Consider the following 72,089-nt stretch of genomic DNA (forward strand, 5'->3'; position numbering starts at 1 on the left):
TTGACTGGGGAAAAGCAAAGGCGTGATCGTACACATCCTTCAGTGACATGTTTGGGAGATTTTGTTACATTATGATTCTGGGATATTTGTATTTGATACTTGATTTTGTCTTGGGGGTTGTTTAAAAACAATGATTTTTCCTTAATTAAAAATGAAAAGTTTTATTGTGATTTTGGGATTTTACATAAATCATGGAAAATTAGCATAGTACCCTCGATAGATGGGTTAGTAGCCGATATAGAGTATTTTATACGTTATTTTACCATAGTTGTTGAGGAACGAGGCTAGATGATTTTGTTTGGAAATCTTATGGAGAGGGTATGTTATTCCGATTATATTTAACTCATGTTAATTATGAGGTTGGTATAGACAGAGAGTTGTTCGAGTGAAATATAACTTCATTTTTCCATGTAATGAATTGACTCCAATGGATTTCATGAATGAAAGTAAAGTATGTCATCAAGGATTGGTTGAGGAAGATTATTTTCCCCTCCTTGGTGTAGAGGATATGAAGCTTAAGCAACCTAATGCTTGGGTGAAGTGCCAGATGAGGATACTGGGATCAACTAGTTTTACTCTATTTTAAGCCTTTTATTATGCTTCCAAGACAATTATAATGCTTGTGTTGGATAATATGTGTTAAGCCTATTTTAAGCCTTTTATTAAAGTACTATTATGTGGATGAGGTCGTGACACAACTCATTCTGTTAGGTAGAGCATGATTTTGAGGACGGTGCATAACCAAAGATAAAGGCATGGCAAAGTTGAGTGTTGAATGTATGATAGAATATAGCCGACTACAGAAGCTAATGTTAAGATTAAGTAATGCATGTTTTCCATTGCCAATACTAGAATGCGTTGAGAATGAGAGTTTATTTTTGATATTACCAAAACCGTCTTCCTTTTCCATTGTTGGAATAGACATGTTGAAGGACATTATGTCAGAGAAATATTATATTGTAACCATGCTTTAATAACTCCATGGCTGATAATAGCAAGATAAAGCAAAGTAGTCTTAGATTGTTCATTTATAGAAACTAATAAGAGTTAGCTAATGGTGGAGCACAAATTCCAAGGGTGGGAATTAGATGTTGAGAGCAGGGTCAAAGGATAAGAATGAGCCAAAAGTTGTGTTGGATCCAAAGATTAGGCAAGAGTTAGAGATTGTGCATGACATAAAAGTTAGGTAGGAGTGAGAGGTTGGGTATGACCCCATGGCTTGGTAGGAGGTAGAGAAAAAGCCAAATAATAGGAAAGATCCGGAGGGTGAGCAAGAGTTGAAAGTTAAGCATGACCTAAAGGATGAGTAGGAGACTTAAACTGAGCGTGATTCAGAAGCAAAACAGGTGTCGAAAGCTAAATAAGACCCAAAGGGTGAGCAAGAGTAAGAGGCTGAGCAGGGTCCAAAGACAAAACAAGAAATGATTAGTATCTAAAGGCAGAGCATGAGCCAGGAGCTGGTTAAAAACCAGAGGGTGAGCAGGATTCGAATGTCGAGTAGGGTGACGAGGCTAAGTAGGAGTCGAATGCCGAGTAGGGTGTCGAGCTGGGTAAGAACCAAATGTTGAACAATGAGTAGATAATTGATAGGAGTCGAAGGTTGAGCATGAACTAATTGCTGAGTATGAGTTAGAGGTTGGGCAGGATCTGAAGATGGAGTAAGAGCTGGAGGATAGGCATGACCCAAAGGTTGAGTAAGAGCCAAGGGCTTGATAATAACCAGAGACCGAGCAAGATTCGGATATTGCACAAGATGTAGAGGTTGCTAGCACCCAAAGGCTAAGTAGGTTCCGTAGTTGGAGTGTGAATCAGAGGCTGGGAAGGAGTCGAATGTTGAGTAGGGACCGGAGGATTATCAGGAGCCGAAGGCTGAGCAGGATCCAATGACATAAATTGAGTAGGAGTGGAGGCTGAGCAGGACCTAAAGGTTGAGTAGTATCTAGATGCTAAACATGTTCCAAAAGTATAGTAGGAGTCGATGGTTGGGTAGGAACCAAAAGCAAAGTAGGATTTGGATACTAGGTATGGTGTTGAGGTTGGGTAAGACCTAAAGGTTGAGTAGGGTCCATATGCAGAGTAGGAGTTGAAGGTTGGGCATGAACCGAATGGTGAGCAAGATTTGAAGGATTGGCAGGAAATGGAGGCTAGGCATAACCATTAGTAACTTGTATCATACATCTCCACAATATGTTTGGTGAGTTGTGTATACATTACACCGATAAACATGAATTTAATTTGTGTCTATATGTGTTTATACATGTTTATGCGTGTTTATACATGTCGCGTGTCTCGTGTTTATATGTGCCGTGTGTCAACACGGTTTTAATTCGTGTCTATACTTGTTTAAACATTTAAATTTGTGTTTGACACGGGTAAAATACGAAACAGAAATTTAAATTTTGTGTCAACACGAATAAGCATGAAACATGAAGTTCTAAAACCCATACACATAAAACTCACGACTTGTGAATCTTATCATATATCAAATTGTCGAGTCTACATGTAACACAAGTTAATGTACTATTTCATTTGTCTACGTTTGTTTTACTGAAACATAATACTCCCGTTAACCAATGGGCGCAATATTACAAATTTTAATTATTTATTGACATTATCATCCATAACCTTCTTTTATTTACTCAAAATACAAGATTATTCATACATATTTATGTGGTTGATATAATTATATCGGGTAAAAGCTTGTATTCTCTTTCCATTAAATCTGTTGTGTTGAATGAACAGATCAGTTACACTAGTACATTCACTAGTACAATGAATGAAACTTAATATAACCGTGTCGCTTGTAATTGCTTTACTCAGTGCACCTAAGGCAAATCATGAGCAATCCCATATTAGATTCTTGTAAAAAAAAAAACGATACAGTAAATTATGCCGACATTATATATACACAATAAGCATAATATATTAGGGCAAAGAAAGGGGTAGAAACATTGAACCTTGTTGAAATCATGATAGACACCACTACTAATACTATAGTTGGTATGATCTCATGATCATAAAGTTAGTGGTGATAGGATTGTTGAATCTTATACCACATTTAAGGAAATCTTTGAAAAAGAGATATGTTGAAATGTCAATGTCTTTGACTTCCCCTATGGGAAACTTTACCTATTCATATGATTAAGTGGTGTGCACTCAAATTGTAAATGTATTTACCATGATTTCAGGTAATAATTGTTTGTTTCACAAGTGTTGGGATCATTTTATTTTTATTATAACTTTTTTTTTTGTTAGTTTTTTAAAACTGAAATAATCAGAATTCAGAAAGCAGGTAAAGTATTTAGTGTATTTTTGATTTTTTATGCCTTGTATTGATTAGTGTTGGTACATATGTTCTTAATCTCGAAGTAACCTTTTATTCTAATTATGTTGCCATTTGTGAAATTGTTTTTAATAGGTTTAGTGTTTTTAATGAAATAAACGTGTAAAACAAAATGTCAAACCTCTTGTAAACCATATATAACTTTTTTACTTCAACATATTCATAAATGTTTTGTTTTTATTACTCGTACTTATATACTTTGATTATTTGTTTATTTTTTGCTAGGATGTAACATATGCATAATCTCAATCTGAAGTATGATACTACGTATATCTTTGATGTCGTGATTGTCTATCAAATACTCAATAGCAAACTATTAACAAAATTTAATTATTAATAATGTCGTGACATACATACGTACATCCTATTTTCATATATACATATATGTATACACATTTTTTGTCAATACTTTAATAATTTGATTGTAATTTACATATTTATATGGTTTGATTTTAGTTTATTTTATACATCGATTAAAACTGTTTTACTAATTTTATGTTCTAATTTTGCAAGTAGATCTTAACCTATGAGTAAATACTTGTTTTATATTTTAACATAGCTACTAGTTGACATATATATAAAAGGCTATAATATTGTTTAGGGTTTATTGGGAAGATAAACCTATTATTGCAATTGACCTACTGTTTAATTTTTTCATGGAAAAATAACTTTCAAAAAGTTTCTTGGAAAGAAATGTAAATTAGTATTTTACTTTATTTGATCATTTAAGCATAGTATTTCCTTTAGCTTTGAAACTTCCATACTTTGCTTTCTATAGATTTTTACTAAGAATAATAACTTTTAAATATGAAACAAACCTTAGAATTAAAGTTACATCACCTTCTAGAAGAATGGAACTACGATTCATATTATAACATGAGAACGTGTACAAAACTTGATCAGTTCAATTCCCCTCTGATTATGGCAATACAACAGGTTCGATCCTCCAAATGTCACGTGCGTATTGATGTATAGTCCGGTCACTACTAAATTTGTATGAACCAGCAGTGTTGAAGATCGACATCTTTGTCCATTTCTGCCACATTTACGAATTAAAAATTATAAAAAAAAAAAAATGCTTATTGACAGATTTTAAGCCCAATTCTTATGGTAATATTTATTTATTACTCACGTTTTGGTCTCTATATGCCTTATCAACCTCCTCTTGACACTCAATATAAGCAGGAAAATCTTTTCCCACAAGAAAATAATCAGCTCGACCATATCCTTCATTCCCTTCCAATGATCCCATGAGTTCATCATAACTGTTTCGCCCAAAAACACCACTTCTCACGTATTCCTTCACCTCCTCAAATCGTGGATCGGGTACAAACTAAACAAGTGAGAAATACATTAATCAACAAACACTAATTAATATTTTCGTTATTTGTTTTAAGGGTAAATTAGTCTTTTTATTTATAAGCTCACCTTCCCCTCGGATCTCTCCTTTCGTAAACCAGAAATTTCATGAGCTTCAGCGCCAAAAAGAAAAAAGTTCTCTTCTCCAACTTCTTGTCGTATTTCAACGTTAGCACCATCCAGAGTTCCAATTTGGATGCACCCGTTCATCGCAAACTTCATGTTGCTGGTCCCACTTGCCTCCATTCCAGCAGTGCTAAGAATAATAAAAAAAAAAGCTAGCAACATTTATTTCAAACATAAAAAGTAAAAAAATAAAAAAAAATGATAAATCATAATTAGGAATATGCCTGATGTGTTGGGATAGATCACTTCCCGGAATCAGAACTTCGGCTACTGTCACATTGTAATCCGGGACAAACACGACCTAAAATAAATTTAAATTTTGAATATTTCAGTGACATGACCATTTTCATTTTTCCCAACAACAAAAAATAAATAAATAATAATAATAAATATGTACACCTTCAGGAGATCTCCAATGTCAGGATCATGGTTTACAGTAGCACCAACATCGGTGATGAATTTCACGATCCTTTTGGCTTGAACATATGTAGCGAAGGCTTTTCCTCCAAATATACATACTCGAGGAACAAATTTCTCTTTTCTTTCATCACTTTTCATTTCCTTCATCTTTTTATATCTGTAAACAATTCCCAAGATATTCAACAGCTGTCTCTTGTATTCATGAATACGCTTCACTTGCACATCAAACATTGCATCCGGGGAGACAAGATATCCGGTTTTTTCCTTCAAAAAAGACACGGTTCTCTCTTTGTTCATCCTTTTGGCTTTCCTCCATTCGGATTGTAGTTCTTCATCATCAGCGAACTGTAAAATAACAAATAATAAAACTGAAATTGTTAATTACTTGAAAGAATGAATGCGAAAGATAAAATATGTAATCCCACCTTTTTAAGTTCAATTAGCTTTTCGGTATTTAACACCCAATCTTCTGTTCTTGTCCACTTGGTTATGATTTTACTTAGCTCTGGATTACAGAAACTCAACCATCTTCTTGGTGTCACCCCGTTTGTCTTGTTTTGAAACTTCTTAGGCCATAGCTGCATTACAAAAAGGGTTAAATCATAAATACAAGAAATAGGTAAATTTATTTACTTATTAAAATTTATATTACCTTATAGAAGTCATTGAACACTTCGTTTTTCACTATTTCAGTATGGATTTCTGCAACCCCATTGACAGCGTGTCCACTAACTACACATAAATTAGCCATTCGCACCATTTGTGGAAGCTTTGGGTCCGGATCAAATGTCACTTTTTCCCTAATATCAACATCATTATTTTCAGTTTTTGGTAATTCTGTTACTTCTTCAGAACTCTTTTCTTCAAGTGAATCAACAATGGTGATTTCTTCAGGCTTAACAAGCAACTCCAAGATGGAAGCAGGTAGTTCAATGTTTTCCAAAACTCTCATTTGCTTCAGTTTTTCTTTCAGCAATTCAAGGTCTTCAGTCCCATACTCAGCAATGATGGTATCAATCAACTGAGCAAAAAAAATTACCATTTGGTTTTGAGAAAAATAAAAGATGATTCCATAAGAAAATGTTAAAAAAAAATACCTCTTTGTCAATCATTTTTATTATCTCAACATGGCGAGGAAGTAGTTCTTGAAGAAGATTCAAACTCCACTTCTCTAGAGCCTCAGGTAAAACAGTGTGATTTGTGTATGCCACAGTTCTGCAAGATGTTGATGAATACTCATTAAACTTTTGTACTTTTATATTTTTCTTATTAAAACATTCTGCTCTTAAAAATCTACCCAATTACATCAGTAAAAAAATGTTTTTTGTATTTGGATGACATGTTTGTAACATGGTAAGATTGTTTGAAGTACAATGTTGTAATAGGAAGAAATGAAAGTAGGATTGATATAACAATTAACAAACAAATAAATGAAAGTATGTTGATATTTCATGTATTTAGTAATTACAAACTTCACCTTTGAGTGATTTCCCATGCTTCTTTCCATTCCAAACCCTTGAAATCCATTAATATTCTTAACAGCTCTGGTATGCAAAGTGTGGGATGAGTGTCATTCATCTGTACAGCAACTTTTTCAGGAAATTCATTCCAATCCAATGATTCCCCTGATCTCCTTTCAAATCGTGAGATTATATCTTGAAGAGAAGCAGAACATAGTGTATATTGTTGCTTCAATCTAAGAGTCTTTCCCTCAAGTGATTCATCTCCAGGGTATAAAATGTAGCAAATCTGATAGAAAAACATAATAGATTTGTTTAGTTGGAAGGAATGGAATTAACCATTCCATTCCTTCTCTGATTCCATCCTATCAAACACTAATAAAACTTAAAAAAACAAAACCTTCTCTGCTTTTTTTAATGCTTCATATGCTTTGGCATGGTTTCCATCATTAAAAGCATGTAAATCGAAATTTTCTGGTCCAACTTTTGTTGACCATAATCGTAGGTTGATAGTTGTTTTGGTTTTATATCCAGGTATTGGGACATCATATGCAACAGCCATGATATCTTCTCCACCAACCCATGTCTTATGTCCATCTTTCCCCTTGACAACTTCACCATAAAACTTTATAGGATAAGTGACATCATTCCTTGGTACTTCCCAAGGATTTCCCATCTGTAAAATATGGTAAAAATATGTTTATAAGATGCAGAAAAGGATAATTATGTATTTGAAGAATGTCAGGTAATGATTGAATGAAAACCTCAAGCCAATTTTCTGCAACTTCTTCTTGACCATCTTTTGTAATGAGTTGCTTAAAAAGTCCATATTTGTAACGAAGACCATAACCCCATGCAGGGTAATTAAGTGTTGCTAAGGAGTCTAAAAAGCAGGAGGCGAGTCTACCTAAACCACCATTTCCAAGTGCTGCATCTGGCTCCTGTTAACTACTAATTGATTAAGACACTTGTAAATAGAAATTAAGTAATTAAGAGTTCCAAATTAAATGTCAAATTATGTACCTAAGATGCCATGTGATAATCATTAATAAATACTATAATAAGAAAAACTTAAGTACAATACTGTAAAATCTAATAAGCTCACCTGCTTAGCAACATCCTCCAGATCATGACCTAGTTTCCTTAAAGCTTCAGCATAAGCTCCTGAAAGCTCTAAATTACCAATGGCATTTAGCAATGCTCTGCCCTATATATGAAATTCAAGAAGAAGAACATTAAAACAACATATCCACTAAGAAGTCAACATGGTGATACATTAGAAGACTACAACAAACCTGAAGAAACTCCATAGATAAGTAATATGCCTGCTTCACATTCATCTTTTCATGGAAATTGTATGTGGCATTCCAATTAGTGATGAGCATATCACGAATGCTTTCAGCAGTAGCATAGTATGCTTTTGGAAGCTCAAATTTGTCTGGAGAGAATGATGGTGTGAACTCTGCATGGTATTTGATGCTTGATATAACAGATTCAGAATCAGGGACAAGAATTCCATTATCTAAAGCATCTGTTGTTTCTGCATGACAAAAAAAAGCTTAAAATCTTTACCATTACATTGGAATTATGATGATAGCTTGCAAAGAGGTAAACTTGGAGTAAAAGCATTATTTAAGAGTACTAAAGTTGCATATGGAAGAGTACTAGGCTCAAATTCTGAAATCAAACATGAGGCTCTGTTTTCTCTTTAATGAAGGGATTATATAATTCACGTTTTTATGTTTAAAATCAGTCAAAAATAAGTGAAGCTATCGATATTAACACTAGATTTCTTAGACTACTTGCATATAATCTTTTTGCTGTTTAAATTGGAGAGAAAAACACGTTCAGCTGCGCAATTGTACAATAAAAAACTGTTCCATTGACATTGCAAGTTATACTCGAAGATATAAAAAAATAACCTCAAGAGAGCAATCCTGAACAATTAAAAATCATCAAAACTGAGAGATATACAATGTAAATGTAACTAATAACACCTTGAATCGACTGATCTGGAGAATTTTGAAGCCGTTGATTTCTGCTAGCGACGTTAGTCACAGCGAAATTCCTTCCTCTAGGGCGTATCCTCCTGCTCAATTTGAACTTCAACAACAACAAATTTTTGGAGTGTTCGCTATTGAAACTGGAATCGACTATGCTTGATTTTGAAATGTAGCTCGTGGCAGAGAAAGATGAAGCTGCCATTGTTACTGATACTCTCCCCACTTTCTCACTCTACAAACTACTGATATCAAGAATGGAGAGAGAGAGAGAGAGAGAGAGAGAGAGAGAGAGAGGGAACGAGTGGAGAAAAATGGCGATCATTGAATCGAAGGGAAGATATGATATTAAGTGGTGGCTTCGTCGTCTTCTGGTCTTCGTCTTCACTCCGGTCGCCGTCAGTTCACGGAAACTTTTTGCAATTGATCTGCTCCTTAACTTGTCTATTTTTAGTTTAATTTTATCGAATATTTATTTTAGTAATCTTAATACAAGTACAAATTTTTGAATTTTCAAATTTAAACAACAAATGTTAGTGATATTATCATTTGATTAAGATTTTTTTTTAATTGTAAGCATAATATTACATTTTTTTATAAAAAAAAAAATAGTGTGTACCACAAAATTCATTATTTTGTATGTGTTACATATTTATTAAACAAGTTGTTACATAAAACGTTTATTATTTTGTAAATAAAGTATATGGGGACCATGGAAGTTGGAAACGAATTAACGAATCATAGTTGAAGATATTTTGGATATGAAGAAAAGTTTTGTATTTGTTGATATTCAAAAATGTACCCTACACAACCTGTTACCTACCTCCACTTCTTGACATGCATTGCATGTGTCCTTTGGCAATTGCCATGGGTTCCCCGCTGCTGTACTAAATCTAGCCATTAACATTTTACTACATTTTTATGAATAGCGACTTTGGAAGCCAAAAGTATTACATAAAAAATATTATTATTTTTAGCCATTAAAGATCAAAAATACCTAAAATTACAGGTCTTACACATGAAAAAAAAAAAACAAAAATTTTCAGCAATTAAAAACCAAATTACCGTTCTTATGAAATTGTATGATTTATATGATTGTATCTATTAAAATTAATCGTCATCTCATGAACGGACATGCTACATTCTGCAACAATCTATCTAACATAACAATGTTCATAACCTAAATCCTCCAATATTCATCTATCATAGCAAAATTTTGCAACAATTTATCTAAAAATAAACAATTTATCTAACAATCTGAAATCATTATGATTTATAAACATAAAAATCAGGGGACTGAAATCAACGCAAAACACTAAACATGAGAATAGAGAAATAGAGAGAACTAAAAATTGAGAACATACATGATCAGTGAGGGGAGAATGGGCGATGAATCGATGATCAACGAAGGATGGAGAGACATTGACTCAATGAAGGTTAGAGGCATAGGGCGTGAGTGATTATTGATGGTTCGTTATTTCGTTTGACTTTTGTTCTTGCTCTTTTGGTTCGGACTATGCAGGGAACCAAGTTTAAATATTTAAGCCTATTATGCATAAAAAGTTTGGACCACTGTCTATTCTAATAAAAAAAATTCAAGGATGGGGGGGCGGGGGGAAGCCCCTCCTGACCCTTATAAAAATGTGCCCCTCGGGTAATTAGATAGAAACATAAGAAACACATTGAATTACCCAACCGAGTATTTACTGATGGCGAACAAAAAATGATAGATATTATGCAATAACATGATTAGGCCGAAGGAGTGGTATCGGACATGTCGGGTTCCACCTCAGCTCCAACAAAGTTACAAAGAATATGAAAGTTTTCCCAAGTTGGAAAGAAAAGAGAGGTGGGCTACTAAAGTGAAGGAGAAGTGAGGGAGAAGAAAAGAAGGAGAAGAATGAGAATCTCTCTCTCTCTCTCTCTCTCGTAACGTCCTAATTCTCATTAGTAATTCAAGAAACGAGTTTGTTAATTAATAAGAGTAAACATATAATTAGGGATAAATATTCTAAAGAATTAAATTGATGAATAAAATGAAAAAAAAATGGCATTCAATAAATAGCAAGTGGTTAAATAATAAATAAAATTAACAAATTAAATATCATAAAATGAAATGGAACTTAAAGACCATAATTAAAGGTAATGATTTATTAGGGGCCGGAAATGTCAAGGTTTAAAGTATCTTTTGTAAAGAATTTTGTTTTGAGGGTTGGAAATGTCATTATGGGATATTTGGGGGCTGAAAATGAAATTTGACTCAAAAGCATCATGAAACCTATGAGATTAGGGTTGGGCTCATTCCTGGTAGCCTACCACATCTAAGACAAGTATTAGGGCAAATAAACCCTTGAATTTAATGTGTGATCGACTTAGAAGAAGAAATCAAGAGGGGATAGAGAGTGAAGAAGTAAGAGAAGAGTAGGAAGAAGAGGATGGACGAGAAGGGGCCGTGGGCGAGGAAGAAGGACTGGAGAGATGTTTAGTTGGTGAGGGAAAGAGGGAGAAACCTATTTAATTAGATCTTAGAGTAATTAAGTGGTTTAAATTCTTATTTTTCTTCTTTTTCTTTATTGTGTTTTGGTCATTATCGATGCCGTTCACCACCACCGACCACTGGCAGGTGGATGGTGCCACCATATGCCTCCACTAGAGGGTGGCTGCAAGTTGTGGTTGCTCCATAAGCATACAATTCTAGGTCCTTGATTAATTGTATTGTTTCGAGGTTTTGTGTCATTATTAGCAATGTATTTTGTATTATTGGTGTTTTGACCACCATTGAGTCATTGACCACCACAACACCACCATTAAGCCACCAACATATAGTGGTGCTTTGAGGGACTAAATTTCCAGCCTTTGTGCTATAAGGATCTTAATGGGTTAAGTTGGACACTTAAACCTAACTTGAGAAAAAGTTAATAATTCATGGTTAAACCCTAATTTTATACTTCCATTAAGTCTTGCATTAAGACTCTTGAGTAAAGATGATTAATACACTTTGAAAACCTTATAGGTAACCAAATATTATATCTAAAGTATTAATACTAAAGCTCAGTGTTATAAAGTTTGCCGAGTTGTCCGATTACTCCTCCGAGTACTCGCTACTCGGCTCTTTACCGAAGCAAGTTATAGAATCTCGAGTACTCCCCAATCGGCCACTTACTGAATTGAGCAATATTGTAAAACTCGGGCAACTCAATGATTAATATGAATAATATACTTCATGATTTATTATTTAACACACACACATGTGATTATTACTATATATATATATATATATATATATATATATATATATATATATATATATATATATATATATATATATATATATATATCTTAAATTTTCAGTACTTCTTCACAAAGTGATACCACTATGTGTTTTTCAGTTTTTGTGTATCCACATGTATCTAAGTTTTATATATTTCAATCAACTTATGATTTGACAAATATAATTCCTTAAAAATATTTCTACATGAATTACCGAATCCGAGTTCTCTCCGAGTAATCGCGAGTAATCTCGAGTACTCGTTACTCGGTAGTCGGCCGAATATGTACCGAGTAACAAGTTCTACCACTTTGCTAAAGCTTAACCATTAAGTCCTTCATGGGACATCAAAAGTGACTTAAAAGCTATTATGATTAATATTTCCAATTCTCTCCGTCAACTTCTAAAATTCATGCAAGGAAATAACAACACCTAAAAAATTATGAGACTTGGTTTTATGAAAATCTTAGTGTGTCTAATTTCTACAAACTTTGAATCACTTTTCATAATTCCAACTCTTTAAGGGATACATGGTCAATGTTCTCATATTGGTCTGTGTTGTCATAGATTCCATGTATTGTATTATAAAATCATAATAAATTCATTAGGACTCCAAATGCCTAAATTCAAAAGCCTATAATTATATATGAATATCTAGTTTCTTCCATATGAAGGGCTTGACGTAATTCTTAGTATATTTGTAAAATTTATTAAACGAGTGTAGAGTGGTCTGGTAAACGACTGAAATTATACATCAACTTGTGATATGCATAATAAATTCTACAAAACTTCAATTTATGAAAAGATAGAGGCTATGGTTAGGGTATAATGTCTGGTATACCATGAATGTTTCCTAAGATTTAGCTTTTAGTCTTACTAGAGTAAAAGCTACCACTTTTACAAGTGTGTCCAGAAACTGACAGCTCCGAGTTGCTAAATTGTAAAATTAATATAAAATCAACCAAAAATCGTTATAATAAAATCTTTATATCTACAAAAAGGTAAGAAATGGAAATATATGAATATAATTTTATCAGAACCTAATTATGACACTAAAGGTAAGAAATCAGGTCGCGAACAAAACACTATAATCAAAGAAAAGTTAAAGGAATACAAAGATAAGTATTTTAAAGTATAATAAGGAAGTACAAGTTAAGTAAATATTATAATTTTTGTATAGGTGTTCAGAAAGGAGGAGGTTCATTTAGCTCTTGCAACTAGAGTGCTTTAAGTTATCAAGAGACGTGAGTTACACTAACTCTCCTATTATGTAGGCATTATTTGTTTTATGTTATTTTCACGCATACCCTAATTCGGTAGAGTGAGCAAGGAAAGGAAGAATGTGGTTTTTTTTCTAGTGAGACAAGCTACACTTTTATCTATTATTTCCCTATTAGGGAGTAACGGGGTAGTTCCTAGAAGGTGGAACAAAGTTATGGTTGGAACCAACAATATGTGTTATAAATGTTTATGTTATGTTATGTTTTATGAGAAATATGATATGTGTGCTATGTGTAAGTAAGTGATCAATATAATTTTTTGTGTAGGTGTTCAGAAAGGAGGAGGTTCATTTATTTCTTGCAACTAGAGTGTTTCAAGTTATCAAGAGAGGCGAGTTACACTAACTCTCTTATTATATTATTTAGGCATTATTTGTTTTATGTTATTATTCACGGATACCCTAATTCGGTAGAGTGAGAAAGGAAAGATAGAATGGGGTTTGTTCTATAGTGAGACAAGCTACACTCTTATCTATTATTTCCGTATTAGGGAGTAAGGGGGTAGTTCCCTGAAGGTGGAACAAACTTATGGTTGGTACCGACAATATGTGCTATAAATGTTCATGTTATGTTATGTTTTATAAGAAATATGATATGTGTGATATGTGTAAGTAAGTGGTTTATATAATGGTAGATTAATGTGTATGCTTACTAAGAATTATGCTTACCCATTGTTATTTAACATTTTTTAGGATCATTAGGTACTGACAAGGGAAAGAGACCGGTGTGACTACAAACGACATTCTCTTGAAGATTTATGAAATTACTACATTATGTTTTAAACCTGTGATGTTTTCTGCTTCTGCAATGTTTTGAAATTATTATTTTATAAATGTGATTGAATGCTCTTGAAAGCTTTAATTATATTTTTAAAAGGGTAATGATAACTGCATATTTAGTTATATATTTAATACCTAATTTAAATACTTTTTGCTACATTTATGCTTATTATAGAACAAAACGTATTTAATTTGTTTTTTGTAGCAGCGAAAACACGCTCGAGATCAAAAGAAAGCTATTGCGGAGCTGGAAGCAGGAAAATGGATAAAAATCAAACAAGACTTAAAGCTGGAAGACCAAGTCGCGATTGTCTCAACACGACGTGGTGTTTGGAAAATCCTGATGGAATGGTAACTTGTTGATTACATGTTTTTTATGAAGACCACATCGTGGTAGCGGTCAACCACAACGTGGTAGGCCAGATTCGGGAATTATAAATATTATGATTATTCTCTCATGCCTAACGAATACTTGGAGTATTATTCGACTTTTGGAGATCATAGAAGTGCTGGAACTCAGAAGAAGCTTAGATTTCGATTAAGGTTTAGCTTTTGAAGAGATTTGAGGCAATGTTACTTCTTAGAACTTATTACTTTGTTATTCATTATGATTTTCATTGTGAACTTCATTTTTAAGAGTTTGTTTCTAGAAATCATGGGCTAAAAACCTTTTATTTTGAAAAAAGAAACAAATTTACCCCCTAGTTTATACTATGTACATTAACAGATTTTGTAATCCATGTATTTGTTTTATAGAAACTAAGATGTTGTTTGTATTTTCTGAGGCAAAATGTATGCAGTCTGTGGACCACATCTGTAGACCTTTGCAGCAGAAGAGGTGGACCAAATGTCTGCAGTCTGAAAAAAGAAGACTGTTTATTTTTTTAACATCTACAGTCTACTAAAATAAACTAAAATCTAAATAAACTGATTTTTTTAAACTACAAAACGATTTTTTAATATATTTATGACTTTGTTATAAATAATTAACAAATCTAAATCAACTTTTAGTATTATTGTATAAAAAGTGAAAAAATGGTACAAATTAACGTATATATTTGAAAAAAAAAACTAACTATTTTGGTCGTAAAGTTATGCCTAAACATTGTAATTAAGAATAAAAAAATTTGATATATAAATGAATGGAAATAAACTTCGATTTATTCAATTAAATCAATTAAAAACGTGTCATAAATATTTTTTTCTAAGAAATTGACGATGCTTTATTAAATAATGTTTTATAAAATTTGGCACAAAAATATAAACACACACACACACACACACACACACACACACATATATATATATATATATATATATATATATATAAACAACTTCAACGACTATTATATTCATAAACTTTTATTTATAAATTTGTCAAAAATATCATGTTTGTGTCGTCGAACTTTTTTTTAAGTATTGTAACTTTTTTTTTTCAAATTGTTTATCACTAATAAAATTGGAATAAATATAAATTCAAAAAAACTAAATAAAATAAATAAAATAAAGTATATGTGTTTTTTTAGGCTAGAAGATGTCTGAATATGTTAGAAGATTCTGGTCCATATTTGTGCCAAGAAAAGGGCGCGCAGACATTTTTAGGTCTGCAGTCTTCAAAAAAACAAACAGTCTGCGAAGGCTAATGTCTGCGTGTGGTCTGCGCCACACAGACAGAAGAGGACATGAAGATCTACAGCCAAAAAACAAACATCACCTAAGTTTCCTTTTTGCATCATGTAATGACAAAATAGAAAAAGGAAAGTAATTTTGCTATTTAGGGTGAAAAAGAACTTATTTTTCCTTTTTTTCACCAGTTTGCAAAAAATAGACATATGGAAATACGTTAGTTTGACATTTTAGTACATTGAAATACCCGACACCGGTATTTCAGGACGGAGCGAGGGATTGGTGGGAGGAGATTGGTCATGCCTTGGGGGATGATGCCGCGTTGGACGCGATGAGTTGGAGCGATTTCTCGGCCAGGTTCAGGGCGGAGTTTTCGCCGATTATTGAGGTGCAGCAGCTGGCACGAGAGTTTCAGGATTTGACGCAGACTACTGAGACTGTGGCGGAAATCACCGCCAAGTTCAGGGAGAGGGCTCTTCTTGTACCGCAGTATGTAGCGGATGAGGAGATGAAGAAGGCTCGGTACCATGAGATGTTGAGGGACGACATCAGGGAGTTCGTGAGCAGGTCCAGCTGTAAGACGCTGGAAGATATGATTTCTCGGGCTAGGGAAAGGGAGATTGATTTGGAGCAGATCCGGAAGAGGAAGTCGGATGAGGTTCAGGTATCAGCGGGTTCGGGCAAAAGGCCCAAGGGATCAGATTCGAGATCGAGGGATCATCAGGACCGCAGTCAGTGCGGAAAGTGTGGCAGGGCGCACGGGGGCGCGTGCAGGAGTGGTAGCGGTGGTGAGTCTGGCTGCTTCAAGTGCGGTCAGACTGGTCATTTTAGCAGGGATTGTACTGTTACCGCCGCGCAGGGATCAGACATGATATGTTTTCATTGCAACCAGCGGGGCCACAAGAAGGCCCAGTGCCCCAGTTTGTCTTCAGCAGGACGGGTGATGGCACCCGCCCCTGCAACTTTGAGGATCGCAGATGGCCGTCAGGGCCGGGTAGAGGCACCTGCAGCAGGGAGCAGGGCTTTCCAGATGACGACTTTGGAGACGCGAGCATCGCCGGACGTTGCAGGTATAAAATTTCCATTCTCAGTTCTTTTATTTTGTGCATGATTTCATTGTTTTGGTTCTGCATCATTATCGGTATGAGTATTTTATTTTGATTGGTTGATCGTGATCGAGTTATATGCCATTTGCATACCTTGGATATTTGTATGGTAGTTAGGGGGATGTGCTCTATTGAAGAAGGTTTCGAAGGATGCAGAAACTGTAGCATGCTTGGGAGGGATTTGGTACGTTTCGCTAGTCCAGAGTGGTGCAGTGATTGTGATGGATTGTCTAAATCCCTAGCTATGGCGGGCTTGGGTTCCTCAGTAGATGGGTTATGGAATGGTAGTAAAGATTAGGATCTCTTTGAGTATTGAGCAGCAAGGGATAAGCAGGATCGAAGTGGGGGAGAATCCTCCGGGTGTGCCCAGGGAGGAGCACACAGACCCAGAATAAGTGCGTGATCTCCGAGAGGGAAGAGAAGTAGTTCAGCGTTTGATGGATTGAGGATTTTAGGGTTGGGAGTTTGAGGAACTCCACATCAGCTAGCGCGTGTGATGGTATTGGTTAGTTATGGTCGAGATTTCAGGTTGTGGATCACCTGAAGGACTCGCGGGAGTCGGATTAAGGATCTTGAGAAGCTGATGGCACGTGGTGCCTTCGTATTAGCAGTCAGTGGTAGGGAGTGTTGTAAGACTACGGGGCAGCCGTAGCATTCACTAGCAGTCGGCAATGGTTGGCGAGGTAAGACTACAGGTAAGCCGTAGCATTCCTTAGTAGTTTCGTTAGCGGAGTCGGGGCGAGGCCCTTATCTCCTAGTGATCAGGTAGAGATCAGGTGTGGGTAATAGTAGTAAGGAGTTGTCGGTATAGCTCTAGAGAGGTGAAACCTTGGGAGAGGCTGCTCCAGGATATAGTTGGGTGAGACCCGTGGGCGAGGCCCGTATGAGATTAGCAGTGTAGATGAGACCTGGGAGCAGGGTTGCTTAGTAGTATGGTTGGGTGAGACCCGAGGGCGAGGCCCGTGAGTTTTAGCAGCATAGGTGGGACCTGGTCGGGATCTTAGTATCAAGATAGGGGATTGGGGATCCCAAGTTTGTAGTGCCTGGATGGCAGGATTGTTTTAGCAGTTATAGATGGACGAGGTTTCCTTGGAAGTCGCTGAGAGCGACCAGTGTTGGTGATGGGACTAGCTACCGGTGGGAACCGGTAATCCAGTCATTGATAGGTTGGTAGGGACCAGGGCGGTCCCGGTTTATCAGGAAGTCAGTCGGGGAATAGTTGAATTGCCAGTCGGTGGCAGTGCGAGTATGCAGCGTATGGTGGAGTTCAGTCAGTTGAGTCGAGGGGTGCTCGACACCAAGTGTTGGCAGGAAGGAGTGTCAGTGAGTGCTGACGGTGATGACCCGTTCTGGGAATAGCAGGGAGGTGATGGAGTTAGTGAAGGATAGGACCTTCACAGTGTCAAAGGAAAAGTCGGTTATGAGGCTTTGCCTTGGGAAGGCAAGGGATTTGCGCAAGGAGAGAAGTGGAGAACCTCTGCGGGTTCAGTGCAGTATTGGTGGAAGACCGGCGCAGGTAGGCGGCTGGTGTTGGGTATTGGAGAAGATCGTAGGCGATGGGCCATGGTAACTTCGAGGACAAGTTCAATTTAAGTGGGGGAGAGTTGTAACACCCAGGATTTTGAAAGCCAAGAAAATAAAGGAAACCCTAAATTTAAGAGGGACTCGACGAGTCCAAGGAAGGACTCGGCGAGTCGGAGCGGGATCCGGGTCGATAAGAAAATGACCAACTCGACGAGTCGGCCAAGTGGACTCGGCGAGTCTGGTCTGTGCGAGGAAAACCCTAAATCCGGGGCTTGGAGCCTATTTAAGCATCTCAATCTTCTTCCTAGGGCTCCTTTACAGTCTCTCACACCCAGAACGCCGCACCTTAAGCCCCCATTGTGTTCATTCAAGCTTTAGCCATTTTTGAGTGGGTTTAAGGAAGAAGAAGGAGTGGGAATCCTTGAAGCATCAGGGAGTGGCTTTGGATCTGAAGTTTGGGAAGCATTTCAGAGCATTGGAAGGTATCAATTCGTTTCTCTCCTCCAGATTTTCCCTTGGTTATGAGTTTTGGGGCTTTTAAGCCATGTTTAAGACCAATCTTGAGCTTGAGGTCCAGATCTGAGGTTGCTACCTCAGATCCATGTTTATTTTGGTATGTAATCCCAGAAAGTATCAGCCATTGGGTGGAAGTTGGAGCCTCTTGGTCCTAAACCCTAGCTATGGGTGTATTTTGCCTAGATCTCCCTCTCTACACGTAAAGTTTGCAACTTTACGTGGGAAATAGGCTTGGGGAGGGTAGACTACAGTTTGGAGCTCATGCATGACTCGGAAGTCCTCTGCATGAAAGTGGATCTTAGTGGACTCGACGAGTCCTTCGTGTGGACTCGGCGAGTAGCTTGAAGATGAGGAGGAACTCGACGAGTGGGATGAACAGCTCGTCGAGTCGGATGAAGATAGGCATGAACTCGGCGAGTTGGATGAACAACTCGGCGAGTTGGATGAAGATTGCCGTGTACTCGGCGAGTCTGTTCTTAGACTCGGCGAGTCAGGTCGTGTGGTCCCAAACACTTCGAGTTAAGACTCGAGTCAGCAAGTCGAGCCAGGACTCAGTGAGTTGGACAGGACAGGAATCGGGAATCAGTAAACTCGGCGAGTCAGGGGCTGACTCGGCGAGCAGAGTCGCGAGTTGAAGGACTCTGGATTTATGAACCCGGCGAGTCAGTAGGGTGACTCGGCGAGTAGGGTTGACCTGGAAGGTTGACTTTGACCAGGACATTGACTTTGACCAGAGTTGACTTGGTTGACCTTTGGAGGTCAGTTAGACTAAGTGATGGGTTGATATTGGTAGCTCGGGGAGCTTGCGGAGCAGCAGTTCAGAGTCAGTGGTCGGGTAGCGGTCAAAGGGGTTAGCAGCAGCAGTTCAGCAGTATCAGGTGAGTTTCCCTTTGTATGAATGGGTTTACGGCCACAATGCCGGCCCAGGTAGTTATGAGTAAAAGACCCGGGGGTTAGCCCTAGGCACAGTATGCTAGTATGATGTGTGGACGAGGTCCAATGACAGAGGGCGGGTGCCCAAGGAGCGGTTTATGTGATAGTTTATACTTGTTGTCTATGTGATACTTGTATGTGCTTGGTAGGGAGGTGAGTGAGGGCGAGGTCCCGTATCTCACCGATGGCAGAGTGTGGATGGTGTTCCACATCTTAGTAGCAGCAGAGCAGGGGCGAGGCCCAAGTTAGGAAAGGAGTGAGAGTGGGCTGGGCCCGTACCTCACTATCAGCAGGAGTATGGACGAGGTTCCATGACTCATCAGTAGCAGGACTCGGGCGGGGCCCAGAGATAGGCGAGGCCTTAGAGCAAGAGTTGTTAGTATATGTTTAGCTTATGTAATGTTAAGTGATATGTTTATGTGCTATTATATGTTAGCGGGCGAGGCCCGGTGACAGGCGGGGCCTAAGTGAAACAGATCTGTATCCGAGCGGGGCTCGAAGCCAGGCGGGGCCTGGAGCGGCGGGGCCGTTATAGCGGGCGAGGCCCGAAGTAGAAGGGCGAGGCCCAGGATAGCGGGCGTGGCCCAGTATGTGCAGTATGTGATTTTGCGGGGTATGTGGTAAGGTGGGGAACTCACTAAGCTTTGTGCTTACAGGTTTCAGTTTTGTTTTCAGGTACTTCCGGTAGCGGAGGGAGGAGCTCGGGGTGATCGCATGACACACACCATAGAGTAGTCAGCCTGGGAATGTTACTCTGATAATAAACATGTGTTTTGAAAATTTATACTCAGATTATGTTTTGGAATGATGTTTTGGTTTAAAGTAATGATTTATTAAAAAGAAATTTTTGGTCTTAATTTTTGGGATGTTATAGTTCTAGTTTAAACAAAAAACTCCGTTTGTCAGTTCGAACGTTTAGCTTTTAGTTTTAACAAAACGCTCCGATTCTAAAAGCTACTTCATGTAGCGTTTAACAAAACGCTACTGAGCTTTTGAAATTAATTTTCATAATTACCCTTAAAAATATATTTATATATTTATTTATTTTTAATCAATTGTTATTTTATGTAATTTTATATATTTCAAAAGTTTCCAACTATTTTTTGCTAAACATTCATATAACAAATAAAAGCTACAGCTTCCCGTTACCAGCTACCCGCTACACGCTACCAGCTAACCGCTATCCGCTTCCAGCTAATAGCTACTTTTGCCAAACATACCCATTAAAAAAATGTATAATAGTGATTTTAGTTTGGATACACCAAAACCACAATGATAGGACCAAAGTCTAAAAGGACCAAAATCACAATACAACTAGTCTAAAAGGACGGAACTTGCAATGTTGATATTTACTATACGAAATTGAGTACATATCCCAAGCCCAAGGACTATTTTTGCAATTTTCTCAAAAAAACTAATAAGATCATATTACATTATTACTATTCGGAATATATATATATATATATATATATATATATATATATATATATATATATATATATATATATATATATTTTTTTTTACTTTGCAATTTTGCATTATTTTCGTAAAAGAACTCAAATATGGCGGAACAAACAATTTTGCAAAAACCAGCACGAAATTTCGCAATGCCACTCAATCATCTCTGTGATTTTAGAGCGATTAATGTCAACCTCAAAACCACCAAATTTCAAAATACAATCTCGCATTTCATCGGTCGATTAATCTGTATATTGGAGAGAAGACTCTTTCCCGTTTTCTCTCCCTCCACCATTAGAATAAAGGAAAATAAATTTGGTCGGCCGGAGGGTAATTGTTCCTCGTTTTTGTACATTGGTCAGGTGATTTTTTTTGTTTATTCTGTTTGATAAGTGTGTTTATTCTCATGCAATCGTGCAAAATGTTGAACTCAATGAACATTTGTTTATCAGACACCACATAACTTTGAAATATAGGATCGAAACGATTAAATTAATTTTCAACATCAAACTCTGATGATTCTGCAACATATGCTACAAACTCGAAGATGTATACAATGGTGAATTTGCTATAAATCTACGTAACGTTAGACCTAAATTGCTAACATTGTGGCTGATATATATACTTGTTAATCGTTTAAACACAATCAGATTGTTATTTCAAGTCCAGAATTGACATAATTTTTCTCAAATTCAGGTATTATTGCTGAACAATCTAGGTTTAGTATAGGTATAATCTAATCTACAAACATGTTCTTTAGAAGAGCGCCTCCTCCTGCTGCTAAACCTGCAGAAACCGAAGCAGATAAAAAAGAAACAGATAAGAAACAAGCAGATAAGAAAGAAGCTGCCAAAAAAACTTCTGCACCCCCAGGAAAAAGTAACCCTATTGATGATGACGACGATGATGACGACTTCTTCGGGAAAAAGAAAACAACAATCAAGAAAAAAAGTAAAGCTGAGCTCGATGGCATGTCTAATCAGGAATTAGAACATTATGCTGTGGATCAAGCTCAAGAAACTACAAAAAGTGTAAACAATGCCTTGAAGATTGCAGAAGATATTAAATCGGATGCTGGAAAGACCCTTGATACTTTACATGCTCAAGGAGAGCAGATTCATAGGACCCATGAGAAGGCTGCTGACATGGAAAAAGATTTGAGTAGAGTAAAGTTTTCTTCTATTTAGATACAACAATCTACTTCAATATAGAATCAACAGAATTAAAGAATGTGTTTCTTGATCATAAATGTGTTTTTACAGGGTGAAAAGATATTAGGAAGCCTTGGAGGCATGTTTTCCATGACATGGAAGCCAAAGAAGGGGAAGGAAATTAAAGGGCCAGAGCCAATAGGTTTGTAATTTCAATCCAATTAGTTTAATTAATTTTTGAGTGAACTTTTATTAATTTCATCTTAATTGAGTATATTGTGTTTTGCTAGATAATGGAAAAGGAGACAAGAAAGCAAGTAAGGAGCAAAGAGAAAAGTTGGGTTTGGAGCAAGGACACAAGGGGAAGAAGGACAACAAGAAAGGTCATGGTGAAGCAAAGAGTGCCATGCAGAAAGTTGAGGTATATATATATATATATATATATATATATATATATATATATATATATATATATATATATATATATATATATATATATATATATATATATGTTGACACCATTTATTACAATATGCTATTGTTGTTGTATTTTATGTAATCTTATTATTCTTTTTTAAAAAAAATCAGGTGGAAAAGGAAAAGCAAGACGAGGCGTTGGATGATTTAAGTGATATATTGGGTGATTTGAAAGGAATGGCTACCGAGATGGGATCTGAACTCGACAGGTTTGTTTTTCTTTTTCCTCTAATATTTCTTTACTATATTGGACAAGTTGGAAAATAACTAAAGTACTAAACCACAAGATAGACCCTTGCACCTTTTTAATGTTTGAACTTGATGTTAATTTTGTAAAATATGTAGAAAGTAAAAAGGGTATTTTGGTCATTTACCCTTATAAAATGTTAAAAATATAAATAGGATAACTATTTGTAACATTTGATTTTTGATATATGTACTGAAAATATAAAACATGTTTATTGTTTTGAGTTAGTTTACATCTGGTTCATGGGTTGTTTTTTTGGAACGCAGGCAAAACAAGGCTCTTGATGATCTTTCAGAGGATGTTGACGAGATAAACACACGAGTCAAAGGTGCGAACACACGTGCACGTAAATTGCTCGATAAATAATTGAAGCACAGTCCAACTTCATTCCGATTCCATGTTGTTGTATCTATTTTTTTTTTAAATTCCTTTTGGTATATAAATAAATTGCATTATAAATGCAAAATCTTTCATCATGTATAGAAATTTACTTTAGATGCTTGGGACATTAATAGCTAAGCTTCGAGCCAAGGTTGCATCTTGGGATGAGCTTTGTATATATTTTAAACCTCGATCTAGTTGTAATATATGTTGATTGATTCAAGTTTTTTTGTTTTTAAAATGATTTAGGATCAGGCCCAAAAGATATTTTGGGCCAAGGACTAAAGGAAAGAAGGTCCCCAACCCTCTCAAAGACAGAAAATAGTTAAATCATTTATAAAATTCCAATTTTAAGAAACATTGTAATATATATATATATATATATATATATATATATATATATATATATATATATATATATATATATATATATATATATATATATATATATATATATGATAAAGTAAATAACTAGTAGAAAAAGAAAACACATTAATGCTAGAAATTTAGAATTATGGATAGTTCAGTTAATATGTAGTTTTTTTTTATTTTATTTTTTAAAATACCCTTCAAGACTTGAACCTTCAAAAATCATGGTAAAAACTAAAACATATAAGAAAAAAATTCAAATTAAAACATAAATATAATCATTGTATTCAAATATCGATTAGAAATAAATAACAAAATTCTACAATCCTAAATAAAACTTTTCACTTTTGGATGACTTAATACAATTAAGTTTGGGAAATCACTTTAAAAAATAAGTAAAAAGTATTTTTCGCTGTAGGAAGTAAAAGTATTTAGCTTATACTACTACTATACTTGTGTAGAATAAAAGACCCAAAACCAAATACAAATGAAAATTGAGATTTGAGAAATCACAATAAAAAACCTCATTTTCACTGTGGTACGAGTTGAAACTTGGAAGAATTAAGAAATCACATATAATAAATTATCAATTTCTAAATCTTCAAGTTTCCAAACAAATGAACAATAGTCAAATAAATTCAACAAACTTAAACTTCCTAATGTCATTACACTATTAAACATATTCCAAATGACCAAATCCGTAAAGAGAGAAAAATTAAACCTAATTGCTAATAATCTATTATCAAATTTGAGATGCAAATATAATCATATAAAACAAACAAAAAACAGAAACTTATATTTGACTATCCAATCATAACAAACCTGAGATGTGATTGAATGTTGAGTGTTGACAATTCGATTTTTATCTTTAGTTTAAAATGATGTGTTTAAAATATGTTTGGCTTGAATTTTAAAACTTTTAAAAATTAAAAGCCAAAAGTCACAAAAAGATTATATAACCTTTGAAAAAACTCCTTTTTGTTTATGGCAAAAAGTAGTTTTAAATAAATTTTTTATTTGCCAAATATCTTTTGGACTTTTTTGATTTTGAATAAAATTAAAAATTTAAAACTCATTTTAAAAGGAATGTAAAACACCCTTTTTCCTTTTTATTTGGATTTTCATGAAATGAGCTATCAATGGAAATTGAACGTACTCCCATCCACCTATACTCTAGGCTCCAATCTTGCATCTAATTTGGCCCCAAAACTTATACTAATCTTATTTTATTTAAATAAATAAAAAAACGATTATAAATTTCATAACCTATGAAAATTTTGGGCCCTTTGTAAAAGATGGGGCTTGCATGATCGACCATATTGACCAACGTGTTGACCGGGCGGCTTAGGACATTCGGTTCACATTAATGCAGCAGATTTTCAAGCATCCGATTCACTTTAAAGTTTAAAGTACGTACCGCGGTCCAGTGGAAAAAGAAGCTAAATTACGTACAACATTATTGACGTGCATAAACTTCCTCTTCAATTCTGTTCAAGACTGTTCGAGGTTTCCAAAAGGGTAGGGCTGGATCCGGTATCGGAGTCTGGTGGGGGTGATTAAATGGGGTTTAAGAGTCCGACGCAGGGGTTTCGAGGGGAGGAAGAACAACTAATGATGATGTCGCAGAAGAAGAACAGTGTTTCAGGGGGTGTTTTGGAGGATCGATTCAATTCGATTCAGTTCTTTTAGTCTATGTCGAACATAGGGTTTAAACTTGAAGAAGATGATAACGATAGGAAGTAGTAAAATCAGGAGTTGCGGAGAAGGTTGGATGGTCAAAATTATTGGTTAGTTATTGTAAATACATGGTGGTTGGGTTCTCGATGATGATAAAGGCCGGCGACAAATTAAAGGGTGGTGGGTTTTTGAACAAAATAATACGAAGAAGATGATGAACTATAATATAATTATGAAAAATATAAAAAAAAAAAGTTTAAAAATATAAGCGCAGTATAGTGATAGAGTCGATTGATAAAGATTTAACTGATTATAGACTTCTAGTAGATTGTTAGATGGGAGAACCAAAACCAGAAAAAAAAAACATTGAAATGAGGACTATACATAGAAAAAATAACTTTTTAAGGACCAAAACCAGAAAGATGACAAATCATAGGACTATTTTTGCAGTTTAACCTATATTCTGTGACAACAGATCATGAATGTGAATACAAGTCCCTTTATAAATATGTGGTGATGAGATATTTCTTTAGCTTTTGGTAAAGTGGAAATTTCTTCTTGAGCTTTTGGTAAACTGGAAATTTCTTGGAAACTCACATCTCTCCGTTTCTTTCTTTCTCTCTCTATATAGGTCATTTCATTGAGGTGCTAAAACCCCTGACATTTATCTCAACATCAGAAGGTGGTGATCTTGGAAGTTAAAACACATTGATGGCATCTTCATCATCTTCTCCTTCTGCTCTAGCCTTTTCTACGCCTCTGTGGAAATACCATGTTTTTCTTAGCTTTAGAGGGGAAGACACGCGTAAGACTTTTGTGGATCATTTGTACACAGCTCTTGTACAACAAGGGATCTACACTTACAAGGACGACGAAACACTTCCTCAGGGAGAATCAATCAGTCCTACCCTTATGAAGGCTATCGAAGAATCACAGATTGCTATCATTGTATTCTCTAAAAACTATGCAGATTCTTCTTGGTGCTTAGATGAACTTGCATATATTATGAAATGCAAGGATACAAAAGGTCTAACCGTAATGCCCATATTTTATGACATGGAGCCATCTGCTGTACGAAAGCAAAAACAGAATTATGAAAAAGCATTTTTCAAACATGAGTTAGAGAACAATGACAAGGTTGGATCTTGGAGAAAAGCACTAGTGGATGCAAGTAACCTTTCTGGATGGGAAACCAAGCAAATAGCCAACGGGTAATGTTCTTCTGTGTTTTTTCACTCTTTTATGCTTAGGCCATCTCCAATCCATTAAACTCATGAAGAGTTGTATGGATTGCCACATAGGAAAGAGAACATACACATTCAATTTAATTATTAAAAAATTCATTAATTTTCATTGCAATTCTATTGCACCATTCAATTCAATGACCATTAAACTCTACACTCTCTCTCCTCTATATTATATTCACATTTAATCTATTAAACCCTCATACAACTCCCATTATGGATGGCCTTAGGATATGTGTGCTCCACAGTACATTTATACTTAAACGTTATAAACTTTTTATACAGTTGTACTAATTATTCTAGATGATGAATAATTGGATAAACAGAGGCTTTGACTAGGTCAGTTGATCTGTTTGGTGACTAGTGTTGAATAATAATCACCATGAGTGTGCTAAGACATCATAAATTAGACATTGTCACAAGTTGAGGCTATTTAGCTTTTTGTTTGACATGCATATGAGGAATATAAACTGGTAGAAGATTATGAAATACTCTTACTAGACGTGGTTTCTTAATTCTTATGCTAGTAGGCTTAGGCTCCCATTAACATTTTAAACTTCAGTCTCTTTTTCTATATGACAAATACAAGTTTGAGTATATTAGGAAATTTGTATGTTACATGATTCCCAAGTCCTAGGATTACAGATAAGCTGAAAATAAGTTCTGATAGATTTCATTGAGGTCTTATTCTAATTCTGTACTGTACTAACATGTCATTTCAAGCTACAACCACAAATTTATCTTGCTTTACTTTTTCATATTTGAAACAATTTGATCTTCCCTGAGAAAATTGTTACAACTTACAAACTACTTGTGATATTAATTTTATGAATTCTACTTTGAATGTGATATATAAAGGGTTGTTATGCTTTTTCATTATTTCATGGAGCATAAAACAAATGATCTCTTTTGTCAATCCGTGCATATACTAATTATCCTTGTATATTGAATTTTTAGGCATGAAGCACAAGGCATCAAAGAAATTGTTGACACAATTTCACATAGGTTGCATCTAGCAACTTCAAATGCAAATGAAAACCTGATTGGAATAGAGGCTCGTGTGCAAGAATTTAAATCAAAGTTACAAATTGACTCACGTGGTGTGCGTATGATTGGGATATGGGGGGTTGGGGGTGGTGGTAAGACTACTCTTGCATCTTATGTTTATAGTGAAATCTCTAGCAACTTTGATGGTTCTTGCTTTGTTGAAAACATTCGAGACGAATCAAGCAAGTATGGTTTGCAAAAGTTACAAGAAAAAATTCTTTTAAAAGTGTTGAAACAAAAAGAAATGGAAGTGCATAGAGTTGAAGAAGGAAGATGCATGATAAGGGATAGGTTGTGCCATAGAAAGGTCTTGATTGTTCTTGATGATGTCGATCACTTTGACCAACTAAAAGCATTAGCTGGATCACATGATTGGTTCGGTGATGGAAGCCGGATAATAATAACAACTAGAGATGAGCATTTGTTAAATGCTCACAAAGTAGATGTCATACACAATATTAGCTTGTTAAATGATGATGAGGCTATTAAGCTCTTTAGCAAGCATGCACTTCGGGATTATAGACCTATGAAAGATTTTGCCCTGCTTTCAAGTGATGTGGTTTCTTATGCTGGTGGCCTCCCATTAGCACTTACGATTCTGGGTTCTTTTCTGTGTGACAAAGACATTATTGAGTGGAGGAGTGCATTAGCCAGATTGAAAGAGATCCCAGAGTCTGATATTGTGGAAAAACTAAAAATCAGCTATGATGGACTTAAACCGGTTGAGAAAGAGTTGTTCCTTGATATTGCATGTTTCTTCAGAAGGGAGTATAAAAATGAAAGGATAATGGCAACCTTTCATGCTTTTGGTTTTTACCCTGTTATAGGCATAAAGGTTTTGATAGAAAAGGCTCTCATAACCATTTCGGAAGGAAGGTTTGATTTGCATGATCTGGTGCAAGAAATGGCACACTACATTGTTAGAGGGAAACACCCAAAAAATCCTGAAAAACATAGTAGAGTTTGGAAGAAGGAAGACCTTCTCAAAATATGTGTTATGGATGCGACAAAGGTAATGGTTAAGCTAGCTTTGCATGATACATGTATAAAGAAACAGTTTTAAATGAACTATGACACCATTTTGTTTGTGTCACAGGAACTTGACATGGTTGAAGCAATACAATGCAATAGTTATGATCTAGTAGAACCTGTTCCTAAGATTATTGCAAACATGAAAAACCTTCGGTGGATTTATTGGAGAGGTGACCTTGCGAGTCCGTTTCCTAGTAACTTTCTACCAAGTGAGCTTTGTTGTCTAACATTGGATGGCATATCGCCAAAACAACTTTGGAAGGGTTACAAGGTAATTTTTTTGGTTGAGAAATATCAAAATTTTAGGAATAAATATGATGTATGAATTGTAAGTTCTACATCACATGACGTTCACTGTTAAACAACATGAATTATAAACATTAGGCTTGTTAGGAGTCTTCTTTCTCCAAGTTATCAGTGTTCATCGTTTGGGTCAACCAAATAACCTTTCCAGTTTATTTGTTATTAGTGTTATTTGGATTGAGTTATGTGATTAATTACGCTAGTCACATGTGATTAAACCTTGTTCTCGTGTTCTCGATTTCATAATGGTTCTCGTTTGACCTCCCCATTTCTAGTTTTTCATTCCTTTTAATAGTGGGTAAGAAGTTGAATCCTATAAAAGAAAATCTTTAACAGACTTTTTCTTGGTGGAGGTCTCATTAAGAAGCATACTTGTTATTGTTGTTGTTTCTGTTACCTTGATATACTTTTGACTTGTCACTTGTATACAACAGCATTTGCCGAATTTGAAAATCATGGAACTTGCTGATTTGAAAAACCTAATCAAGACACCAGATTTTGACGGACTTCCAAATCTTGAAAGATTTACTCTTCATGTATGTCACTGTTTAAAAGAGATTCATCCATCGATAGGACGCTTGGAAAGGCTTGTTTTCTTATCTATAAAATATTGTGCCAATCTTAAGATATTTCCACCCCTTACCCGACTAAAGAAACTCGAGTCCCTTTCAGTATCACATTGCCCCAAACTTGTTAAGCTCGTAGAGATCCCACAAAACATGGACAAATTACCATATCTTCATTTGGATAATGGTGGGAAAGAAGTTGCATCCTATAAAAAACTTTCAACAAACATTTTGGTTACGTGGTGGATGTGTGGTGTTGTAGAAGTTAAGAAACCACATAAGGACCTCAATGATGTAGAGTGTAGTTTACAGGAGCCTTGTGTACCTCTCAACAACATGAACAACCATATAAGAAAGTTGAATCTTTCATACTGCAGTGTGGGAGATAAAGACATTGACTATGCCATTTGGGATTTACCCAACTTGGAAGAACTCAATCTAGAAGGAAATAAGTTTTCAAGATTAAGTTTTAGTCGCATGCGACTTCCCCAACTCAAATGGCTCAACGTGTCATACTGCAAAGAACTTACAGAATTGTCAGAGCTTCCATCGAGTATAGCTGTTGTTAAGGCGGATTATTGTAGATCACTTGAAACCTTTGGTGATATTTCAAAATGTAGATGGTTGTGGAAAGTCTCACTTTGGGGAGAGAACAAACTTGTTGGTGACATATTACTAGACTCCATGCTCGAGGTTCGACTCTACTTACCTTTGGAATTTCAATCTTTATCATATAAACCCAAACATAATAACCATAAACGAATGTGTTGTTTTCATTGCAGGGAAATGCTCTTGAAGATCATTTTATCAGTGTTGCTCTTGAACGTCAGATGATTCCAAAGGGGTTTGTTGGTAGGCTCTTTAGGTGGAAAACATTTGTACTGCATCTTCCACATGATTGGTCTAATCACTTTTGTGGATTCTTAATATGCTTTCTTACCAAAATAAATGCTCCATATCTTTACATAAAAATCGAGTGGGAGGTAGATGAAGATTCTCGATCTGAGATTTGTGAGGAATCTAATGAAGCATCGGGTCTTGAATATCGTGAAACAAAGACATATGTGGGATATGTTTCCTTTAGTTCATTGAGGCACACCACATGGTGGAATTCCTCATGCAATAAGATTTCATTTTCCATAGACATGGGCTGCAGTTCGGCTTCAGCTCAGAGTAATTTTGGAGTTGAGCTAGTTCCTAGGAAAATTAAAGGTGATGAGGTGCAAAAAACAGATTGCTCAGAATTTTGGGACAAGGAACTTGAGGATGAAACTACATTTATGATCCAACATGATTCACCTTCTTCTATCAAGATTTCATGGCAACCTTACCTCTACCCACGGGTCAGTGAAGTATTCGCTATTTCATCGTTTATTCTCAACTTTTTATTTTGCGTTATTCTCATTAACATTTACTTTTTTGAATACCAAATTCTAAGAAAATGACATTTCCATCTGCCTCCCTTGTTTCCCACTATCCCCTTGATTCTACTAATAATAACAAGGATTATAAATAATTATTAGAGTAATTCATTTACTTTCTTGTTAATTTTTTCTTTACAAAAACTTAATAATTACTTAAAGAAGTTGATTCTCTACATATACTATTCCAACATATAAAAGTTTTGTTAATTGATTCTTTACATATTCCAACATTCAATGGGATATTCCATTAAAAAAACAAAATTTGTTTGCTATTCTGAAATCATACCTTTTTTACAAAAAGTGAAGTCAAAATTAGGAAAGATAATTAAACTGAAATAGCTTCGACTGGGTATTACAGATGAAGAGCATGTTGTCTCTATATGCTGCAAAAATAAAATCGATCAGAATTAGTCTTTATAGCCTCATTAATTTCTTTCTTGAATTTAACATTCATTGTTTGATTTTATTTCTTTGTTTCAGTTGCAGCAATTGACACTGGAGTTGAATGTACACAATATAAAAGAAATGCAGACTTTCACGACAGTTGCCACCCTTATAGGTTTATTTTGTGTTAGTTTTGTTTTCATATTGTTTGCATTTGAGTACCATAAGTTTGACTTAACTTTGTCTTGAAAATTTTATGTATAGGGAACAGTACTTTTCTATAGACATGGAAAGCAAAAAATTGACGTTGAAACATTACATGGCCTACTATTCCAAAGGTGGTGTAATTTGCTGAGTTCTTTGATGGATATTGGAAGCATATAAGGAAAAGATGCATTCGGTACATGTATATTGAAGTACGTTTCAAGAACTCATGTGGGAAATTGTCAATGTACAAGAAAAGATGTAGTAGGTACATGCGCTCTACAAGACATATACATACTTGTATGGTTGTATCTGAAAAGCTTTTTATACAAATATTCTAATTGATAAACAAAAGGCTTTGAGCACGTCACATAATTAGTTTGGCCAGGAAGAGAAAGCCGAATAATAATCACCACCACCAGATATTAACATTTGCTACAAACTCACTAAGGGGCTGTTTGTTTTTTGTGTGAAGATCTGCGCAACCACTTTTGTCTGCGCCGCGCAGACATATGACCTTGCAGAGTGTTTGTTTTTTAGAAGTACATAGATCAAAAAACGTCTGCGCGAGGTCTTCTTGGCGCAGACATGGGCCACTGTCTTCAAAGGTCTTCAAACCTCATTTTAATCTAAACAAAAAAAAAAACATGGGTCACCATGCAATTTTTTTTTCTTTTTTTTTTTTTTTTTTTTTTGCTGAAAATGCATTTTTAATGTTTATTACATGAAATTAAGTTTTAAAATTCAATTTATTTCAACAGCCACAGACGTTAAAAACAAACAATATTCTTATTGCAGACTGTAGACATTTGATCCACCTCTTCTGCTGCAGTGGCTTGCAGATGTGGTCCGCAAACTGCATATATTTTGACTTCTAAAAAACAAATAACACCTAAGTATACATTTGTCTAGGTTAGTAATTATTAATTAGTTGTCAGTGATGAGGAAATATAAACCTATAGAAGATTATGAGATACTTTTCACTAAATGTGGTTTCTTGTGCCAGGCTCCTATTGATACTCAAAATATTGTAGAACATTTGAATGAAAACAAACCAGAAAAAACATAAAGATAAACTTGAAAAACAAGAAACTTTGTGTTTGACATAGTTTTCTTAAAATAAATTTGACCCCCACTAGACGTTTATTTTCCAGGATACAATGATGTTAACGACTCTTCTGGGTTGTTGAACTCAACTAGGTTCACATTGAATTATGTGTCAAATAAAAAGAAAATTATATCGTTGATTTCTGTGTTGATTTGTGTGTCTGCTTACATATCATTATTATATTTATAGTTCTCTTATTAACCACTTGTTTTTATTTTTAAAACATTATTTATATGTTTTTATCTTTTTATTTTGTTTATTTTGTAACATTTTTAATTTCATCATTTTTGGTATATATAAAATTATAAAACAATATAATTCATAATAAAATAAAAAAGACACTAAAAAAATCATAAATATTACTTTGCAGTTACAAATATAATAAACTAAACGTAAATTTGTAAAATAAATTTAAAAAGATATAACACAATATAATTTAAATTGGTATAAAATAAATTTAAACTATGTAAAATAGTCAAAGCTCATGTAAAATAGGTCATCATAAAACCCTCCAAATCACCCTACGGAACGGTAGGAAACAAAAGACTTGGTAAGAAATTGTTCAATTCTCTCACAAACATGAGCAATGATATTTTAGGGGTCGGTTTGGGTTACATATACTTTTTGTTTTGAAGGTATTTACAATGTGGGTTTAATTTTTCGATTTTCATCGATTTTCCTAAATTAAATTTTGAAGCTTAGACCGTTTGTTACCCTATGTTAAATTTTGAAGCGTAGACCATTAGTTTGGCACTTTGACCTAAGAGTACTTGGATTCAGTTTAGTATAACACTAAACTCCTAAACGACTCGATATCCTTTTGCTGCAATAATCTACTATTCAATTGTAGCCCTACCCAAATGAATTGCCTGTCCACCGATTACTATGGTACTTCTCCTCTTAAAATAACATGTTTTGCTTCCAATGTTTTTAAATCTTGTTTTGTATTGACAAATGACCCAATGGAAAGACATGCGTCTTAACAGTTAAAGTTTCTGCTATCTCAACTGTAAAGTGACAACCACTCAATTTAACATTCAAATCTATATCTATTTGTACAAGTGCAAATACAAGATTACTCTTTATTACAAGAGATGTGATGCCTAATATACAATTTTACGGCTTGAGCACATATAACAGTTTTTATGCTCTTTCATCCTTTTATAGGTGCAAAACTACATTTGTTCTACAAGTTCCTTCACAATCAACATGCTCAAAAGTTGAAGAAACACTCCCATTATATCAAACTCATAATGAAAGATTTGAACACCTACCTAAGTTCAGACCACTCTCATGTGCATCTTTAACACATTACATAAGCGTTAGATGGCTGAGATAGTGTGTCCAAGATTGCATATTTATTTTGGTAAAGGAAAAAAAGAAAAGAAAGATAAACGTGTGACCTTGGAAGCATCCATCTTAGCCATAATGCATAAGTCAAAGACGGAATTCAAGAGGTTTGATGCTTACATATTATAGTATTATTGGATGGCCCTTGGATTATTAGCATCATGTCAAGTATAACCGTTTGTTAAATGTTATTTAAATTAAATTAGGAATTGTAACTCACTTACGAATATTGATGGTTATCCTAACTCACTCATTTTCCTTGATGTTTAATATAAATTTATGTTCAATTTAGTTCCTCGAAGCTTTACATTGGTAGATGAGCTTGATAAAGGAGAGAAGGGAAATCGGATATATTTGCTTCTTAGAATATGATTTAAAACTAGATGCTTTTATAGAAATCTAAAAGAAATTTTAATTTACATAATTTCCTCTTCTGTAACAAATTAATTCTTAGTTACCTCATTCTACCTTTTAACAAGATATAAATACTACTAAGACTAGGATAAGACAAGGAGGAATTCCAGCTCAACAGACACAAACGATGTTATCCCCACCAACCATGTCTACCACTAAAGTAAAACCCGAAAATAATGTCAAAAGTACTAAAATACCCCTTGGCCATAAACCAGTAAAGTTGGGGCTTATCAATACTGCCGACTCAAACTTTCACATTGTCCTCAAGGTGAATGAAAAGGATGCACAACATCCAAAGCTTCCAAAAGATCTCTTTATCTTGCTCCCAGCCTTGCCACAATCTGAAGTCACCACAACAATCACCACATATATACAACCTTTGTGCTCCTTTATATTTGATGTGAGATAATTCTTTACCATAGAGGATACATGCTCCATATAATATGCTACCACCTTCATAAGATTAGTAACATTAACAATGGTACCCACAAACTTCACATTCTCATCCATAATCACCCACGGGGACCAATACTTAGAACCAGACACCTCCCATAGTTTCTTCACTACCCCAACAACGCACTTAAATTTAGGTAGGACATCACCAAGTTTCTTCCTTTGATCTACAATCTCAACTTTATCGTCTGGAGGGCTTTAGAAGCATGACACGTGATGGATTCCGTTGCTGCTAAGAGTTTGAGTTCCATGCTAAGATGAAGCATGTCCTTATCTATAGTAGCACCCGGAAAGATAACCTTCACATTATAGAGGGGGAATGGTGTGGTATCGTTCTTTCCAACAATTATAATGTTCCTAATGTAACGTCCCCAAAATAATGACATAATTTTTTTTTTTGTTTTTAGATAAATAAATTGTTAATACATATCATTTCCATGAAACCAAAGTGATCCTGGATTATCAAACATTATCAAATCAGAGTAAACCACATAATGCAAAAAACATATGGTGTGTGCCCTATAACCATCCTGAGCTCTTCCATGGAAAACCGAAGTACCTGAAACATAAATTGAAAATCATAAGCACGAAGCTTAGTGAGATCCCCAAGAGACCACATACCACGCATACATAAATCACATACTGGATCCCGCCTTCCATCGGGCCTCGCCTGGTCTCAAGTCTCACTAGGCCTTGGGCGTCGCCCGGCATCGAGTCTCGCTCGGATTACAGATTTGTTATTCTCAGGCCTCGCCTGTCATCGGGCCTCGTCCACCAGACACATACAAATATCACATAATCATGCTAACAAATAAAATGATCATACAAATATCCCATTCCTGAGTGCTCATCATCATACCAAAACAACATGCACAAGATCCGAACATACCCAAGAATCCTCATCCCAAAGGCTTCTTAGATTCTCCAAGATTCTCCCTGATTCGAGTATGGATCCTGTGCTTTCAGTAGTGCAGGCCCAATACTACCTTCCACACATATCCATACTTTCCTCAAGAATCCTCCCGAATCCTGTAAGTCACCTTCTCAAATCCATAGACTGTTGCTAAGAGTTTGAGTTTCATGTTAAGATGAAGCATGCCCTTATCTATAGTAGCACTAGAAAAGATAACCTTCCCATTATAGAGGGGGAATGGTGTGGTATCGTTCTTCCCAACAATTATAATGTTCCCAATGTAACATCCCCAAAATAATGGCATACACAATTTTGTTTTTAGATAAATAAATCGTTAATACATATCATTTCCATGAAACCAAAGTGATCTTGGATTATCAAACATTATCAAATCATAGTAAACAACATAATGCGGAAACATATGGTGTGTGCCCTATAACCATCCTAAGCTCTTCTATTTAAAATCAAAATACCTAAACATAAATTGAAAATCGTAAGCATGAAGCTTAGTGAATTGCCCAATAAACCACATACCATGCATATATAAATCACATACTGCACCCCCTCCCTCCATCGGGCCTCGCCCGTTCTCGAGTCTCGCTCGGCCGTGGGCCTCGCCCGACATCGAGCCTCTCTCGGATTACAGATATGTTATTCTTAGGCCTCGCCCACCAGAAACATACAAATATCACATAATCATGCTAACACATAAAATGATCATACAAATATCCCATTCCAGAGTACTCATCACCATACCGAAACAACATGCACAAGATCCGAACATACCCAAGAATCCTCATCCCAAAGGCTTCTTAGGTTCTCCAAGATTCTCCCTGATTCGAGTATGGATCCTGTGCTTTCAGTAGTGCGGGCCCAATACTACTTTCCACACCTATCCATACTTTCCTCAAGAATCCTCCCGAATCTTCTAAGTCACCTTGTCAAATCCATACACTAACCCAGCTCAACAAAACCCACCGAAGCAATCCCTAGGTTTTCCTAGGTTCCCGACCTCACACTGCCATCAGCGGCTAAAGAACTCCCCTTAATACCATTCACCTACCTCATGAACACAATCACATGCAACCAAGATTAGATAATCCTTCGAGTAACAGACTCATCCCTACAACGGTTGGACTCAAACAACAGTTGCACAATAGAGTCAAATTTGTCACTCTGAGATTATACATCCCTTGTCACATGTGACATGACATATTCACTTAGTAGCTGACTCCCATCACCAAGAAGTTCCACAAAACACAAAGCAAGCAACATTCGTGCAATATCACTCCAATCCAACCTACTACAACACATACTAGGAGCTCTCACTCCCTCTATTGATTGCCTTACACATATAAACCAACCCAACCCAACATCCCATGCTTCCTAGACTACCAGGCATCACCTAATAGGCCAACCTATCACTGGCTAATCAGAACTAGCATGCAAGTCTACAAGCTCATATAATAGGCATACAAAGGCATCTCTCATAGCATTCTAACATGAAAAAAGTGAGCAGATCCTTAGCCCTAATTAGCATGCGATTCGACAAGTTCATAGATCAAAGCATAACAGATAACATGTCACTACTAGAAAAATAGCCTTTTACGACGCTCATTGCACGTCGTAAAATGCTCAGACGACGCGCAAATGCGCGTCAAGGAAGGCCCTGTCATAAAGAGAGACGACGCGCATTTACGACGCGTATTTATGATGCGCATTTACAACGCTCGTTTAAGACACGCAATGCGTATCAAGGAAGGCCCTGTCATAAAGGATGACGACACACATTTGCGTGTTGTAACCTTACGACGCGCGTGTTTATGACATGTAATGCGTATCAAGGAAGCCCCTATCAAGAAAGACCATGTCATAAATGAAGATGACACACATTTTTGCGTATCATAATTTTAAATGTTCTAAAAACAATATATTTATATATTTATTAATTTTTAAATTAAATTTGCATTTAATGTCTCATAATAGAAATAAAATATCATATACAAAAAATACAATCCATTGCATAAAATTTAGTGTCATACAATTCTATTTTTTACAATATCTAAATTTGCATCTAATCTACTCTGTACATCAAATTCCAACTAAATAAAGTTGCATCTTGTCTTTCATAATTCTTTAAGACTAATGCTCCAAGTAGCTGATTATATGGATAAGCAGTTGTACATTGGCCCATCTCACTCAAGAATGACTTAACTAAATTCAACTCCAAGTCTTTACTGCATCTTGCTGATAATGCTGCAAGATATGAATCAAGTGGCTTCATATTCCTTTCTTCCATCAACTTTACCTGATGCACAAAATACACAGAAACAAAAAAACATTGTAGAGGAAGGGGTAATTTGGGAAAATGTGAGGGGTATCCTCTGCAAAACAAAACAAAAAATATCCTTTGCAAGATTTGCTCTTTAGTATCCTCTGCAAAACAAAAAAATATATATATATATCACAAAATGAAATTTTTTATAGTTTTATATTATAATTATGCCTAGAGTATTGCATACCTGAAGAACCATTTGTTAGCTCTACAACACTTTTTGAATCTGAACCTTGTCTTTCATCACTAACACCAACACCTTTTAAAAGGTGCTGGTGTTAGTGATGAAAGACAAGGTTCAGATTCAAAAAGTGTTGTAGAGCTAACAAATAGTTCTTTTGGTATGCAATACTCTAGGCATAATTATAATATAAAACTATAAAAAATACGGTCTGGGGTTGAATGAAGTACATCATGAACCAACATAACACATCATGAACCAACACAACACAACAAATATGATAGTTACCTTGAATTGCAAAGTGCTGTTAATGGCATCACTTATAAGCTCCCAGTTTGGTTCGGATAGTTCTAGAGGCCTATTTCAGTAATTGCGCAGAATATAGTATTAAAAAAAAAGTTTAAAAAAAAGAAGAAGTAAAAAGTACAATAGAGAACTGACATGAGGAAAGGCCCGCCATTTAGGTTATTTGGCATGACTTGAGAAAGAGCAAATGCATGAGAAGTATGAGGCTGCTGCAACTGTTTTGGATCCTGATTATCATTCTTTATAGAAAAATGATTATATGAGTACAGTAGAATCATTCATAATAATAATAATAATAATTGCATAGCATAAAATAAGTTAGAAAGTTATTGGGAGACTTCCTGTGTCCTTCTGTAATGTTGTTTCAAAATGAGATTTCAGTGTATCCTCTTCCATTGGTCCCTGCAACCGTTGAAATAATTGTCTTGCACTGCCCTGTATAAACACACATACATACAATTATACTCACACATATGTATACTATATCAACATGTATATTTCATATATAAAAAAATTGAATATTGCCTCTGGCATCAAATAGCTTTCATTAACAATGGAACCATCTGTAATTAAACGCCCATTATGTATTCAAGGGTAAAATGGTAAAAAAAACTCACATGAGCAGTGGGTTGGCTCATTCTATCCAGTAACTCTTGGAGTAAGTAACTCCCGGAGTAAATGACATCAATTTTTAAACAAACTGACATCAATTTTTCAAGCATTCTTCAATAAGTATACAATATACTAGCAGATTAAGAGGAGTAAATTCAAATCCTATAGAATAAACATTGTCCCTAAGTTAAATCAAAATACTATAACTTATCAATATATTCAACATGTGCAAATGTATACAGTATACTAGCGGATCAATCAAGCTCTGTAGTTGCAAATCAAGAATATGACAACCTCTCTATTGGCATATCAAGCAAGCTCGGCAGTTGTTTAAAGACTGTGGCAAATTCTCAGGGCATTGTAATAGAAAAAGTGTGTCATGATCTCCATAAGTAAGAGGCTAAGGACCCAACGAGCCACTTGTTTCAGTGTATAACTCTTCTGAGGTGTATCCAGTTGACACAACAGGTCGGAAATTTGTCTGATACAAAGCTGCTTGAAGCCAATTAGCAACTGCATTGACATTAGGTGAAGTGGCACTCATTTTAACAATTTGAAGACCATGAGTGGGGTCACTTTTCCCACTGTTTGACCCTGAACATTCTCCTTTTAAAAACTCCAACCTGCCTTCACCAGCTCCATACCTAAGCTTTGTCAACATAAGTTCCAACAGATACCCCCTTTGCTGATCTCCAACCCGCGAAACAATGAATGATAAAAAGAGCTTATTGTTTGCATCATAATGTTCAAATAAAGGAAATTCAAATTACCATGTGAACTTCATCAATTACTATGATCCCAACTTCTGACAAACACCCCTCTTCCAACAATCTATTGAGTAGAGTTTGTCTTCTCAATTTTGCAAACATCAACAGATGTATCATTAGGAAGCGTTCCTCCACCTTGGCTTCCATATTAACTACGAACATGCTTGTCAATTGGTTCCAGTAAGGCTTCAAGATGTTCTTCCTGCATCACTTACATACTAATAATGAACTTCAAGAACATAAATACTAATCCTCAACTAATAAGATACAAAAATACCCAGACCTTCTCTGTACAAATGGACACATAGGGAAGAACAAGAATTGCCACTTTTCTTATTGAAAACACTCTACGTAACATCAAGATTTCTGTAACAAAACTTTTCCCAGCACTATGCCAGAAAAGACAAATGGTTAAGAAAAAGTGATTAAGTAGAAAAGATTTAGCACCCCATCCACCTGAAGGCAGTCTACCTAGAAAAACAGAACCTCAATTAACAAAATAAAATAGATTTAAAAGTTAAAGAAACTAGAAAATACAAATAGTTAAAAAGACTAGAGAAGTACCTGCCATGGATACAGTTTTGATATTCCTCGTTTTTTTATATGTTATGCATAACTCAGAAAGGAGTATCATGAACTCAATGTGTAGTCATTATGCCTGTTAACAACATCCTGATGTGCAGCAAAGTGACAGTTCACAAAACATATAATCTGACCACAGATTCTCATCCTCAATCCAACTCCTCCCTGTTGAAACTAGTAAATTTATAAGTTGTTATTATTACATAACTAAAATTAAATGAGAATTTTATAAAGCAGTCACATTGAGCCTGAAGTTAGTTTAGATAAACCAACAATAAACTGTATGAAATAATTAAAAGAAAAAAAAAGTGAATATAAAAAAAGAAGTATTTTAGTAAGAGAAACTCGTTAGGGCGGCAACCGTTAGAACCGCTTCAATCGTTTTACTGTCCAATCACCGCGACATGATGGAAGATCCGGTGGAAACGCCGTCGGGGCATAGCTTTGAGAGGTACGCGATTGAGAAGTGGTTGGCGGAAGGGAATAATGGTTGTTCGATTACGAAGACGCCGTTGAAAGCATCGGGTTTGAGGACTAATAAGACGCTTCGTCAATCGATGGAAGAGTGGAGAGATAGAAACACGATGATTTTTATTGGTTCTATGAAGTCGCAGATTCTTTCTAATGAGGAGGAAGAAGTGATAGTGTCATTAGGGAAGCTTCGAGTTTTGTGTTTGGAAAGAGAGCTTCATCAAGAATGGCTGATGATGGAAGACTACTTGCCTGTTCTTGTTTTGCTTCTTTCTACCAAGAATTTTAAAGTTAGATCGCATGTTCTCGTTATTCTTCGCATCCTTGCAACCAACAACGATGACAGGAAGGTATGAATCAATTTAGAATCACATCAAAACACCTCTAAAGAATTAAAAGTTGATAATCTTCGATTGGTAACTTACAGGAAACCATAGCGAAAACGCATGATGGCATCAAATTGATTTTGTGTTCTCTAGCACGAAAGATCAAAGAAAGTAAGTTGGCATTGCAATTTCTCATGGAATTATCAGAAAATGAGGTGGCAAGAAACATAATTGGGAGTAGTCAAGGTTGCATACTTCTTCTTATACCATATCTGGTAGCGATGATCCTCAAGCTGCCACTGACGCCAAAAAACTCTTGGATAATTACTCTTTTCTTCCTCAAAATATCGTGCAAATGGCCAGAGCTAATTATTTTGAACCTCTACTTCACCTTCTTTCTTCAGGTAAACAATAATGTCTGTAATTAATGTTCAATAGAAATTGATGATGAAAAAACGAATCAACATAGGGTCTGAAACTGTTCAACGGGAAATGGCGGAGACATTATCAGAAGTTGATATGACAGATCATGGAAAACTTACAGTTTGTGAAAGCGGAGCAGTAGAGTCACTTGTTGCTATGCTTTCTCACGTTAATATAGAGATGAAGAAGGCTGCCATTTTAGCCCTGGAAAAACGCTCAGGTGTGCCACAAAATGGATTAAAAATGATCAAACAAGGTGCAGTGGATCTGTTGTTTGGAATACTCTTCCATGAAAGCTTATCAATGCCGATTGTGGTTGAAAAGGTCGTAGCCACAATTATGAATCTAGCGTTATCGTTAACTTCCGGTGAACTAGATCAACAGGAGATTCCATTTCTGGAATCGGAAGAAGATGCTTTTTAAATTATTCTCTCTCATCTCATTGAACGGACCAAATGTTCAACAAAGTATTCTTCGAACGTTCCTTGTAGTTTCTCAATCTCCTCCAGGTTCAAACATTAGGAAAACTTTACGGAAGGTGAGTTTTCCAATTTTCTGTTTATCTCCTTTGATTACATCGTCAATCGGTGCTCATTTACGTTCAATTTCATCATCAGATCTCTTCGGTTCAAGTACTGGTTCAGTTATGCGAGCACGAAAACCCAGTCGTCCGATCGCCGTGAAGTTGTTCTGTGGTTTGATAAAAGACGGGAGTGAGAATGACGAGACATTTCAGGAACACGTTGGGCCTAAATGTGTGGAGACTTTGTTGAGAATCATAACAGCTTCCGATAAAGTTGAAGAAGGCGTCGCTTCAATGGAAATCATCTCTAACCTTCCAAAAAACCCTCAAACGATGCGATGGATTCTCTATGCCAGAGCACTCGAATTGATCGTTTCCATCCTCACCAATCGATTTTAGAAACCAGAAATCATGATCGAAAGTGCTTCCGGAGCTCTTTGTCGATTCACCGTTTCATTAAATCCAGATCTGCAAAAAAAAAGTAGCGGAAACCGGGATTATCACTACGCTCATACACTTTCCTGATTCTGGAAGATCTTTGACTAAACGGAACATATCAGTTTCACTCCGGCAGTTCTCCGAGAGCTCCAGCAGCTTGACCCGACCCGTGGAGCCGGAATCAAGTTTATTTAGCTGTTGTTTGGCGTCACCGGAGCTAGGATGTACTGTTCACTCTGGAATTTGTGCAATCGATTCCCCTGCTATTGAAAAGATCAGAAGAATTGAGAATTTCAGGAAAAATAACCACAGATGTGAATCACTTGTGATGTAGAAGCATACCTTGATCCATGTCTTCGCCTCTTCTTATCCATCCAATGGATTCTCTCGAAGCTTCAATTTCACAAGCGATCGGGAACCATCATCGTCAAATAATGATAACATGGACATATCGAGGTTTTCAATAGAGCTAATCGGGAACCATCGAAGCTTCGTATGTGAGGTTTAGCAGAAGATGTCGGTTTATTGTTGATGATGTTTTGGATTTCTCTAGGGTTTTTTTTAGCCAATCGGATGAATTAAACCCCTGAACCATATTTGAGCTAATCGGAAGAAGAGCAAACCCTTTCTCCTCCATAGCTTCATTCCTAGATTTAGGTTTCGTGGTAGGCTGGGTCGCTTTCTGTTTCCTTAGCATCAAGCTCTGATTGTACATAACCCATATTTTGACATGATATTAGGGCTTTTAGACTCCAAAAAGTTATTGTCGGCAATATTGAGATTAACCCTCGATATGATATTTTTCCTTTAATCAGGGTGGTTTATCCCTAATATAAGAAGAGTTTTTAGGGTTTGGTGGTGGCAATGGAATGAAGGGAGATCTACAGAAGAGAGTGGAAAGCGGGGTACTTCAAAATTTTAGAAATTTTAAGGATTTCATTTCCCCCTTTAAAAACGCGTGTTTGAAGTAAAAAATTATAAAGTGACATTTGTAGAGGGCGCACATTTAAGATAAGCGCACTCCGTCTTTGTAATTTATTTTTTATTGGACACTAATTTTAGGGTACGCAAAAATGCTCGTCCTAAATTCTTCAAATTTCTAAAGATCTGACATTATTTTTAGAGCACGCCTTGTTGCGTATCATTAATTAGTGCGTGTCGTAAAAAGCGTGTCATTAAAGGTCTATTTTCTAGTAGTGTGTATGGGTATTTTGGGAAACCTTACTTGAGTTCGGTCGATTACATGCACCACACCCTTTCTTGTATTAGAAATACTTTTTTTCTTTTTGAAAAACCTTACCAAATCCTCAATTTGAGTTCAGACACAACCGAGGGTATGTCCGAATCCCTCAAACCAAGGCTCTGATACCAACTTGTAACGTCCCCAAAATAATGGCATAATTTTTTTTTTGTATTTAGTTAAATAAATCGTTAATACATATCATTTCCATAAAACCAAAGTGATTCTGATTATCAAACATTATCAAATCAAAGTAAACCACATAATGCGGAAAACCTATGGTGGGTGCCCTGCAACCATCCCAAGCTCTTCCATTGAACACCGAAGTACCTGAAACATAAATTGAAAACTGTAAGCATGAATTTTAGTGATTTCCCCAAGAGACCACATACCACACATACATAAATCACATATTGGGCCCCCGCCCTCCATCGGGCCTTGCCCAGTCTCGAGTCTCACTCGACCTTGGGCGTCGCTCGACATCGAGCCTCGTCGGCATCGAGCCTTGCTTGGATTATAGATCTGTTATTCTCAGGCCTCGCCCACCAGACACATACAAATGTCACATAATCATGCTAACACATAGAATGATCATAAGTGCTAGCATATGTTCTAGTCATCGGGCCTCGCCCGATACACACATTACCATATAACCATATAATCATATAGAAACATAACCATACTAGCACATGCAATAATCACAAAGACTATAGCACACCATACAATCATCGGGACCCTCCCGGCATAAGTCCTCGCCTGGTAAGCATAAAATCAGATACTAATAACTAGCAAACAACCTACTCATCAGACCCCACTTGGTATCGGGCCTCGCCCGGTAAGCATACCATCATACAACACATGCAAGAGTCACACATACATCTAACATCCTAACATATAAATCATGGACTGACATTGGTGCCTTCGATCTGCTAAACTCAGTGAGGAGACTCACCCCGAACTGTTAAAGTCCCGCGGATAAAACTCTAGCTACTGGTTGATAGATCCCCGAACTGTCAACATCAAAACAACACCCAATTAATAATTGGGTTCCAATGCATAACCATAAATCCGTACTTAGGGTAAAAAGATCATTTTACCCCTAACCTAGCTTGATCTAAACCCAAGGCCTAAACTCACACTCTAAAGGCCTAAAAGCCAATCAATCAACCAAGGCCCAATTTTCCAAATTAGGCCCAAATCCCTTACATGGGCCTTACCCTAAAGCCCGTCTAATTTTTCCTAGTCCATACACTTGTTCTCAGATGACCTATCAATAAACCAATCACTAAAGCCCAAAAGAAAGGCCCAACTCGAAGCCCAAACACGATTAGGGTTTCACATAAAATGATGATTAGAGTTAAGTAAGAACACTTAACCCATTAAGGACTTAATCCATTAATTCCATCACTCTACTAGGTCAATCATACAATGTGGTCGGGCATAATTCATAACTCCAATCTAACGGTCCAAAATGCGGGTCCCGACAAGTCCCAAACAAAAGTCTCAAAGATTAGGGTTTTCTAAACCCTAATTAGGGTTTCCAACCCACACACATGCCAATTAGGTCCAAGGTTAAGTTTTTAGGCTGATTAAGGTTTCACTAGGCCGGGCACCACCCATTGCCACCTCAGGCGGTGGTGGTCGATGACGGTTCACAGCGGTAGCCACCACCTCATGGTGGTGGTGGGGGATTTTCCTTGATTTTACGGCCAAAGATTTCTCTTACAACATCATGCCGTAATACACACGCATATTTACACCATAAAAAACACACACAGCCACTCACACATGGTGGCTGATGGTGGCGGAAAAGTAGAAATGGCGGCAGCCACCATGGTTGGCTGCCATGGTGGTCTTCTCGTTCGCCAGCCAACAACACTCGCCAAACATATTGAAGCACACATACACACATGGGCAGAAACACCCACCAAGCAGCTGCACATAAGTCTTGGAGGAGGACGGTGATGGAGGGGCGATGAAAAGAATGACATAATGAAATAGCTAAAACAACGACAACGGCGGCGGCGACTGCAGAACAGAAAGATGCCGAATGGGCAGTCGGAGTAGCAACGACAACTGTCGTGTTGCGACTATGGATGGCAACAGAAAGAAGAAGAAGAAGACAATGGAGGAATGGTGGCAGTGGACGCACTCACGGTCACCACTCATTCTCGCCCGAAGGGAAGGCAGTCGCGATGCTCGACGGTTCGGTGCAACAAGGAATGGAGGTGGCGGCATCGCTTGTTTACAGCAACAAGTCGGCGGTGGTTGGGGATGTGGAGGGATAAGGTGGCGGCTAGTATATCAGGGTGAAGGTTTGGGGTTTCGTATAGAAGGAACGAAAGAGGAGCGGAAGGCACGACCTAAGTCCCGTGACTTTTCAGACAATCCTTCCTTTTAGACGCTTTAGTCCCTCCCTCCTAGATTTATTTTAGCTTAGGTCCAAAGTTACAAAACAACCCCCTGCTCTCCAAAAATCTTTTCATTACAAGCCAAATATTACAAATAATTCCTAATTTCCATAAATTATAACATTTATCTCCTTGTGGCTAACACTGATAAATTATTATGGATTTTGGGCTAAAATAAAACAAAAATATAAATTACATCTCGGGGTATTAGGGCTTATCATTTAATTTTATTAATTTAATTTCAAACGGAATGTTACACCCAAACCCAAAGTTGCCAAACTTCAAAAAATTATTGGCATCAGCTACTAACAATCTAGTAACGGTGGAGTTAAAATCAACCCCGTAAAATCCATACTCATCAGCACTCTTTGCAGCATTCATAAGGTCAACAACATCGGTATTCAAATCATCCTAAACTCTAAGACCACTTTTTTTGTAAATCCATATAAAATAAGAGTCTGGAACAATTTTGTGAGTACAAGTTTCCAAGCATCACTATCACGCTTCCATGGTGCCACTCTCTTAATTGACACCTCAATTGTCTTTGGATTGATCATGTGAAAATAAGTTCATTGATTTGGTACTTCAGTAGAGTAAATGCCACGAGGTTGAAGCAAATAAATAAACAAAACCCCCAAAAAATAGAATTTGAACAAAGTACGTGAATAATTCCCATACTCTTGCACAATTGTAGGGGTAGGCACAGTTAGATCCAGCCAATCAATAGTTTTAATATCAACAGTCATTATGTGGGCTTGAGTTATGCGTTTGATTTCAAAATTACCTGCCACTTTATTCGCTTGGTGTGATGGAGTATTGAAACCATACATATTCTGAGTTAGGTGTTGCTGGACTTGTTCAACTTCAAGTAGTCTAGACAGTGCACCACAGTCACCATGTCCAACCAAACTAAAGCCTTCATTGGGGATGCCATTTTGAGAAAGTGATGAGGGAGTATTATAGTTTCCAATGCCAGGAGCATATGTTATTGGTGCTAGGACTGAACCACACATCATGTGAATTTTATGATCATCCTACAGACCATAACCATGTAAAGTTTGATCATCCTTTAGGATTTTGCCTCTATAAATTAACCTTAGCCTGTGTTGGTTGGCTTTGGTAGGAGCATAACAGTTTTGGGGCAAGAGAGCTTTGAAATCCCCGGTGGTTGATCTGAGGCTCGCCCGCACTGGAAACTTATTTCCCTTTAGCGCATCAGACGATGATGACGATCTCAGCATCATTGCCGGCATCGGTGGAGTCGTCTGAATTGCCGGTAGGGGTGTTCAAAAATATATGTATCCAAAATTCCGCAATTCCGAATCCGATATATCCGAAAAATTAAATATCCGAATTTTTGGATATCTAATTTTTCGGAATCGGAATTGGATAATGTTTTTATGATTTTTTTGGATAATTCTGATATCCGATATCTGAAAATCTTGATTTTAGTTTATACATGATCTATTATTTTAATTACATATGTCTTATGATATGAATGTTAGTAACTAAAACATATTCCTAATACCCTTAATTAAATACCTATATTACTTCGTATACATTTCTAATTTAAAATTTCAAAATTTTGGATATCCGATTTTGGTATCCGAATCCGTATCTGAAATTTCGGATATTCAAATTTCGGATATCCAAAATTTTCGATACGGAATCGGATACCAAAAACAACTATCCGAAATTCCGATATCCGAATTTTCGGATATTTGATTATGAACACCCCTAGTTGTCGGTGACGAAACAGGCGTGTGGCTCGGTAACAACGTCGCCGACTATAGGGCCTCCTTTGTAACCGTTGATTTAAAAACACATGAGCTTGATTTACATTCGTTATTCACAGTTGAGGGCGTCATATGACCTACGTTGTTTGAGCCCAATATTCTAATTTCTACGCACAGACACCTTTTATGCCCGTATTTGCATTAACCAAACTTTAATAGAGTCGCTACCTTCCAGTAACGCCGTAGGTATTCTGATCGCATCCTGAGAAGGCTCACATTGCAACAGCTGGTTCTTTCCCACCTGGTCTAGCATTGAATCCATCGTTCCTTTCCCCTTTGATTTAATTCTCGTAGTCGTGGTGGTGGCGTCAACAACGGCAATTTGTAGTTATTGAACAAGTGGGGAGAAAAAAAAGGAAAAAACAGATGACGTAGAAAGAGACTTGGTGAGGAGATGCCGAGTTCAGGGGGTGGTGTTTCCCGAGTCCATGTTATCGCTGCCGAAGATGTGCCGAGTCCACTCTATGCAACCTAAGTGATGTAGTTTTGAAACATTGATATTAATTCAGTACCAATACTTGCATAAGAGATGTTGGTTTTGATGTTTTGGTATCTTTACTAGTATATTTGATTATGTATGATCTTCGATAATCGAATACCAACAATAGTTAATTGAAGACCTCAATAGTGTTGGAAAAATTGAAAGTATAATTTTTTGGGAGAGTGTAAATTGTAGAAGTCTGGGGACTAAATATTGAAACTTCTAAACTTGAAAGTGTAATTTTTGGGGACTTGGTCAAATTTTAAGGTTTTGGAGGTGAGAAGTCAAATGTAAAAATGTGGGGACTAAATGTTGAAACTTCTAAACTTAGAATAAATTTGTCATTATTTTGACCGATCTATCTAAAGAGTTGTGACTTGTGAAGTGAGAAAGGAGAGGAAATAATCAGAGGGTGTTTGGGATTACTTTTCAAAGCTTGGTGTTGCTGGGAAATTTCCTACTCAGATCGATCCCAGCTGAAAGAACAAATTACGGAAGAAACTCTACGGGAATTGAAGTGTAAGCGGTGATTTGATTGCAAAGTAACATCTTAGAAAGGAACTCTGCTAAAATCCACAGTTGCTGGGAATTTGAGGTACGCTTTCTCAAACTGATATATTGATAAAGTATAAATTATTAATAAAGAAATTGAAGTGTTAATGAAGTGACTTACTGAGTAAATTTATTAACGGTTTAAGAAAAATGTCGATCTGGAATGTCGGAAACGTCTGTTGACGTAATCTAGTCAAATCTGTGAAGTTTTTGAATTAGTATATTTAGATGATACAATTAATCAATTTGTGAAGTTCGTGAGATGTTTTTTATGTTATAAACGACTGGAATTAGTGGTAAATGAGTCTCATGATGTGCATATGTGTTGTGGATACAAAAGGAGAATCGAACAGGGTAATAGGAAATTTAAACGATCTTTTAAGAGGGGACATTGAAACGTTATATTTAGATCAAAGATACTAGTCATTTACTGATTACCAATTCTAGTGTTTCGAATTTAGGCTGGTTAGTGATTAAGATGCTTGTTTGGTATAAACATATGTTAAGGATCTAAAGTTGGGACATTGAAGAGAATTGACAGAGAAGAGTGAAGGGGTTGAGGAAAGGTATCTACATACTCAAATCAATTCATGTTGAAATAAGAAATTAAGGAACAAATCCTATGGAAGTTGATGCATAAGCTTGCAAACGGAAGAGTTTAGAAAAGGAGTCTGCCAAAGCTTGGTGTTGCTGTGGAATTTCCTCCACTTATTTTAAGAAAAATCTCAAAGTAGAAATAATAATAAAACATCAATTTGTATAAGGCTGGAGGGTGTGGTGCCACCGAAACCGCACTCCCTCCCCCGCCATATAAGCGTCATGTCATTTTTTACTACTCAAGTGTGATTTCTTGTCACACCATGGGAGTGGTGCCATACATTCTTTTTTTGTGTTTTTTTTAACTATTTTAATTTAATAAAACTTCTATTTTAATAAAAAAAACATAAATTTTCATTACTTGAAAATTAAAAAAAAAAACATTACATTGCATTACCAAAAAAATAATAATAATAAATAAAAAAATAAAACACAAAAACCACACACATGACATTTAAATAATCCTAGAAACTTAAAAAACACAAATAAAATAACTAAAGCAAACTACATAAAGTTGTTCTCTGAGAACTCGTCTTCGGGGTCATCCGGTGGATTCAAATTAAGGTTAATGTTTTGAACCCCGTAAATGTGTTCCACCAAGTCATTGCGAAGATTGTGAAATGTTTCAGTGCAACGTATCTCTACTCTCTTGTTATATACTCTTTGCCACCAATGTCTATTGGTTGTGTCTCTGGTATGGTTTCTTCCTCGTCAAATGCACATATCGCTCTTCCTTCGTCTTCAATAATCATGTTATGCAATATAAGACATGCATACATGATTTCTTGAAGTTTTTCCTCGCCTAAATAAGCTGCTGGTTTTTTCAATATGAACCACTGTTTCTTCAGAGCTCCAAAAGCACGCTCAACATCCTTCCTAGCTCTTTCTTGAGCTCTCTTGAATTTCTTTCGTCTAGAACCATGTGGAACTGTAAACGATTTAACAAACACAACATACTCAGGATAGATTCCATCGACCAGATAATAACCATACTTATATGGCGTTCCACACACTTGAAAAGAAGAATCTGGTGCGGATCCATCGTATATGTTGTTAAATATTGGTGAACGATTAAGAACGTTGATGTCGTTAATCGAACCAGGAGAACCAAAAAAAGCATGTCAAATCCACATATCTTGTGATGCAACTACTTCAAGTATGACCGCTGGGTGATCATGATCACCTCGGGTAAATTGCCCATGATATGCTGTAGGGCAATTTTCCCATGCCCAATGGAGACAATCTAAGCTTCCTAGCATTCCAGGAAACCCATGCACACTAGTATGATGAGCTTGCAATTGCAAGATGTCATTACGTGTAGGCTTATGTAAATATTTTGGACCATAAAACCGAATCACAGTTTTGCAGAAAAAATGGAGATTATCTCGTGCGATCCTAGCAGACATCCTAAACTTTCGTCTAACACATCAGGCGGAATGTCATATGCTAACTGACGAAGTACGGCCGTACAGTTTTGTAAGGGGGTGAAACCGGGTGTACCTCTAGCATCGTAGCGTTGTTGGAAAAAACTGCATTCCCTCGTTACATCTTCAACTATACGTTCGAATAAACCTTTGAGCATTCTGAAACGCCTACGAAAATAATACCCTTGGTAAGTGGCATTCTCTGCAAAATAGTCTTGCACCAAACGTTGGTTGGCTTCTTCACGATTTCTTCAAATATATCTTCGTGTTCTCCTTTGAGAACTTGTAGTTGCGTTGTTACATACAACGTTGTATGTTTGTTCCGCATTTGAACACACGCAATAGCGGTATCAAAAATAGTCTGAAATTCTTCAGAAGATGACATTTTTGAGAGAGTGGTGATTTTTTAATTTTTTTTTTGAGAGAGAGAAGAGATTGTGTTGTGAAAAAAAAGTGAAGTTGTCATGTATATATATAGGAAAGAAAAAGCAAAAGGAAAAGAAAAAAAAAATTAAATTAAATAGTCAACAACCAACAACCGACAATCCTTCCCAATTCTTCTCAGCCAATCACAGAACACGACCTTGAAGGACCGCAATGCGACGAAGACCGCACCAGACCGCTGGACGGTGTTCCCGGTCCATGTGGCACAAAGTGCGGTCTCGGACCGCACCCATACCGTGTAGCCTAATGTGGCGTGACAACTAACTTACAACACCTACATCAGTTCATGTTCGTCTTTTGTATCATAAATTCATAACTTGCATTATTTGTCAAAGGTGTTCATTGACAAAAAAAAAAAAAAAAAAAAAAACAATTTAAGGACTAGTTATAAGGTTCTCTAAATGGAAACCAGTTACTTCAATTATGAGTTCTGATGATGTTTTTCTACATGATATAACAGGTAGTGGAAACTCACATCTCAGTTATATTTCATTTCGTTGAAGTACCCAAACTGCATATCTATGGCATATCCATCGTCCTCTTCTCCTTCCGATGTGACCTTTTCTTCTGAGGTGTGGAAGTATCATGTTTTTCTTAGTTTTAGAGGAGAAGATACTCGAAAGACGTTTGTGGATCATCTCTACACAGCTCTCCTACAACAAGGGATCTTTACTTACAAAGATGATGAAACACTTCCCCGGGGCGAATCAATTGGCCCATCTCTTGTGACAGCTATTGAAGAATCACAGATAGCCATCATCATATTTTCTAAAAACTATGCAGATTCTTCATGGTGCTTAGATGAACTTGAACGTATCATGAAATGTAAGGATACAAGAGGTCAAATTGTGATGCCCATATTTTATGACGTGGATCCCTCTGAAGTGAGGAAACAAAAACGAAAATATGGAGAAGCATTTGTCAAACATGAGTTGGAAAACAAGACGAAGGTTGAATCTTGGAAAAAAGCACTTGTGGATGCAAGTAACATTTCTGGATGGGAACCCCAACACATTGCTAATGGGTAATATTCTTTTTTGCTTGTGCACTTTTTATGCTTAAGATATGTGTGCTTTAGTACAAGACATTTATACTTATACCTTATAAGCTTTTGAAGTATACAGCCAAATTCTTGATGATATAATTCATGTTTTTAGAGTACAACGACACAAATGATTATACACTTGTACTATGTAATAATCTAATTACGATATCTATATTTTTTAAGTAGTCCAACATGTATGATGATATGATCTGAAGAAGTTCTATTAGGTATTCTGAAAACAAAAGTGGTAGTATAGAGTGATGATGATGAGTAAGCTGTCATACAAATGCTTTGGTTATTTTGGATGATGTTGATGACCTTAATTGATACACAAAGGCTTTAACTAGATCACTTGATAAGCGCCAAATATTATAATCACTATTAACATTTGCTAAGAACTCACAAAGTAGTTTATGATAAGGCTATCTGTCATTGCGAGCATGTTTTAATCATCCTTGTATATCCAATTTGCAGGCATGAGTCAAAGTTCATCAAAAAAATTGTTGACATAATTTCTCATAGGTTGCGTCCAATAACTTCAAGTGTGGATGACAACCTTGTTGGAGTAGAAGCTCGCATGCAAGATTTGATATCAAAGTTACAAATTGGGTTTGGTGGTAAGAGAATGATTGGAATATGGGGCGTTGGGGGTGGTGGTAAGACTACTATTGCCTCTTGTATTTATGACGAAATTTCTAGTAAGCTTGATGGTTGTTGCTTTCTAAAAAATATCCGGGAGGAATCAAGTAATAAGAATGGTCTTGAAAAATTGCAAGCAGAAATTCTTTGTGGTATTTTGAAACAAAAGCAATTGCATGTAGGGAGAGTCGAAGAAGGAAGACGCATGATAAAAGATAGATTAAAGTACAAAAAGGTGTTGATTGTGCTTGATGATGTCGACAACCTGGAGCACCTAGAAGAGTTAGTTGGATCACGTGATTGGTTTGGTGAAGGAAGCCGAATAATAATCACAACTAGAGATGAACATATATTAACTGGACACAAAGTAGATGTGATACACAATATTAGTTTGTTAAACAATGAAGAGTCAATGAAGCTCTTTTGGAAACATGCACCCCGGGGTTACAAATGTATTGAAGATTATGAGAGGCTTTCAAAAGATGTGGTTTCGTATGCTGGAGGACTCCCATTGGCACTTAGAGTTCTCAGTCGTTTTCTATGTGACAAAGAGATGAATGAGTGGAGGAGTGCCTTGGCTAGATTGAAAGAAATCCCAGATGCTAATATACTTGAAAAGCTAAAAATCAGCTTTGATGGACTTAAGACTGTGGAGAAACAATTGTTCCTTGATATTGCATGTTTCTTTAGAAGACGTTGTAAAAATGAAAGGATAATGGCGATGCTTGATGCTTGTGGTCTTCACCCTGTTATAGGCATAAAGGTGTTGGTACAAAAGGCTCTCATAACTATTACAGAATATGGAAAGTTTGATATGCATGATTTGGTACAAGAAATGGCACACTACATTGTTAGAGGGGAACACCCTAACAACCCTGAAAAACATAGTAGACTTTGGAAGAAGGAAGATGTTCTAAAAATATGTGCTATGGATGCAATGACGGTAACAGCTAAGCTAGGTTTTCATGATATAAATACTAATTTATAGAGAAACACTTGTAACTCAACTCTGAAACCAATTTGTTCCTCTATCCCAGAACCTTGACAAGATTGAAGCTATGTATGTTCTGTGTTCTAGGAGCAAGGAACCACAACATGTTCTCCAGGTCGCTGCAAATATGAAGAAACTTCGGTGTATTGATTTGGGATTTTTTCTGGACAAAGCTGAATTGGTTATAATGCCAGAAAATTTTCCACCAAGGGAGCTTTGTTGCCTAACATTGGAAGACATCAATGCAAAACAACTTTGGGAGGGTTACAAGGTAATCCTTATATATTTTTTAATGGATAAAAGCAAAGTGTATGACTAAATTAATAATTTAAGCTGTTTCCTATCGATAATTTCATTATAAGCATGACTTGTTTTATAATTCACGTTTTGTAAGATACCGATTTTGTATGACACAGTTTTTTAAAACACGTGTGGTTTTATTTAAAGAATCTTTTTAAAAGCAATCATGTTTACAAACATTATAAAATATACCCATTTTGTATGAAGTGTTGGCAAATTAACTTTTGTCTTTCTGTGCACTTGTGTATACAGTATCTACCAAATTTGAGGATGATCAAACTGGATGGATTGAGAAGCCTGATCAAGACACCTGATTTTGATGGGATTCCGAACCTTGAAAGATTCATAGTTGAAGGATCTTCTTTATTAGAAGAGATTCATCCATCATTTGGACGTTTGGAAAAGCTTGTTTGCGTACATATACAAAATTGTGAAAATCTTAAGATGGTTCCACCCATTACCCAGTCGAAGAAACTCGAGACTCTTGTATTCTCAGGTTGCAGATCATTTAATAATTTTTTACCTGACAACATGAACCACACAGGTGTATGGTTTTTTAGTGGATGCTTAAGAAAACTGGTTCTCAGCAACTGCAGTTTGGGAGATGGAGACATCAGTTCGGCTGCTAGTTGGGAGTTACCCAATTTGCTGGAACTCGATCTACAAGAAAATGGATTTGTTCGGTTGGATTTTAGTCTCTTGCTACTTCCTCAGCTCAAATGTCTTGACATAAGATACTGCAAAGACCTTGTAGAATTGTCGGAGCTGCCATTAAGTATAGCTGTTGTTTTAGCGGATGGTTGTTTCTCACTTGAAAGCTTTGGAGATATTTCAAACTGTAAATGGTTGTGGAAAGTCACTCTTACTGGGAACCACAAACTTGGTCCACTTGTTTGTGACATGTTACTAAACTCCATGCTCCTGGTTTGGCTTTTAAATTTCATTCTTTTTTGTATATATATAAACCCAAACATAAGAAGAATACAGGTGAATCATGATTGAATGTGTTTTGTGGTAGGGAAACGCCAAACATTACTTTATCAGTATCAACCTTTCAGGCATTGACATTTGGAGTGGGCCATCTGTAGTTTGGATCAACTGGGTGAAGACTTGTAATATGACGCTTCCACATGACTGGTACAATCACTTTTCTGGGATTCTGATGTTTGTCAGATCTGAGGACCTTCATATGGGCATTAATATAACTATAAAGCAAGGCTTAGACGAAGATTTTCAATCTCAGATTTGGCAGGAGTCTGATGAAACACTTGATCCTGAATATCAAGAGACATGTGTAGGATATGTTTCGTTTAGTTCATTGAGGCACACCAGATGCTTCAATTCAACATACAATATCATTTCATTTTCTTTTGGCACTGAGGATTTGTATGGAAATGGGAATAGGTTTAGAGCTGTACTCATTCCTAAAGATTATGATCCGATGCAAACAACAAAAGTCACAACAGATTGCTTAGATTTTTGGGATGAGGAAGACGATTCCAAAAAGACATTTAGGATACGACATGATTCAAACTCCTCTATTGAGATTTTATGGCGTACTTGGGTCTGACAAACCCATTCCCACAGGTCTATTGAATCTTTGCTGGTTCCTTGTTCTGGCCTGAAAATGTTCTGATGAATTATTATTGGCGGTAACATTTACTTCTTTAAATTTGTTGATGTCAATTAAAGTCTATGCGGTGAAATATATTCAAGAGGCACTTTAGTCTATATTTCTTAGTGGTTTGTTTATTGATCATGTACCTATGGTTGTTTTTGTTGAAAAGGATTGTAACAAAATTATAATCATGATTTCACAACATGATCAACTTGATTTCAAACTAAACTAGAACGTTTTACATGTACTATTACAACCAAACCTCACTACAAGTTTCCTATTCTACTCTCATACAAAATAATACACTCAAATATTGAAGGATTATGAACAAAGAATCTGAAACCCTAATGAACAAACCCTAAACAGAGAGCAACGACTGAGAGAACTCACAAGGAAATATCTATCACTTATGAACCAAAAAACAACAAAACATTATGTATGCTGGGTTGCCATAGACCCGATAACCTATGTGAAGACCCGGACAAATTACACTCTGCACCCTTCAACTACTATGAAATCAAACCCGAATAAGGGGGTATGGCGGTTTTTTCCGGGTTTACCGTTAAACCATAAACACAATATGAACAAAAATTAAAATTAAGAAGAATAAACTTACAAGGAAGGCTATGGGAAGAGAAGCAACCAGAGTCGTATGTGCAGCAACAGTTTTTTTTTTTTAAATGTATAAGGGATATAATATGAAGTGTTTGAAAGAACTAGAAATTTAAGAGATAGGCTAAGAGAATCGGAAAGAGAGTGTTTAGAGAGACATGAACATAATTTTTTATTCGTATGAATATTCGATGATTTTTACAATCGTTTACAATCCTTTATATAGGCAAAGTGTAGCGTAATATTTACAATTAAAATATCGACAAACAAAACTTGACATTACATAAAGTAAGAAAAGACTACACACCAAATAAAGTGATGGCACATCTGTAAAAGTAGGAAATAATAATTCTATACGACAATTACAATTTCATAAATGGCCCTTGAACTTGTTATGTCTTGTCTTTTTCACAAATGGCCCTTAAATTTGTTCAAACTTATCACTTTGTATCCTTTGTTGAAAAAACATCACTTGCTAAAAATCCCGATGAGTACTGTCAATACAAACCGGTCACCGGTTTGTATTGACAATACTCATCGGGATTTTTAGCAAGTGAGGTTTTTTCAACAAAGGATACAAAGTGATAAGTTTGAACAAATTTAAGGGCCATTTGTGAAAAAGACAAGACATAACAAGTTTAAGGGCCATTTATGAAATTGTAATTGTCGTATAGAATTATTATTTCCTACTTTTACAGATGTGCCATCACTTTATTTGGTGTGTAGTCTTTTCTTACTTTATGTAATGTCAAGTTTTGTCTGTCGATATTTTAATTGTAAATATTACGCTACCCTTTGCCTATATAAAGGATTGTAAACGATTGTAAAAATCATCGAATATTCATACGAATAAAAAATTATGTTGTTATTTCCCTCATGTCTCTCTAAACACTCTCTTTCCGATTCTCTTAGCCTATTTCTTAAATTCCTAGTTCTTTCAAACACTTCATATTATATCCCTTATACATTTAAAAAAAAAAAAAACTGCTGCTGCACATACGACTCTGGTTGCTTCTCTTCCCATAGCCTTCCTTGTAAGTTTATTCTTCTTGATTTTAATTTTTGTTCATATTGTGTTTATGGTTTAACGGTAAACCCGGAAAAAACCGCCATACCCCCTTATTTGGTATATTTGCATTTTTTTCCTAATAAAATGAACATCTCTTTCAAAATGCTTAGTTTTATCATGAAAAATTGGATTTAAAGCCTACTTGATTGCTGACTCAAATTATTTCACGAGTTAACGAACCAAGAGCCTTATAGTCAAATTCAGTAAAAGATTTGAAAATTGTATATTGTTTTTTACTTCTCCATGATATAAGTAAGTCACCAAAATAGACCAAATAACCAGTTATAGATTTTCTAGAAAAGAGACACTTAGTCCAATCAACATCTGAAAATCCTCTCAAAACAAGAGAATCAGTTTTTAAATAACGAACCACTTTTCCAGGATTGTTTTTAAGATATCTTAACAGCCTCAAAGTAATTCTTTAACAAGACCTTCTAGGTTTGTGCATAAATAAATGGATAAAGATTAATAAATGAATAGTTATAGTGAGATAGATTAATATTCCAATCAACTTGTAACATCCTGTTTATTAAATAAATAAATGGATACAGATTAATAAATGAATAGTAGCCCTAAATTCGTAATAAGTTACCAGTGATAGTCATAAGGAGCTAAATGACGTAATTTCTTGAAATCTTGGACATTTTTGTAATGAAGTTTTGGAAGCAAGCGTTAAAGAGGAAAATAGGGATTTAAATTGTAATGTTTAGAGAATGAAGGGCTGAATATGTCATAAGTTAGATTTTTGGGGGCTAAGTGTAATTTCCAGATTGATTTGTAAGGATTTCAGAAGTTAGGGAGTGTTTGGTAAATATTAGACTAAAATTTAAGGGATTTTGGAATGTTGAGGGCTGAATGGTAACCCGTCACCCTCATCCCATAAACCTAACCTTAATAGTATTCCTCAGCCGCCAACCTTATGACCTCCACCACCGGCTACTGCGCCCTTGCCTGTTGAAGCCAGAAACCACCGAAGCCAAGCCGTCGGAGAAGCTGCCGACAGTAACGAAAGGCACCACCGGCTACACTAGAAGTGGGCCGTCACTATCATTCTTTGGTGAAGGTACGATCATCTCTCCCGTCATCTCCATGCACCACCGAGCTCCACTGTTGTTGTGACATTGTCGTTGAAGACGAAGGCTGTAATTGGGGCGTCGTGGAAGTAGGTAATCGGAAGAGCAGTCTGGGGGTGTCGTGTTGCTATTTTCGGTGGGAGTTTCCCACCCTCTTCGCTTCTTCTTCTTCTTCTTCTTCTTCTGTTGCATCACCACCACCACTCCAGGGGCTGTTCCATCGCTATCATCTGTCGTTGCTAGCGCTGATGCTCCCGCCGTTCCGAGTCGCTGTCGTCGCCGTACGCCACCAGGTAGGTGGTTGTGTCCATTTTTCCGAGAAAAGACATGTGTGTGTGCTTCTACCACTAGAGTGCATATCGTATGTGTGGTTGCTTGACCGGAACCTAGGAGAAAAGCCACCACCACCACCGTAAGGTGGTGGCTATAGAGTCTAACTACTGCCTGCCGCCACAATGGTGGCTGTGTGGGTGTGCGTATGTCATATTGTGTGTTTCTTTTTGATAAATGTTGTACAATGTAATGTTTAACCGGAGTGTTCAAGGAAAAAAACTTGTCACCACCACCGTGAGGTGGTGGTTGCCACCTCACGCCACCATTCTGTCGCCACCAACTGCCACCTTGGGTGGTTGTGTGCATTTGTGTGTGTGATTGTTATTTAGGATGCTTGAACATATTTTAGTCTAAAATCATAACTACCACCATGAGGTGGTGGCGGCCACCGTGAGCCGATGTTGACCACCACTACCCGAGGTGGTAGTAGGTGGTGCCCGACTTAATTAGCATTAATTAACCTAAAAAATTAACCATTTGTCTAATTGGCATGCGTTTGTGCTAGAAACCCTAATTAGGGTTTAGAAAACCGTAATTTTGGATGTTATTTTTGGGATTGTCTAGACCCGCATTTTGGACCATTGGATTGAAATTATGAGTTAAGCCCGACCACACTGTATGATTGACCTAGTAGATTGATGGATTAATGGATTAAGTCCTTAATGGGTTAAGTGTTTCTAATTAACCCTAATCGTTATTTTATGTGAAAACCCTAATTATGTTGGGTTTTGAGTTGGGCCTTTCTGTTTGGATTCTTGATGGGCCAACTAATAACAAGTATATGGACTAGGGAACTTGGATGGGCTTTAGGGTAAGGCCCATGTGAAGGGATTGGCCTAATTTGGAAAATTGGTCCATATGTTGGGCTTTGGTTCATTGTTTTACTTTTGGGCCTTTGGAGTGTGATTTTGGGCCTTTGGAGTGTGATTTTGGGCCTTGGGCATGAATCAAGCTAGGTTGGGGATAAAATAGTCTTTTTACCCCAAACATGGACTTATGGTTATGTATTGGAACCCAATTATCAATTAGGTGTTGTTTTGATGTTGACAGTTCGGGAATCTGTCATCAAACAGCTAGAGTTTTATCCACGGGACTTCAACAGTGTGAGGTGGGTTACCTTCTTGTATGAGTGAGTCGAAGGCACCAATACCGGCCCACTGATAGTTGTTTATAGTAGAGATTATTTTCTTTGTGATAATTTTTTGGTATGCCACTGTCTGTTATGATTTATATGCTTATTTCTATGTTATGATGTGGTAGTGGTAGGGGTGAAATAGTCCTAATAACTGGTTGAAATAAACCGGAGGGTAGGTCAGGCACCCGGGTATACCTGGCAGGGTAGGTCGAGCACCCATATATGCTTAACAGGGTAGGTCGAGCATCCAGATATGCCTAACAGTATGTTTATGCTATGTTATTATGTGGTAGTGGTAGGGGATGAAATAGTCTTTGTAACCGGTTGAAATAAACCGGAGGGTAGGTCAGGCGCCCAGAGATGCCTGACACGGTAGGTCGAGCACCCATATATGCTTGAGAGGGTAGGTCGGGCACACAGATATGCCTGACAGGGTAGTCCAGGCACCCACATATGCTTGGAAGTATGTGATTATGTGGTATGATAGGGAAACTTACTAAGCTTCGTGCTTATGGTTTTCAGTTTTGGTTTCAGGTACTTCTTCAAAAGGAAAGGAGCCGGCATGATCACAGCACATCACACTATGATTTACGCATTATGAGATATTTGGGAGTTGTACTATGATATTACTTTTGTATGATATGTTTTGGTTTATTTGAAATACTGGGTTTTGATTTTGAAATGAGTTGACATTATTGATATTTCATACTAATGGTTTTTATAATTACGTAATTAAAAATGAAATCTAGGGTTTGAAGGATTTTTACAAGAAAAATGATTTTCTAAAATAAAAATTAAGGGTTTTTAATAAAGAACAATGAGTGTGATGTGTGCAATCGGCCGACCTCAAGTAAGTTTCCCCCAAGATACCCATACATGTTATGTTATGATATGAATTGTGAATATGTGAACTGCATGCTAGATTATGGCTAAGGATCTAGGAAGGATGCCTTGTAGGCCTACTGTATGAGCTTGTAGACCTGCATACTAATATTGACCAGTCAGTAATAGGATGGCCTGTTTAGGTTATGATTGATTGTATGAGCCTTAGAATTACATGATAGTACAGATTCCTGATAAGAGGATGGAATGGATTGATTGGAGTATGTTGGTTAGTTTTTCCGTTATCCGAATGTTGCTTGCTTTGTGTTCTGTGGGAATCTTAGAAATGTAAGCTAGGTATTAAGTGAATATGCTAAGTCACATGTGGCACAGGCTGGATAATCTCAAAGTAATGGATTTGGCCCTATTGCGCAACTCTCATCCGAGTCTAACAATTGCAGGGATGAATCTTCTACTCGAAGGATTATTTGAGCCTTCGATCAAGTATAAGTGCTCTGCAGGGACATTTGGTATGTGATACTGTTTCTAGTGGGAACCTCCAGTTATCAGAAGTTCAATAGTTAGTTGGGAGATAAGTGGACTAGATTCAACAATAATGATTCAGTATGGGCGGTCTGTCAGGGAGTCAGACCATCTCGAGACTGCAGAGTTCGAATGGAGTAAATGCATTTATGTTGCAAGGAATTCATTAATCTTCGAGTTGTAATTCCCTGCGAGGTTTGAGCTAAGTTGGCTTAGGAAGGTTGTGGTATACTGAAGATCATGGATATGTTGCTCAGGTGGTCTAGCTAACCGAGATTGATAAGAATGATTTCGAGGATGAGATTTAATTTAAGTGGGGGAGAGTTGTAACATCTCATTTATTAAATAAATAAATGGATAAAGATTAATAAATGAATAGTAGCCATAAATTCATAATAAGTTACCAATGTTAGTCATAAGGAGCTAAATGACATAATTTCTAGAAATTAGGTCTTTATTGTAATAAAGTTTTGGAAGCAAGGGTTAAAGAGTAAAATAAGGATTTAAATTGTAATGTTTAGAGAAGGAAGGGCTGAATATGTCATAAGTTAGATTTTTGGGGGCTAAGTGTAATTTCCGGATTGATTTGTAAATATTTTAGAAGTCAGGGAGTGTTTGGTAAATATTGGACTAAAATTTAAGGGATTTTGGAATGCCGAGGGCTGAATCGTAACCCGTCATCCTCGTCCCATAACCCTTACCCTAATAGTATTCATCAACTGCCAACCTTATGACCCCAACCACCAGCCGTTGCGCCCTTGCTTGTTGAAGCTGGAAACCACCGAAGCCAAGCCGCTGGAGAAGTTGACGACAACAACGAAGGGTACCACGTAGATGCCAGCAGTGGACTATCGTTGTCGTGCTCTAATGAAGGTACGACTATCTCTCCCGTCGTCTCCTTGCACCACCGAGCTCCACTATTGCTGTGATGCTGCCGTTGAAGACGAAGGCTGCCATTGGGGCGTCGTGTGTAATGCCCCTAGATCCGAGCTAGTCAATTTAGAGACGTTAAGCGTCAAAAAATGACTTTTTGATAGAATATTATTTAGAATGAGTAATCTTAACTAAGTTGTATTATATGTTACAAGAATTCCGTACATATAAAAAACGTTGAAATCCGGGTTATAATGAAGAAGTTATGACCTGTCGAAGTTTCGCGACAGAACCGACACGACGCAGCGCGACGTAAATAATGAATTTACGATAGAGCGGGATTTAGCCTTAGCGATCTAAACGAAAGTCGTAGAATACATTAGACCAAGAGCGTGCATAAAAAGAACGTCCAAATCTGACTTCGTATGAGGAAATTATGATTTTTCTAAGTTTCAGTTTAACAGTATGCAGCCCGAAACTCGAATTTGAGATCGAGTGATTTTTGGTCGAAGAAATCTAAATGAGAATCGAAGATCTCGTTATTAGTAGTGCAATGATAAAAAGACAGACGAAAACGGACGTCGGATGAAGAAGTTATGAAATTATAACGGAGTTTTCCTGTCCCAACCTACTAAAATAATATAATATAAATAAATTCAAAATTAGCCGACGGAGTCTAAACGAAAGTTGTAGATCGTAGTCTCACCTACGCGTGGATATAAAGAACGTCGAAAATAGAGCTCGTATGAGGAAGATATGAATTTTTGAAGTTTATTAAATAATTAAAGTATTTAATTTAAATATAAATTCGATATTATCCGAAGGGGGGGGGGGGGGGGGGTCACCGGCCTTATCCACATTACGCCCAACGTAATTCGAAGAATCAGCCCCTATATAAAGGGCGCGAGGGCAGCCGAGTTCCTTGCTCAATTCCTCTCCCATCTCTCCCGTTTTACCTCGTTTTTCGTGCAAGAAATATCCCGAAGCCCCGGTATCATTCCCGAGACCCGAAGCAATTACCGAAGCCCCAAAGATCCTGAGAAGTAAAGTTTTTGAGCCGAAGCTCTGCCCGCAAGAAGCCAATTTTTGTGAAGATCTTCCAGATCTACCGAAGAATACTACTTCTACAAGTCGTAGTGTTATCCGATCATCTTCTGATCAAGTGAGTGTGTGGTCACTTTCTTCTAACACATAAATATTAAGTATTTGCTATGAAATACGTGCTATGTGTATAATATATTGTTGTTTATTTGAGATGGTTGTGGAATGGACGAATTATATAAGTTTTAATGAGTTAAACTATATATGTATTTTGTATCTAAGAATATGTTGGGTAGAACATGGGTAGATGAGGTTGTTGGTAGGTGATAAAAGATGGGTTGGACCATGAGATAAAAGGATCGATAAAGAGATAAACTTGTTTTAGATCTGGATGTATGGATCAGATCAGGAGGTTAGTTTTAGATCCGAGAGTATGGATCAGATCAAGAGGTTAGTTTTAGATCCGAGAGTATGGATCAAATCAAGAGGTTAGTTTTAGATCCGTGAATATGGATTAGGTAAGGAGGTAAATTTTAGATCCGAGAGTACGGATTATGTATTTTTGAATTATGTGTTCATTCGATAAGGTATCATGTGTATAGTCCCTTTTATGAACGTGATTTTAATATGTGTATTGATTAAAGTATGAAATATACATATGTATGTGAAGTATTTGTTATTGTCCGAAATACAGGTTAGATATATTTGATGATATACAATGTGCGAATCAGTTATGGTTCAATATGTGTTAAGATGTGAATATATGATATTATTACTTAAAACTCTGTGTTAAGTATACACTAGTTAGCATTGCCTAAACGGAGTTAATATCGAAAATTGATTATAATCATTGCAAGCTTGCCTAGTGATGGGTTAAGACTTAAATAGGGATGTTTAGTTCCATTAAGTTTGGACATTGAGTAGCCTCATATTAAGAGTATGTCCTATGAATAGAAGTACATTTTTTGTATGAAGTCCTTTTCAAAGCTCTGTGTCTTAGGTGCTGCTTGTGTCAGGGTACTATTATGTTCTCGGGTACGAGTCTTTCGCATACTAGAGTACTATCATGTGCCAGAAGTACTATCATGTACAAAGTCTTTTTGACAATTTTGTGTGTCGGTTACGGGAGCATACGGGAGTACTCTAGTAGTATTTCCCCATACTTTTATTTTGAGAGAGATTTGGAGTCAGCGTTTCTTTTATGAAGTGATCGACCGAGCTTCATATGTTAGCGTTTTCTTTCACGAAGTAATTAAGGGAACTTCGTAGACTTCCTAATAAAGTGTGTCGGTAATAGACCACTTCTAGGTATGTCAGGTGTTATATTGCTGGATAGGGTGCGTCTGGGGGTGAAATACCTCATGTATTCAGGCCACTGCTAGGCAAAGTTCGATGTTGGGATAGGTAGAGTCTGGGGGTATAATACCTCATGATAGTCAGACCACGCCTAGGCATTGTTATCTAGATAACTACCTTTGAATTAACTGTCTTGTGGTTCTTTCTTTTACGAACGAAGGTTCATGGTGAAACTGATTCCATTCCCCTCATTTGATGTCTTTATTGATCCTCGTTTGCTGCCAGGGAATTTCTGAAGCAACTTCGTCAGTTTGTGGTTCATATCGATTCCTTAGGCTAGATCTCGTAAGATCATTGTATAGGGTCAGTATGTGAGGATCGACAGGATGGGATATATTGTTTTAGAAATATGATTTATATGTGTTTATAATATTAGTGGTTTTGCAGGATCGAGATATACTTTATTATCACATGGTTTGAACTAAGAGCTTTCGTACTCTGTGTTCCTTAGGTGATTGAGTTCACTAGGGATATTTGAACTAAGTGTTCACTAGATGTTTTGAACTATGTGTTCGCCAGGGATATTTGAACTAAGTGTTCATTAGGTGTTTTTGAACTAAGTGTTCATTAGGTGTTTTTGAACTAAGTGTTCATTAGGTATTTTTGAATGGAGTGTGTTCAATGGGTTTTCTTGAACTAGGTGTTCATTAATTATTTTGAACTGCGTGTTCACCAGATGTAATCTAAAAACCATGGCAGCACTAGACTTTATGCCAATTCCTTAGGACAATTCTTAGCAATGAATGGGAGAAGGGTAATTGGTTCTTAGGGTAAATCTCTATGAAATAAAGGAAGATAATGGGGGTGGGTAATTGGATTTATTGTTTGATAATTAAATATAATAATTATATTATTGTGGGTTGAAAACCCTATATGCTCACCAGGCTCCCAAGCCTGACCCACTCAATTTTCTTTGCGTTACAGGTGATGGCACAAGGGTATAAGTTAGTGGACATGACGAGAGATTTTGGATTATAGGCCAATAGTTATGAATAACTGTTGTAAGGTCTATTTTGTTCTGTTTATGCTTTTGGTCTGTATTGAACATGACATCCTGAGATTTTGTTATATAATGAAAATACATTTCTTTAAAGAAATGATTTGATAATTTTTATCATATTTTGTTTTGGGGACAAATTCCACAACTGTTTTCTTTAAAAGGTTGCTCTGATTTTAAAAACAAAGAATAAACAAATCGGTCTTTTCTGGCCTTGAAATTGGGGATGTCACATCGTGGCAGTAGGTAATCGGAAGAGCAATCACATTCCCACGGGTCTATTGAATCTAGGCTGGTTCCTTGTTCTCGCCCATTATTATTGGTGATAACATTTACTTCCTTAAATTTGTAAATGTCAATTAAAGTCTATGCTACAAAATATATTCAAGAGGCACTTTAGTCTATATTTATTAGTGGTTTGTTTATCGATCATGTACCTATGGTTGTTTTTGCTGAAAAGGATTGTGACAAAATTATAAACATGATTTGACAACATGATCAGTTTGATTTCAAACCAAACCAGAACGTTTTACATGTACTATTACAACCAAGTCTCACTACAAGTTTCCTATTTAACTCTCATACAAAATACACTCAAATATTGAAGGATTGTGAACAAAGAATCTGAAACCCTAAAGAACAAACCCTAAATAGAGAGCAACGACTGAGAGAGAACTCACAAGGAAATATCTATCACTTATTAACCAAAAAACAACAACAATACATTAAGTATGCTAGGTAGCCATAGACCTGATAACCCGCGTGAAGACCCGAACAAATTACACTATATACCCTTCATCTACTAAGAAATCACACCTAAAACATAAACAATAAAAGGAAATACAAAACAAACTAAAATAATAAAATGGTTAAATGGTTATTTTGATAAAACCTTTCATTATTTCAACGCCGTCGGTCAAACTAATCATTTGACCACTTATTTTATAGAAAAAGGATCAGCCAAATACAATTTTTCACAAAGATGTTCATGTTGAGAAGAACCAAGAGACTTAGTCAAAATATCTACAATTTGATTTATAGATCTATCTTTAACAAGATCAATAATACCATCTGTAATTTTTTCCTAATAAAATGAACATCTATTTCAAAATGCTTAGTTTTATCATGAACACTAGATTTAAAGCATGCTTCTTGGTTGTAGACTCATTATCGCAAAAAAGATCAACATGACACTACTAGAAAAACAATCTTTAATGTGACAACCCGAAATTTTCATTTGTATAATTTCCACAGTCAAACACTTCAAATAATATTCAAAAACATTTTAGTATATTTTTGGCCGGATTTAAACCCGTTTAGTACTTTATTTTATTTTCCGTCAAATGATTTAATAAAAAGAAGTGACGTATTAGATACACGTAGCAAACCGAACAACCCGACACCTTAGCAAGGTGTTTATGGCCAAACATAGGTGTTTGGGCCGTAAACACCCTCTTTCCCCAAGACTCATGCATATAGCATGAGTTTACACTTTATGTCCTCATTTCCCACTCCCCACTTCAAGAACACAAGGTTTTCTCTTAACTATCATCATACATTTCTTCCAAATCCGCCAAAAATGTAAGTTTCCCTCCTAGATTTTTTTCATAAAAACACTTAATATAGTGTTTCTACATCTTCTCATCCATAAATTTCCGATTTTGACATAGATCTTCAAAGGATCTTCAAATCACCAAGAACACATTTGTGTTTTTGGGTCCTAAAACACCTCTACAAGCCTCCTAGAAGTAAGTATACTCTTCCTAACTAGTTGTTTAGTTAGTGTGCTTGTTAAATCCATGGAATGAACCTGAAAACCCTCAAGAACACATGTTTACCGTTTGGGAATCTCCCAAAACCGTAAACACCTTAAAGGGTGTTTTGGTGTCCCTAACTCCTTCCTTAGCATGTTTAATGGACTAGAAACTTGTATGAATGAGCTTAGGACCACAAAACATGAAAGAAATGATGTGCTCAAGGGTTTACGGCCATAAACCCTAGTGTTTACGACCTTAAACTCCCAAGGAGTGGTCCAAGGACCGCAAACTCCAAGGGAGTACCCTTTTGAACCCTAAACACTTCTCAAGCCTTTGATTTGACCTTAGAACATTTCCTAGTGATACAAGAGACCTTTAAACACACAAACTCACCATTCCCATGAGTTTACGACCGTAAACTCATGGGGGAAATGGCCTCTCAATCATAAACTCATATTAGGGTGACCATTTGAGGTGTAAACTCCGTAGTGAGGCCATACACTCTTTAGAAGCAACCCTTAGCACTCCTTGCACTTGAAGCAAGGTGTTTTCATGCATTAGAGGGTCTTTTACTTACTAAATTGGTGATTAAATTACTAATTAGATATCATTATATTCCACTACATGTTTCATAGGATCCGTGGGTGTGTTCAAGTCCTCACTTGACACCTAGCATCCTACCCGACATTCCATCCACTCCACTCACTGCAGGTGAGTTCATACCACCTTAATTAACCTTTCAAATGTTTTTAAATGCTTTTATGGGTTGGGGGAATACAAGTTGAATCCAACAAATTATAGTATCAATCACATGTGATTTGTGACTTGCAATCAAAAAGGATTTCTATACTTTTAACCGTTTTGCCATCAAAACTGCTTTAAATGTTTATCAAACCCATTTTTCTTGTTAAATTGTTATAAAAACTATTTCCGAACTCTTTTAAACTTCTTATGTTCCCAAAATATATCTACACCAATATATTTATATAAGTAAGACTTGAAAGACTTAGGACTGATAGCTCGCCTTATTACCTGTTCTTGTTTGATTGGGGTCGTAGAGTATATTGTTATATGTCCGACTGTCGTTGAATTCTAAGTTATATATTGTATATATTTGTGTTGGATATGAATGTCTTCACTCAGTTTAATACTTTGTGTATCCAAGATAGACTACAACATGCTATTTAACTATAATAGGTATAGTTAAGGTTTACCATTACTATGATACTTACCACAATTAGTACTATTATGAGTCTCTACATGTTAAGTACTATACAAGAAGAATACTATATACTATACAAAAGAACACTAAATACATAATACCGAGAAGCACACTATACACTAATATAAGAGAATATACTAAAACAGAATGTGACACACTATTCCTCTATACGGCACTTTACTGCGCCTTCGCCATGTAACCATAGTCTCCTGAATGGAGAGCGGGCTCTACGTGTATAGATCTATACAGGACGGACACTCTCACATCCCGACTTCTAGCTACAGTCTGAGCCGACTAGGCCCAGGGATGATAACATGTTACCACACTACGTGTGACCTGGAGGGTCATTATACATTCGATCGCCTATTCGCATGGTTACATATAAATTCACATTCGGATCCTTAAATTAAAAAACTAAGAAATAAAGGTAAATCAGAGTCCCCGCGATGTATTTTATACTTATCACTACCTGGAGTCTGCAGTTTATTTTCCATTCAGCAGGCAGTAACACTGCTAGAATAAAAAATTATCTTCCCATTTACTTTACATGAATGAAGTCTAAAACTATATTTTTATAACCGACAGTCTCTTTGGGAAAACTTTTACACACTCCGATGATCAAATCCTACAAATAATCAAGTCTTGACAGAAGATTACTTTTACATGGAAAATATAGGATTTTCTAAAGATTCACACTATTTGCAAACTTGATAACAACTTTCATATTACACGATTTCAAACACTTTTATACAAGCAATGACACTAAATACTTATAAACTCACCAGCTTTATGTTGATACTCGTTTTCAAAATAACTTGTATTCTCAGGTCATCAGTAGACAGGTACAGGTACAGCTTTTAAGAAGACGGAGCACATACAAGACTCCTCTTTATTTTGATTATACTTTTTGGTGTCTAACAAACTGTACAGAACACGCTTCTATTACAATTACTATATTAATGCAATGGATGTTGTTGCTTGTTTTTACTATTATGCATTGTTATGATACTGTACATGACGTCCTCCACCCCAGAATGTATTCCGTCGTTCTCAGTTTTGGGGTGTGACATTTAATGACGTGCAAACAATGACACATAGCGATTTACGATATGCAAAAGTGTGTGTCAAAAAAATAATGTCATCTCTTATAAAATTTGAAGGATAGAGGACACGAATTCGTGCGTGCTCTGAAATTAGTGTCAGAAAAGAAAAAAAAAGGAATACGGAGGACGCCTATTATAAAATGTGTGTCATGTAAGTGTGTCACTTTATATTTTTTTAATGAAACACACATTTTGAGCAGGAAATGAAATCCCCGAAAATTAAAACCCCGCCTATGTGAAAAATTAACCCCCCCTCCGCTTCCAATTAGCGAGAAAGAAGCCAAGGGTCTTCGTCTTGCTCCCTTTCTCTCTAACCTAAAACCCATCTTCTTCCGTGTAGCCTTTCTCGTCGTTACATCCATTGGCGCCATCGCCACCACCATGTCACTCTGTCTCCCTCCGTTTCTCAATCCGATGTCGCTGCGATACTTTATTCTTCCGGTACAACCAGATTGAGGATCTACGACTTCCCCAAAAATTCTTGTTGAATACGTGCCTCTTGAATTAAATCAGTTAGAGGAGGACCTCGAGGTGAAGCTATATCACATATTATATCACGTCCCTGTTCGTGTCAATAATACCTTCGGTAGTTCTGTTCGTTCTGGATCCGACGAGTTCTATACTCAAACTCAATAGAAGATTTGGAAATTGTAGATTGTTTTCTAGAAAAGAGACACTTAGCCCAATCAGCATCAGAAAAATCTCTCAAAACAAGAGAATCGGATTTTAGATAACAAACCACTTTTACAAGACTATTTTTAAGATATTTTAATAGCCTCAAAGGAATTCTTAAATGAGACCTTCTAGGTATGTGCATAAATTGACTCAAGACCTACCTAAACATAGTAAGAAATATCTGGTCTAGTTATAGTGAGATAGATTAACTTTCCAATCAACTTCTGAAATTCATTAATATTTTCAAGTAGATTATCACTACGTTGATCGTAATCATGATTAACAACAATATATTCTCAAGAAGAGTATTGACAAGTTTACATCCCGACATCCCAAACTCATTTAACTCGTTGTGAAAGACAAAGAACATTTGGAACATCAATAACTTCTATCCCTATAAAATATTTTAATTTACCCAAGTCTTTAATCAGAAACTAAGAGTTAAGAAAATCTTTGACTTCAGCTATTTCAGTTTCATTATTTCCTATTAGGATTATATCATCCACATAAACTAATAAAGCAATGAGAGAATTACCTACTGATTTTATAGACATAGAGTAGTCATTTATACTTTGAGTAAAACCAAAACTAAACAAAGCAGCACACAACTTTTCATTCCACTTACGTGGGACCTACTTTAGGCTATATAAAGACTTCAACAACTTAAAACCCTAGTATCATCCTTACTATGATAACCAGGAGGCAAAACCATGTATACATCTTCTTTAAGATCACTATATAAAAATGCATTACTAATATCTAACCGGTGTAAAGTACTCCTACTAACAACAATAGTAATTATAATCCTAACGGTAACAATTTTAGCTATAGGGGAAAATGTTTCCTCATAGTCAACACCTTCCCTTTGACTATAACATTTGGCAACTACATCTGCTTTATACCTCTCAACTTCACCATTTGCTTTATATTTAATTCTATAAATCCAACAACAACTTATTGGTTTTCTGTTTTTAGGTAACTCAATTATTTCCCAAGTTCTATTTCTGTAAAGTGCTTCTATTTCAAGATTCATG

At 36.3% G+C, this 72,089-nt stretch overlaps 4 protein-coding genes and 1 pseudogene across 4 annotated transcripts; 4 read left to right on the forward strand and 1 right to left on the reverse strand.

Moving 5' to 3' along the window:
* Positions 1 to 4,122: 4,122 nt before the first annotated feature.
* On the reverse strand, positions 4,123 to 9,026 carry LOC145065440 (alpha-1,4 glucan phosphorylase L-2 isozyme, chloroplastic/amyloplastic-like). Its single transcript, XM_079012426.1, has 14 exons — positions 8,706 to 9,026; positions 8,004 to 8,248; positions 7,814 to 7,915; positions 7,473 to 7,649; positions 7,109 to 7,384; positions 6,726 to 6,997; positions 6,346 to 6,463; positions 5,901 to 6,269; positions 5,674 to 5,826; positions 5,228 to 5,593; positions 5,053 to 5,129; positions 4,772 to 4,958; positions 4,476 to 4,676; positions 4,123 to 4,379 (listed from the first exon to the last, which is right to left on the reverse strand). Exons 1-14 carry the CDS (start codon positions 8,911 to 8,913, stop codon positions 4,263 to 4,265), a joined length of 2,868 nt encoding a protein of 955 aa, XP_078868552.1. The 5' UTR covers positions 8,914 to 9,026; the 3' UTR covers positions 4,123 to 4,262.
* A 12,360-nt stretch (positions 9,027 to 21,386) lies between these two features.
* Positions 21,387 to 23,664, forward strand: LOC145068694 (putative SNAP25 homologous protein SNAP30). Its single transcript, XM_079015698.1, has 6 exons — positions 21,387 to 21,560; positions 21,895 to 22,364; positions 22,461 to 22,551; positions 22,640 to 22,770; positions 22,938 to 23,035; positions 23,340 to 23,664. Exons 2-6 carry the CDS (start codon positions 21,948 to 21,950, stop codon positions 23,437 to 23,439), a joined length of 837 nt encoding a protein of 278 aa, XP_078871824.1. The 5' UTR covers positions 21,387 to 21,560; positions 21,895 to 21,947; the 3' UTR covers positions 23,440 to 23,664.
* A 2,066-nt stretch (positions 23,665 to 25,730) lies between these two features.
* On the forward strand, positions 25,731 to 32,260 carry LOC145068932 (disease resistance protein Roq1-like). The gene is made up of 7 exons (XM_079015901.1): positions 25,731 to 26,711; positions 27,702 to 28,803; positions 28,888 to 29,094; positions 29,561 to 30,385; positions 30,475 to 31,035; positions 31,597 to 31,675; positions 31,765 to 32,260. The coding sequence occupies exons 1-7, from the start codon at positions 26,212 to 26,214 to the stop codon at positions 31,782 to 31,784; spliced, it is 3,294 nt and encodes a 1,097-aa protein (XP_078872027.1). The 5' UTR covers positions 25,731 to 26,211; the 3' UTR covers positions 31,785 to 32,260.
* Positions 32,261 to 40,797: 8,537 nt separating this feature from the next.
* On the forward strand, positions 40,798 to 43,240 carry LOC145066990 (U-box domain-containing protein 44-like; annotated as a pseudogene).
* A 5,995-nt stretch (positions 43,241 to 49,235) lies between these two features.
* LOC145068847 (TMV resistance protein N-like) lies at positions 49,236 to 56,720 on the forward strand. The gene is made up of 6 exons (XM_079015822.1): positions 49,236 to 49,429; positions 52,312 to 52,875; positions 53,371 to 54,478; positions 54,573 to 54,797; positions 55,079 to 55,750; positions 55,845 to 56,720. The coding sequence occupies exons 2-6, from the start codon at positions 52,373 to 52,375 to the stop codon at positions 56,394 to 56,396; spliced, it is 3,060 nt and encodes a 1,019-aa protein (XP_078871948.1). The 5' UTR covers positions 49,236 to 49,429; positions 52,312 to 52,372; the 3' UTR covers positions 56,397 to 56,720.
* Positions 56,721 to 72,089: the final 15,369 nt, after the last annotated feature.

Source organism: Lactuca serriola, chromosome 8 (assembly GCF_051521515.1).
Source record: "Lactuca serriola cultivar US96UC23 chromosome 8, Lser_US96UC23_V15, whole genome shotgun sequence".
NCBI classification, from domain to species: Eukaryota; Viridiplantae; Streptophyta; class Magnoliopsida; order Asterales; family Asteraceae; genus Lactuca; species Lactuca serriola.

Excerpts from the sequence above, each read along its gene's own strand:
- LOC145068932 (XM_079015901.1), top strand. The coding sequence starts at position 26,212 with ATGGCATCTTCATCATCTTCTCCTTCTGCTCTAGCCTTTTCTACGCCT. Across the intron at positions 28,804-28,887 it reads GTGTTATGGATGCGACAAAG|GAACTTGACATGGTTGAAGC; the intron begins GTAATGGTTAAG and ends TTTGTGTCACAG. Across the intron at positions 30,386-30,474 it reads TACTAGACTCCATGCTCGAG|GGAAATGCTCTTGAAGATCA; the intron begins GTTCGACTCTAC and ends TTTTCATTGCAG.
- LOC145068694 (XM_079015698.1), top strand. The coding sequence starts at position 21,948 with ATGTTCTTTAGAAGAGCGCCTCCTCCTGCTGCTAAACCTGCAGAAACC. Across the intron at positions 22,365-22,460 it reads TGGAAAAAGATTTGAGTAGA|GGTGAAAAGATATTAGGAAG; the intron begins GTAAAGTTTTCT and ends GTGTTTTTACAG. Across the intron at positions 23,036-23,339 it reads ATGGGATCTGAACTCGACAG|GCAAAACAAGGCTCTTGATG; the intron begins GTTTGTTTTTCT and ends TTTGGAACGCAG.
- LOC145065440 (XM_079012426.1), bottom strand. The coding sequence starts at position 8,913 with ATGGCAGCTTCATCTTTCTCTGCCACGAGCTACATTTCAAAATCAAGC. Across the intron at positions 6,464-6,725 it reads GCATGGGAAATCACTCAAAG|AACTGTGGCATACACAAATC; the intron begins GTGAAGTTTGTA and ends AACATCTTGCAG. Across the intron at positions 6,270-6,345 it reads TAAAAATGATTGACAAAGAG|TTGATTGATACCATCATTGC; the intron begins GTATTTTTTTTT and ends TTTTTTGCTCAG.
- LOC145068847 (XM_079015822.1), top strand. The coding sequence starts at position 52,373 with ATGGCATATCCATCGTCCTCTTCTCCTTCCGATGTGACCTTTTCTTCT. Across the intron at positions 52,876-53,370 it reads CCCCAACACATTGCTAATGG|GCATGAGTCAAAGTTCATCA; the intron begins GTAATATTCTTT and ends TCCAATTTGCAG. Across the intron at positions 54,798-55,078 it reads AACTTTGGGAGGGTTACAAG|TATCTACCAAATTTGAGGAT; the intron begins GTAATCCTTATA and ends TTGTGTATACAG.